The sequence below is a fragment of the Nuphar pumila genome, chromosome 15, assembly GCF_984573655.1.
Source record: "Nuphar pumila chromosome 15, dmNupPumi1.hap1.1, whole genome shotgun sequence".
Lineage (NCBI taxonomy): Eukaryota > Viridiplantae > Streptophyta > Magnoliopsida > Nymphaeales > Nymphaeaceae > Nuphar > Nuphar pumila.
In genome coordinates this window covers 25176752-25248840 of record NC_143263.1, presented here as the reverse complement: position 1 = coordinate 25248840, position 72089 = coordinate 25176752, and the positions used below count along the sequence as shown (strand labels likewise).

Below are 72089 nucleotides of genomic sequence, written 5' to 3'. Positions count from 1 at the left end.
CCTTACGATTCAGCATGTATCTTATAATACAGCCTAATGTTCCCCTTTTCCAATCCAAGAATTGTATCATACTGTACGTACATGCAATACTATGATTTATCATATTGCATCGTTCGAAACAATTTGACTTTTACAACATTAAGAGGGATAGCTTCTTCAAATAAAGAAATACCACGACTGGATTTTCATGAAGACGGTTTACAGAGGAACAAGAATTAGCAAAAAGTCTGAAATGACTTCAACAGAAAATCGTGGAATTTCAGTTAAAAGAAAAGAAAATACTGCAAAATGTACAGGTAGATATTCACGTTTTGATGTTGTACAGGGAATTTCTTCAAAGATATAAGAGTTGATTACTTCCTCCTTACCCCCACATTATTCTTGATTCTTACTTACAAATTGGTAAGACCCATAGATGCAGGTTCTTGTTTCCATCACATAGACATAGAAGTAGGCCTAGCCGGAAGTTGAAAGTTGAAACAACTTCAGAATATCAAAGTAACCACTAAGATTAAAGCTTCCAATTTCGAACCTAAACCATACTTTCACCAACTTCAAACAATTTTCCTAAATTTATTGACTTTGCATGTTTTCAAGTACAAGTTGATTTTGCAATAATGTACCAAACAGCCATTTAAAAAGTTTTCATTTAAGAAACTTCTCTATCATCAGTTTGTGCATTTACTCACTGATTATAAGAGGTGATCAGAACAACGTAGCTTTTGGTAGTACATCGATGTAACCATTCAAGAAATGCTAGAACCGAACAAAAGGCTTTTGCAACAAGACGTCTCACGGAAAGTAGTACTCTCGTGGTGCAAAAGACAATTACAATAAAAAGAGGAAAATTGTCTTTAAATGTCTACTGGCAAGTCTGAAGAGAAAAAGAGATGAACCAGGCAACTATCCTTAATGCAAAGTGTCATTGACAACCACATTTACACGTATCTCCAACACTTTCAAGAACTTGGGGGAGATATCTGAAGGTATACCATCTGGGTATATCCATTGAACACAGAAGTCTCTAGTCTGGATAAACCAAGTCTCTGAAACAAGCCAAACCTGCCATCTTCTATAATAGGATCGACTGCACGTGCAGGATCATATCTGGTCTGATGCGTAAGCGACGGCCCTGCCACAGGTGGAAGCTCCCAATAGACATCAAGAACAGACTCCACAAATCTGCTATTCTCAAAATGTTCAGTATCAGATATTGCCTTGTTGCTGTGATTGAAATTGTCCCGCATCTCACCTCTAACACCCCACCATTTTTCTCCTGGACCACATAGTTCATCAATATCCACAGCTTTCTCCCAGAATTTTTTCCTTTTTGTTCTTATCCTAGCTTCATCGCTGTCTTTAAAGCAACTATGACCACCACCTGAGATATAAAGGCAAAAAGAATAAGCCAGTGCAAACCAAAACACCAAGTTATCATGAATTCGCTTGTGACCATTGTCACTACTTTATAAATGCAATAAAACCGATAAGCACACAACCATTATCTACATTAGGGATGGCAGTGGACCGGGGCGGGGGCGGGGGACAAGGTCTCCATCCCTGCCCCGTCTCAAAATCCTGCCCATCCCCTCCTCCATCCCCGCACAGGTTTTGATTTTAACCTCCATCCCAGTTTCATGTCCTCCATCCCCAGTCCAAACTGGGCGAGGTGGGGCGAGGCCCCGTTTCCCCTCAGTCCATTGCCATCCCTAAAGAAGGATTGGAGACGGGGCGGGTGGGGATCGGGATGGGGCGGAGGAAGTCCATCTCCGCCTCTATCCCCGCATGGGTTTTGATTTTAACCTCCATCCCCTTTTCATGTCCTCCATCCCGGTCCAAACAGGGTGAGGCGGGGCGGGGCCCTGTTTCCCCCGGTCCACTACCATCCCTAATCTACACAATCAGATCAACTGTTGCAGTATTTGAATAAAGGAAAAAACTATTAAAACCATATGAAATCAAACAAGAGAATGGCAAATGATATTAATTACTAAAGAACTAGAGAATATAAAAATCACAATATCATAATCTCATACAACCAAAAAAAAAACTTGATAGATGATGCACCTCTTATATAAAACTGATCACACATTTGCCTAAAAGAATAATGGTCCCCAGTCCCGGTGTCATAATTATCTTCAAAAACCAAGTGACGGAATCCTGCTTTCAATGCCTCCTTCAGTCTGCAACCCCAAATTAGAAAGGGAAAATGTATGAGTGGACGAGTGACAATCAACTTCTGCCCTAAAAGAAACTAGCAAAACAAATGAATGCAGAAAAGAATATATGGGACAAATTGACCCAAAAAACTGAATCCCAGGATTGCAAACATGAACTCATCGGGAATAAAATAAGCATTAGTAAAAAATAAAAAATCCGAGTTTGGATGCTACCTCTTAAGTTCATTCTGGTGATCATCAAAGAAAACTAGTACCCTTCCAAGATCTGAGATTCCATGCCGCTTCATGACACTGGCCCAATCCATGCTACCAAAATCAATGAAATCCTTTCCAGCGTAATACGTGCAATTCCCATCAACATATGCTAGCCCCTTCTTCAGATACTTCTCAGGGTGGCGAGGCGAAAGAGAGATTATGGGCTTTTCTGGCATGGCTTGCCGGAGAACCCAGGTTGAATGCCCCTTGAATGCACCACTCTCAATCATCAGATCAGGTTTCAGAAAATGTGTAATAAACCAAAGACCAAAACTGTGGTCAAATCCCATGCCAAACATATTGTTTTTTATTGGCCGAGTTTCATAAATTGGAACAAATTCTTCCAACCCTTTGAGCAGATCCTTTTTGGTCCATTCCACAGTACGCCCATGTTTCGTTCTGCCTTTTGACAAGAACAATATTAAAGAAATAGATAAATGTGAAAAGAAAGTTACAGATGAAAAGAACCCAAGAGAGAAACAAAAAAAGAGAACTGCATTTGGATGAAAATCAAATAACATTGTATGGCATGTACATTAGCATAAAACTCTTAAAGAAAGTAATATTAACATTAGCCCTTCCTAAGCTGGAAATTTGGACCATCTCAGGAAAATCATTAGAAACATGTTTAAACTTTGGCATCCATAGAAACATGAGGCCATCATGTTGCACACACAACCAAGGATTTACTATCAGCATGAATCACAGCCACCAAGGTTATGAACAATGTTTTAAAACCTGAGGAGTCAACTTATTGACTCGTTGGACTCGAGGTGGCTCATTCATTTACTGGGTTAACCTAGTGAATGGACTCAGTAACCAACAAAACCAGGCAAGACTCAGCCAAGTCATAGTGTGACTGCCGAATCAAGCCAAGTCAAACCGAGTCAAATTCGGTTTTGCTAGTTTGTTTGCAATTTTGTCTATATGTATGTATGCATGTAGTGGCTCATCCATTTACTCGGTTAACCTAGTGAATGGACTCAGTAACCAACAAAACCAGGCAAGACTCAGCCAAGTCATAGTGTGACTCTACCGAGTCAAATTCGGTTTTGCTAGTTTGTTTGCAATTTTGTCTATGTCTATATGTGTGTGTGTGTGTTAAATTTGATAATTTATTTTACAACTTTTTTTCTTAAATTGTGATGTTCACGTACAAATACGCACACACACAGATATGCTTTGACAATTTATTTTACAAGTGTTTTTCTTAAATTGTGATGTTATTAATCGATATCCTTGATGTGTGAATTTTAATGACTTTTTTTCTTTTGTTTTAATCATTGATCATGGCAGTTAGTCATTATGTATGTCAATCAATGTATCATTACACACTAGCTTCGTTGTTTGATTTCTTATTACTAAATGTGTAAATGTGACTTAGTTGCAGCTTAACAAGATGTTATTTGACTTATTTCTTTATTTTACAAGTAATCATGTCTTTTTTTTGCTACAATATATGATAATTAATGCACTGTTCATATATGAGATTAAATGTTGAAAAACCAGCCAAAGCACTGAGTTGGCCTCCCAAGTCACGAGTCAACCATGGAAGAGATGATTCCCGAGTCACTGGGTTTTCAACACTGGTTATGAATGGTGGGTTAATGATTGCTACGCCCCTTGAGAACCTGATATCCCAGGTGGGATCTTCTGAGCTAAAACACCCACATCAGCAAGGATGTCCTAGTTTGCAGATTGTGAATTAATCAATGCATAATGAATGCAACGATTGAGTCAAAATGTGACAACTTCATGCCATGGAGATTTGTGATTGTAACTACCCTACCAAACTTTGCATTAACCATTGCATTCCTCACAAAAATCTGCAACTTCTGAATGCATTTTTGTCCATGTCATGCCACATAAAATACAACAAATCACGTTACTATCATAATCCCATGCCCACACCATCCCACGAAGACTCATCAATTAAGAGAGAAACAATGAATGAAGATACCAACATTCATTTCCCGCAACTCTATTCTATAGTAATGATGATTACAAAACCAGCGCAATCATACAATTATTACGGCAAAGATTGCTATTTATCTCTGATTTCTTCCGTAGATTCAGTTTTCCAATTCAACAAGGCAAGTGAGCAAACAAATAAACAAGACAATGGATAAAATCAAGCAGTAACAAGATCAGCAAAGTTCGATCCTAGATCAGGAAAGCTATGAACTCTGCATAAACAAGCAATTACGAATGATAATGATGAGGATGAATGTTATTATCTACTGCCGATTCCAAATTACAGTAACACGAAAACATTAAAAATTCTTAACGAGAACTCTAACGTCCGGTTCGTTCCCACAGAATCGCTTTCTCAGGGGAACCTGAGAAAGCGATTCTAAAAGCCTGAAATCTCATGTTCAACCGAACATGAGATTTCAGGCAGCCTGTGCTGATTCGAAATCATGAAATCTCAAGGGTTGCTCTGGGATTTGGAATCAGAATGATTTGAAATCGTTCTGATTCCAAATCCCGTCGAGTTGAGGCATCCGAACGTACCTGTCCAGAAGAAAAAGAAAATACAAAACCCTAACCAACATTCAAGAAGTCGGAAAGGCCAAACCCTAGACGGAAGAAATCAAGGCCGGAGACCGGAAAACTCACACCAGGGGACGCCAAGGGAGCCGAAGTCTGAATCGAGGCCTTCAATGGAGACGAGATGCTTCCGGGAGAAAGGATCTGGGAAGCTTGTGCAAATGTAGCGAGGGGAGTGGATGAGGAGGAAGCCGAAGAAGAGGACGAGCGAGAGGATGAGGCATTGCCCCAGGAAGCCTATCTTGCCCATCTGTTTCGTCGCTCTCGCCGCGGCCGAGATTCGGTCTTTCGTCGGAGACTCCGGAGTTGTTTCCTGCGGTGCCACCGGAGAACGGCGAGAAGAGATCCCTGTTTCCTGCATCTCGTGAGCCTTCTGGTTCGTTCGGATTGTCTCCAGCAGTGTGAGGGGCCAGAGTTTATACAGGAGAAGGTTTTCCGGGTCTGCAGATGGATTTACTTGACCCGAACCGAGCATGGATGGGTCGGATCCTAGTTGAACCGAGTCCTAATCTTCAACGAGAAATCCAAATTTTGGTTCGAATCCAGAATTTGTCCCATAAGGTAGAGTTTGAATATGGATTTGAATTATATGGCAATACTGGGTTCCTTAAAATTAAGTCACAAACATATCTTTTACATGCAAGATTGGATGTGACTCGGATCCTGAGTGCAGATCCATGGAAATTACCTATTTGAATCCGATTTAGAATCTCAAAAAAGTGTAATTAAGTGAATCCCAATTAGGTCCAAGTATACATTCAGTTTGTTCCGTGGCAAACGGATGTGAACATTAACCAAATCCGACATAATTGGACGTGGCTGATTTGGATTTGGATTTGGATATGGATAGAGAAATCCTTTACATGTGAACAATTCACATGTTACTTGTATCTGGATGCCAACATAAATTTTAAAACTGAACCTAACCCATTTAACTGACAGGACTTGGACACTTTTCCACGAAACCTCATTGAACAGATTCGGTTGGTTGAAGATCCAATTCAATCAAATACTGTAGGTAACCCACAAGAGTTAGGATTTGGGTCCAGGCTTCACCAGAGGTGGGCTAAACAAAAGCCAGGGATATAAATGGTTTGGATAAGGGTCAGATGTAGCCAATACCAGATCTGACTAATCGGATGTTGGTTAAATGAATTCAGATTCAGATGGTTGAAATCCAACTTTTTGCATGCAATGGGATCCAGGTATCATTGGATTCATTAGTAAAAAAACAGAACCATATCTGCATTTGATTGTGATTGCATATAGTTTTGGCTTAACAAATCCAGTTAAACAAAATCGGATTTCGAATATAGGATGAAATCCGATGTATTGGCATTCAGAATATTAATCTATAACAACTTTACAAAAAATCAGACTATATAGAAGGTTTGCAAAGGAGGGATTCAAAAGGATTAATTAGTCTAGCCAATAGGTGTTTTGTACAATTTATCTGTCTATGCACAAATATTAGGATAGAGATTCAGTTTCCACACACACACCTTGAAGTTTCTATTATTATCTTTTGTTCCACTTGCACAAGCTCTGTCACCAGCACTCCATTCACGCTCTTGGATGTAGCCTTAAAGTGAAAACCACGTTGATCTTAGGTGCCAGTCATCATGATTAACATTGTTGTTCCAAAGTCCCGTATGGATGGAGTCACTAATGGCACGTTTGAAAGTGAGAAAAAATCTTATAAGAAAAAAAAATTGATATGAGAAGTTTTCCAAAAGAAATTTTTTCGCTTGTTTGTGTAACATGAGAAAAACAAAGTGGGAAAATCTTGAAAAAATGAGAGAGGAGGAGGGTGGTGGTGGAGTTTCTCGGCGGCGATCCCTTCCCGGCATGGGCGAGGGACGAGGCCAAGTGCGAGGCACACTACAAGGTGAGCGCCGAGCAGTGGCTGCCCTGGGAAGAAGCGGACTGCCGCAGAGCGATCTACGGCCCCCAACGAGCTCAAGTGGCACGACGGGTCCTCAGTGTGGCGTCTGATCCTGGATTAGTTCGAGGACATGCTGGTCGGTGCTGTCATCTTGTTCGTGCTAGCATGGTATGACGACGAGGGGGGGAGATGGGTGTCATGGCCTTAGTGGAGCCGCTGGTCATCTTCCTCATCCTCACCGGCGAGAGCGTCATCGTGAACAAGATGCACCACCAGTGGGTTGTCACTGGCTTCCCATGACCGACCGGTGGTGGTGGTGGATTGAGATGGGTGGTGGTGGTGGTGAGATGGATGGATGGTGGTCAGATGGGTGGCGGAGAGTGTAAAAATAACTTTTCTCTTGATAGAAAACATTCCTCCACCTCCACCCCCATGGAAGAATGTTTCTTATCAAAAAGTGTACTTTTTTAGAAAAACTCTCCCAAAGAGAAAGTTTCTTTCGTTTGGAAGGGTTAGAAAATCCGTATGGATTTTAAAATTTTGCATCACTTTTCCTACATCTTTCTTGCTTCCAATTGTGTCCTAAATCAAAAGGGTCATGTGTTATAAGAAAGATTCAAACCTTCATCTTTGTAAAAACACATGCTCTCTCAATTGAGTTATTTTAGCTCATCATCTCTAATTGTGGGGTTCTCCACAATCCTCTAATTAAGCAAACTACTTAGCGAGAATATCCTTATGTGCATACTTGAGAGATTTATGCGTAGGTTTACATTTCCACACGTGAAACATTGGAATATCATCATGAGTGAATGTGTAGTGAGCTAATCTACTACAAGCTCATGCACGTGAATGTTCAAAAAGGATAATTTGAATGTCTTATGACGATTACTATGTTTTTACATATGTTTATGATCAATGCAAAATGATATTTACATAGAATTAACTTGTTTATACATATGTTTATGATAAATGCAATATGACATTGCATATGGAATAATGATCCGTGTCTATGTTCATTTTTATTGCAATATGACATTGCTCATGAAAAAATCATGTTTACCTATGCTTATGCTTGTGATAAATGCAATTTGACATCGTACATTGAATAATTATTCTTAACTTATGCTTATGCTTAACACAAATGCAATATGTTGTAAATACATAGAAAATGTTTATGTCAGTGTCGAGTGCCTTATGACAACAATTGATCATGTTTATGTGAAATGCAAATTGCCTATGAAATTCTAAGGCTATGCAAAAAATACAAAAAAATGCATATGACATGAAGGTTATACTTGATTCAAAGAATTTGCATGAACTCACATAAGTAGCATATGATGCATAGAAACATATGATAATGATGTTCTCATTTCTGACATAAATTGTTGTCTCACGAATTGTCTATGAAGCCTACACATAAATTATATGCATAGCATGTTGTAGAGATACATTTATTTGCATTTGAATGTTATGTTTTATTATGCTATGACATGACACATTGAGGGATGAATGAACATCATTAGACTAGTGTGTGGATATTATTTGAAAAATAAACTAACTATTGAAATGCATTGGTGGATAATGCTCTTGTGAGCTTGAGTGGGTTGTGACCCCACATTGTGAGAGGAAGTCTCACTTTGCATGCAAACATCCACACATTAAAGATCCTTGTGGTCACCTTCATCAATGAGGTGCTCGTATGGGCTAAAGGCGCCAGAGCACATGAATTGGGTTGGGCAAAACCATGTCATGACATGTATACTTCTCTGAGGAAAGTATGAAAGCTATTGAGCCTAATTGCCTCATGAAGTGAGGGCATGGGATACTAAATACCCTAATAAAGATGAAACCTTTCATGTAACCCATTCACACTATGGTCCACCTTAGAGAGGGTGAAACGGTACAACCCTGAGTGATGATATTGCATGTAGGTTTGAGCTACATATCATACCAACTTGAATTAAGGGGCAAAGGCATCCTTGGACCTCCAGTCACTCAGAGTTAGGGAGGTCAAGGTTGCCCAAAAGTGATATACTTTAGTTGTTACAGTAGTAGGGGATTGCAATCTGGTTTGCCCTTATGACGAAAATCGCTCAGTTATGAACCACAGGCTTGGGTTTATTTATTCGGTCAGTAGGTACTACGACAAATATACAATTTGCATAATAAATACCATAATATACTCTAGCTGACACAATGACAATTACCTCTACGTACCCAGAGGTGTGTAAGCCTATCAAAACTAAAGTTACTAACACTGCTAACTGATTATCAAAGCTATTACTTTTCTATGATTATCCATGATGTTTATTTATTTAAGATTCCATGTTATGATAATATGATGATATGATGTTATGATGAATTATCTGCAATTATGTGACTGTCAGGAAGCATACTATGATATTCATGATATATGTTTGATTAATTATCATGATGTGTATTATGTGGATTTGCTTACCGGCTCGCAAGAGTTTTGACCTTGTTTCATGGAGCGTAGATGATGAACGATGATATGGTGCGAAATCATGGTATGCGGCGAAGCCATGAACCATCATTTCCTAACAGTCTTGACAATCTCTTGATGAACTTTTGGGTGCCTCATTTTAAATGAGATGTTTTGATGTTATTTGGAAACTTATAAATTTAATATTTCAAACTATGTGAGAAAGATGGAATGAAAATCATTTTCTTTCAATTTTTGAGTTAAGGATGGATCTATTCATAAAAGGAATCAGGTCTAGCCTCAAGCAGTTATTTGATTTCTGTAACCCGCCAGGATTGTCAGACTTTTTAAAAACCAATTACATATGTTGTGCTATTTAAAAAAAAATGGTTAAAGTTTTATATTTTTAAAGTTGAAATTTTTGGGGCATTACAGCATTGGTATCAGAGCAAGATTAGAAAAAAATGGTTTTAGGCTCGTCAAACAATGGCAATCGCACTGTATCACTAGTTTTAAGTTTATTACTTTGTTCTATGTTAAAAAGTTGTGATTTACTCATGATAAACTCAGTAGTTTAACTTGTGTTTAGATGACTTGGGAAGAGCGATGTCACATTATGATAGGCGCACTGCAAGACTTAGCTCAAGGAGTTAAGCACTTAAACTAGGCCATTCAAACGGTCTCATACAGCATTCAAATGCTCCTACAGGAAGCACAATCCTATAGAAGGTGCAATATGGACCACGCAGGACAAATCGATCTGCGTCAGTTAAGTGATTGTATCTACTGTGGTATGAGGGGACATATAATAGATGAGTGTCAACTGAAGATGAAGCATGAAAAATGTAGAAATGTAGATGGATGTACTCTCACAAGCTAGCCTAGTACCAATACCTCTAGTAGTAGAGGATCTAAATCCCACGGTTTGGGAATCAGGACCGGATTCACCCATTTACACTCTGGCATCCCCCGAGTACTCCCCCGCAACATTCATCACTCTCCCTGGATCTCAACAATTCACACTAGCATCACCACCACATGCTCTTGTGTATAAGCGAAGACACACCATGAACAGGCTAGAATATCGTAGGCACTACACCAGCCGTCCATAGGATATAGAGACATCCAACTTTCTTTTTGTAGGAGTTAGAAACTTCTAAATTTTGTGATGAGATAGGTTCCAAGTTTTTGCCAGCATTGCTGGATACTTTTCGGTTTTTCTTGTTTGTTGTTGTGAACCTATCAAAGGCATAGTAATACATATACTATTTTGCTTCTTACTGAGGTGAGTAATTGTCTGTTATGAGAGCAACTTTATCGAATACACGATACTAAAATAAAATTGACCTTACTTCTAAAAGCACTTTCTTGCATGATCCCTAGATGGTGTGACAAGAAAGATGCAACACCATCATGGACACCCTGAACAATCTGGCAGGGGTTGTAGGGCAGCAAGTTAAAGCCATGCGCATGATGGGGGACAACCTCCAACAAGTTATGCATGATCGCATGACACATGTGCCATTAGCGATGGGCGGAGCTTCATACAAGAGGCTCATGGATATGAATCAGCCTTCATTCACTAGAAAATTCGAACCTAAAGCAGCAAAAAACTGGATTCGAGAGATCAAAAGGATCTTTAAAGTTCTATGAGTCCCTAAGGATAGCAAAATAGACTTCAAAACCTACCGACTCAAAGAAAATGTGGATCATATCATATTCGCCTAATGAGACATTGGGCTGAATCAGCCAACACCTTATGTTAAAGAATCAATCATATTATATCATAATTAATGTATCATGTATAGCAAATAACATTTCATGTCAAAAACATGTAACAAATAAACTTGCAAAGTTTCAAGGGTAATATCAATATTTAAGTAAGATATTTTTCTCACATGTTATATGTGCACTTAACTTCATTTTCAAGCATAGGTTTTTCACACATACTATGGGTTATTTCTCACATAGTCATGTCTACTTTTCATCATCATATGAACCCTGATTCTTCACACATATAGTATGGATTTAGTCATGATATCATGAGATTTTTCATACACTAGATATAACCCTATCGTGAGGCTATATACAAACTAGGTTGATCTTACCATCATGATCTTTTCATGCACTCAATCCATATGGGTTTCTCATCATATAAAAAATGAATCATATCTTTAGGGTATGTTTAATGGCTTTTGCAAGGTTGAACAAAATGAACAAAAAAGATGGAACAGAACATTGGTTTTGTTCATTCTGTAATAATTGTTCCAAGTCCAACGTTTGTTTGGATCGTAATCAGATGCTATGTTCCAAATATCTATTGTTTGATGATGATGTGTGGACAACTTGGACAGTCATAGATAATGGGTCAAATTACTTCATTTTGGATCGTATGACCCAATTTGTCCACCATTTTACATGTTTTAACAAGTTTATTATGGTTTTATGCCCGAATATGGATCCAATTATGAAATTATGTCTAAAATCATGAATTTTTGCCTTGAATATGGATTTTGAATTGGATTTTTGCCCCGAATATGGATCTTGAATTGGATTTTTGCCCGAATATGAATTTTTGCCGTGAATATAGATCTCAAATTGGATTTTTGCCACGAATATGGATTTTTGCCCCGAATATGGATCTCAAATTGGATATTTACTCTGAATATGGATTTTTGCCTAAAATATAAATCTCAAATTATTTTTTTGCCCTGAATATAAATCTTGAATTGAATTTTTGCCCCAAATATTGATCTCTAATTGGATTTTGCCCTGAATATGGATTCTGCTGCAACTCCAAGCTTTTCCCAAGGAGAAAACCATTCGCTAAGAGCCTTTTTTGTCCTTGGCACTAACAAGAAACCATTCTCTTTTTTTTTATCTTGCATCAATAAGCCACACATTGTGGTGATCTTTGTAAATTCATATTCGCCATCCTCTTATGTTATTGTTTTAATTCATCTATTACAATTTGTTTATCATTCTGATTTTTCTTATCTTTTATTTAAATTCATCTATTGCAATTTGTTTCACTTCTAGCATGCATGTTAGGATTTGAGGAACAGAATAACCATCAAGTGAAGTTACATTTCTTATATTTTAGAAAGCAAAGGTTTATTTTACTTGCACATGTGATTCTTAAATTACAAGACTGAAATGTGAGTTTAAATTTTGCAAATGAAATAATATGCATGAAGATATCACTAAAAGTTTAATTTTTACTGAGATTTCATTTATATGCTAATTTGGTGGAAATTCAAACTTTATATAGTTTTTATCAGATATTTTATGGGGTGGCTTTATAAACTGTGAAGGTTTTCAAGGTGGCTTTCCTTATGAAGATTTTCTATGTAATTTGATTTTTATCAAAATTTGATGGTTATGATTATGTTTAATACAGTTATCTCGCATATAATTAAGAAAATGAATTACATACAAATAACCATCTTTTGCAGACAAATAATCAATTCACAAGTGTCACACATAAAAGATAGCCTGCTGCCTTCTAAACGAAGCACAAACTTCTTGTATCTCTTAATTCAATGTCTTTGGGTACATGGTGAAGGGTTTTGGTAGTAGGATTCTCATTGGTAGTAGCATCCTCAGCAGGTGCAATGGAAACTTGCTCAATAGCACCTTGTGACATTGTAGTGAAATGATTTTATGGATTAAACCACAAAGACATCTCAATAAGCCTTTGTCTTCAAATTGCAGCAACAATATCAGGATCTACACCTGGAATCTCTTGTACATGTGTTGGTGTTAGTTCTCCTATAGCAGTTATTTTTCTTAAAGTTTCACAATCCTCAACACTGTCATGAGCATTCCTCAAGGCATCCTTGTCACCCAACATATTCTCCTTACTACTTTGTGAATCAATATCTATTGGGGGAATGATGTCAAGGAAAACCAATGCAGCATCCCCCCTTCTATTAGGCTCAACACATTGAAAAACATGACAAATTTTTGACGGTCCTTCCTTGTCAGAACCATCATAAGATGTGGAGGTGGTCTGATCCTTTTCAACTTTAGAAGTTGAAGGTGTTTTAGCATCCTGAGCTCCATCGCACTGCACATGGACATCTTGCACTACCATTATGATGTGATTAACTTCACCTCTAAATTTGTGTTATTTCAGCTATGAATTTTCCACCATAAACTGCTACATATTTTTCTAATTCTTTAATATATTAGAGTTTCTATAGCATTCTACCAAGATGGGACAATGGATTCACAAAGAAGGAACAAACTTTTTGACCTAAAATACTAAGAGTAGGTATCTCCAACAGAGAGACCTGATATACAAGACATCCATTATAGCAAAAAAGCGGACTGCCTATCACTCAAAATTAGTCTAATGCAAGAGAGAAACCACTGCTACATGCAACCAGTATCTGCACTAGAATGAAGAGACACAGTAAGGATATCTAGTAAAATGGACGGGGTTAAAATTTCGATTTTGGGTAATCACAAACATACATTCTTAACCTGGTATATCAGAATTTACTTTCATTGTTCATCCTTAGAAATTCACCATATCTTAAAAAAAAGTTACACTCGGGATCACCTGGTCTTGCGAATGTATAGCCTCATAGGTAGTTTTCGCCATAGTCGGATTACTTGGTCTTAGACAATGCACTTCCTCACAGGAATTTACCATCTTTGTTGATTACCAGATCTTGAACAATGCACCTCCTCATAGTGATTTACCTCCTTAGTTGGATCACCTGATCTTGGTCATGCATACCCTCACAAATATTTTCTTTGAAACAGTTTCTCAATGAATCTATTGTCATATATGCATAAACATAGTTAACCACTCACAGGGTCAATAGCCACCAATTCGAACACAATCAGGTATTTATTCAACATGCATCACATCAATGGTTACAATCATATAGAAATTCAACAGGTAGCCATATGTTGGCATATCAACAAGGTTTTATGACCCAATAGCTTCATCATTGAGCTTAAACTTTTATTGCCTACATTCATAACCTCAGCTCATGTAGTATTTCAACATCACATAGAATTACATCATCACATGCATTGATATCACAACATAGCCACATGTAACATCACATTTTATATTATTTAAAATCAATACTTTCATAAATTGAACATTGAAGTATGCGTATTCGATTAATTGAATCAATTATATCTCATAATTCAAAATATATGTATTTCATAATATGAAATATCTAAACCTCAAGGATATGTATTGTCTATGCACGTCATTCAAGTCATACATACATAATTTATACATGTATGCCAATGCACACTACCTGGCCCAATCATCATACTTAAATCACATGTTTTAACATGCAGTCTCATATGTCACCATGCACAAATAATCAACATGCTTGCATACAACATATTTATGAATCAATTCATATCAGAATATACATAATTTATATCTCATATCATATGCTCACATGCATATATAAAGGTTGCATACACATGCAATCATGATCATGCTTAAACAAGCAACAACATGTGTAACAATCCACTTTACACTGATCATACCTTATGATATTCAATGTTTATTAACATATATGTCATATGAATGGTCATAAATCCAAAATAACATGGAATGCATTCCGTTTGCATGCATATCAACTCGAATTTCAAGATAAACATCATTAACCATGCTGCATAATGTAAAATATAATTAAGCATCTATACATGGCATAATGTGTAAATTTGGATCCATGTTAAACTGTTTTTGGAAAACCCACTAAAAATCATAGTTATTGAATTGCACCTTGCCAATTTTATTAGGACCGCCCCTATATCGCAAGAATACAGTCTAAAAAACCTAACTGAAAAATTCATTGTAATTAAATCATGAAAATTCCTAGACTAAACCTTGTTCAGGAAAAATATAAGTCAGAAGCATAAATTTATCCCGGTTTGAATTTTTTCTCTAGGCCTAAAGAAAAGTATTTTGCCAAAACCCTTTGTACAGGATCTTTTTATATATATTACCTTTTACTCAGGTATTTTCCAATTTATTTTGATCAATCTTGGTTGGGTCTTTAGAACCAACAAAAATGTGGGTCGAAACAGTCTTACAAACAGGGCAGAAAACCAGTGCTCTATTGCAATGGATGTTTCGGCCTCAATACTGCTTCAAACGAAGCGACTCAAGATTCTAAATTCAAGCCCTAGACATATAGAACACTTTATTATTTTTATTTTTATTTATTGACTTCATTTTTATTTAAATATTAATTATTTTCTAAAATAGGTTGGGATAAAAAAATGAGGACAAAAAAGCCAAGATTCAAACTTATACAAGATCCATCAAGCATGAACAAGATTCAATCTAGAAATCCATCCAATCACGATTTTTTTTGCTCTATACATATTTATATCATCATACAATAAATATTTTCTCAGATTCATGCTAATCTTGCTAAAACAAATAATGTACATCATCTAAGAATCATAAAATCAGTAAGAAATACCTCTAATAAGATTACATCTATGCAAGAATCATAAGAAACCCTAAACAATCATGCAAACATGGATTCTTTATACATTAACATGTTTAATCATGCTAAACATGAAATAATCCATCATACATATGCAGATCAACTTTCTTTATCAAAAACATCAAAATCCTAAAAATATTTTTTCCAAAACCTTCTTTAAAATGATCTTTTGCATACAAGAACAAGGATTCAAGCATATAACAAATTTTCAGAACTTATAAAACCTATATTTCATCAATAAAACCTAATATTAACATATTAAACATGTTGAAATAAATAAGATCTAGCAAAGAACAAGAAAGAAACCTTTCTCAAGTCGTTTTTCATAAAAGAAACCCAAAAATTGTTCTATTTCAAAAATCATTTTTGTATTCCATGGTAACAAAGATACATCAAAACGTGTTCTCTAGATTGAAAATCAATTTTAGAGAGGTATTTCAAGGTCTGATCCATCATTGGCTTAGATCTGAAAATCGTCCCATGCATATTTCATGCGTTCGGAAAAATCTATGCCTACGCGATTGATATACATACCTTAATTGAGTTCTCAAATGTAAATCGACCTTCATCTCCTATCTTAGAACCTTAGAGGAGCTTCAATGGCTGCTAAAAAACTCCAAAAATGAAGAAAGGAAGAAGAAGAAAGAATAGAAAAGAAGAAAAGAATAAGAAAGAGACTTACCTCTTTTTTTTCTTTTTATATTAGAAAACCCACCAAGGAGGGGCAGTGTCCCCTCCTTAGAGTTCAACCCTAACATGATTCTAGCTAAGTTGATCCCAAAGAGTCCAATTCCAAAAATATACTAACTAATCTCTTAATTAATTATGTAATTAATTTAATTAGCTACTATTTTAATCTTAATTAATTGCTAATTAATCTAATTAATTATGGATCCACTAGGGAGGGGTGTCCCACCCTCTCTAGAGCCTTCTAGGGTTTAAAGACCCTCCTAATGAGGTCTCTAGAACCTGGAGTGGATCCCAACTTGGGTTCAAATCCGAAAATGATTCAGATTCAAAAACCTGATCTAGATCCAAAATCCAATTATGATCCAATCTCCAGTTGTGTTGGATCTAGAAACCAAACAAAAAGATCCAAAAACTAAAACCAAGTTAAACATTCATATCCGAACATAAAATCTAAATCAATACTAGATCCAAACTCAGGTTTGGATCTAAAACTAACTCACTCAAGATCCAAATAACCCTGAGTTACCTATGAACCCCTCTTAGCAATCCTAACTGCAACTACCACCCCACTGGGCTGGGTGTGACCCTTCTGAGCCTTTTACGAACCCTAGGTTGAGTCCAAAGAATTGTTGACTTAACGTAGACTCTTGAATATCACCTAAATTAAAATTGATTCTAACAAGAAATTAAAAGTTAAATTAAAGCAAATTCACAGATGTTACATTTAGATCCTAGCATGTTTAATTTTTTCTGAATTTTTTTATATACATTAAATGAATCCTAGCATGTATCATATGCTTAGGAAATTTTGGAGTTGATTTCATCTTATCATGAATTCTATGATTAATATGAGAAGATCGATTTTGATATTTTTGTATATGTATTGGATTATAGCATGTATTAATGTCCTAGGTCAATTTTGAGCTTGATTTCATATTAACTTGATTCAATACTTAAATAAAGTTTGGTGTGAATTTTTGTATTAGCATGCTTTAATATTTGACTCTAGTATAAGATGTATATGTGCATGCTATATTAAATGATGAACCATGCTCAAAGGTTGTGGAATGTGATGCATGCTCAATTATAAGTGGAGGATGACTGCATGCACGTTAAAAGTGCCCTAGTAGTTTCAATAATGTGTTGATGCTTTCTTCTGGCTAACCCATTTGGTTGTGGGGTGTAGGGTCAAGATCTTTGATGAATAATCTCTTATTTATCAAGGTAATTTTTAAAATCATTTGATAAAAATTCTCCTCTAGAATCGGATCTAAATATTTTAATGAAGGCTTTAAATTAATTTTTTATATAACTATGAAAAATTTAAAAATAATCAAATACTTTGAATTTGAGTCTAAGAAAATAAATCTGTGTGCCCACTATAATCATCCATAAATATTATATTATAAGAAACTTAATTAAACATAACCGGTGTCGATCCCCATATATCTGAATGTATTAACTCAAATGGTTCTTTAGATACAAATTGGCTAGTTCAAAAAAGTAGAGATTTTATTTTTTCAAGAATACAATCTTCGTAAATCAAATCCTTTTCATTATAACTTTCAAGAAAAGGGAATAAATACATTTATGAAATATGTTGATGTCCTAATTTTCTATGTCAATTTTCAATATTTTTCTTTTCAACAAAATTAAAAAAAACTTGATTGGATAGTTCTAAAATTTTCATGCAGTAGAGGTCCTCTCTTCTATGGTGTCGCCTAATCTGCTTCTCGAATTGGAGATCATGTACCAAACAATCATTAGATGAAAAGTGACCTTACATACATAGTCAATAATTTGAAAATTGGATAAGAGATTTAAATTAAGCTTAGGTATTACTCTAATTTTATAAAAGTTTTTCAAAGTACCAAAACTTATAATTTTTAAAGATGTTTCATCGGCGATTGAACTTAAAATATAAGAATCATTAGTGTTAATGAGACATTTGGATAGTATGGACTCATTAGGAGTCAGCTAAAAAGAGGCAACAAAATCAAGAATCTAAGAGTTCTTATTGGGGTCAACATATGTTGAGACGGACATAACAGAGAGAGAGGAAGATTGACCTTTGAATAATTCTTGAAGAATTTTTATGAGTTGAGCAAATGAGACATTTTTTGAACCTTCATCTGCACCACCCTTCTTGCTTGATGACCCCATAGAGGCCACTTTTTGTCATCACTTCAATCTTCTCTTCTCCTCTTTGGACCAAATGGCTTGATGTGACTTGACTCATTGCAAAAGTGGCATATTATCTTTACCACTTTTTTTGTATTCATAGGTGGCCCTGATGTTTTGGCTTTTTGTGTTGTTTTGGCTTGATATGTGGTCTTAAATGACCAATGGAGGATGATTGCATGTTATTATTTTGGTGGCCCTGAGGTTTTGGCTTTGGTCCAAAGGACTCGTTTATGCAAGGATGCACATGTGATTGATGTATAATTTTATGTTTTATTGCACAATATATGTGCATGTTATCCTGCTTTTCTAAGCATGAATATGCCTATGTGATGTGATGAGTTATGTGTAACGAATTAATTGAATAGCATGGATGAGAAGGTTGTGGACTCCATATGTGATCTCAATTGTCAAGTGTGACCCTGAAGGTACCTGAGAGGTACAATGAGATGCATGTGAAAAATGAACTAATAATAACTATATGATCCCACTAAATTTTTTGCCATGCTTTGAAATATGTGGTGACTGCACCAACCTCGAGGGAGTCATTTTTAGATGGTTGACTAGCAGATGGTGTGTCCTGTCACTTGGGTCAGATGTGAACTCAGTCCTTTACCCCGGAAGCTTAGGGGGGCATTCTGTGGATCTATGCTCTTTTAAGGGTCAGATGTGAAACCTGTCCCTAACCACAAGCATTAGGGGAAACTCTGTAGGATTTGAGGGTGGTTGACTTGCTAGTGGAAGTCTGTCAGTTTGGTTCAGATATTGAACTCGTCCCCTACAATGGGAGAGGGGACCATCTTGTGGATCTGTTGTATGCTTTTGGATCAAAGACCTCATCCCTAACCATGGGCATTAGGATACCACCCTTTGGATCTATGTTGCTTCTTGGGTTTAAGACTTGTTACCTGACAACAATGGCTTTGGAGACAATAGTTGTGGTCATTAACTTTGGTAGTAAAGTACAATCTTCTAGGGAAAGGGATGCCTTGACAAAGGGTCTCAGACTCTAGTATCGGCTCTTAGTGTTCACCCTGGGTAAAAATGAACAAATTAGTGAGTGAATGAACCCCCCTTGAGTGGCCTGAGGTGCTTGTAGTTAGCCATAAGGTTGGTGCTTCTTATGGTAAGTAATTGCAAGAGGAACTAAAGATTTGTGGTTGCATTTCATTTAAAACAATATAATTTTGTTACGTCTCGCTCTCTATAGACACCTCATTTTGGATCGAGATATTTTTCATGCCAAAATCCTTATTTTTTTCATTAAAACTAACTTTAATATAGTTTTTTACCTTCAAAATCACTTATTTAAGATTTTTTACCAAAAAAAAAGTTAAAAAGGCTATTCTCAGCTTTCCAACAAGCCAAAAATTAGGTCAAACCAATTTCAGAATCAAAAGTTATGGCCAAAATGAGTTTTCAGGTATTAATGATCATTTTTTCCTCAAGAATTGTCGTTACCACACTTTGAATTATCGTTAATCCCTTTAAATTTTCATCAGCATCAGCCATTTTCTAGGTTGTAACATCAACATCCCTTAATGACACATTCATTTGTCATCAAGATTTGTCGCTTTCCATGATTTGTCGTCAACACTTGTTCGTCCTTAGGATTTGTCGTCACTAAATAGATAACGACACATTTATTTGTTATTAACAAAAAATGTGTTGCCAACATATTTGTCATCAGCGTACCACCACCCATTTTGAAAGGTGCACCCTTGGGATCAACTCACCTTAACTCAGCCAACTCACTTGCCAAAACTAAAGACTGAGCCATTAAGCTTCTCTTAAAGTCATGTAATTCTATCCTAGGCAACCTACCTAAGATCTATTAATCCTGGCCCTACATTTCAAACACATTTAATTTCAATCGTCGATCTTTATAGGGATCCTAAATAAGTAGAGGATGTATCTAGATCTGCTAAAAATTTATAAATAAGGAGGCATTCTCCCTATTTCATAGATCTAGAGTCAATTAGCATTAACGTCCTCACTCTACATAAATCCCTACTCGGTCTAGCCTAGCCTAACGGCCTAGTCAGCTTAGCTGACTTGGCCTAGCCTATCACACCTTGCCTAGGGTTCAGATCCCCCAATCTCACACCCATTTAGAGCTTGAATCTAGCCGAAGTGTCGTTTATGTTCCCGCTCTGGTCAACCATAGAAAGAGTTACTTAAGCTTGAGGTGAGTTTGGATTGTACTTTATTCGTTATTTTATTTATCTCCTGCATTTTATTAAGTTTAGATTCTTCTAACGATGGCATATTTTGTGTTTCATGTTTTCGTGAGCTTTGGTGGTTTTTACTACCAAATTCATTTTTTCTAAGATTTCGTCTATGAGGTACGCCCCTTGTTCGCAATGCAAGCTCCAGCAACATCGATATGCAATTCCTGATCTAGTTGATCACTGCTTATTGGAGGAGGAAAGATGCGAGACCTTAAAGAACGGTTCTGATAATTTTTTAAAATTCAGATTCGGATCCCAAATCTATTTTAAAACAAAAAATTTGTCACTGAAAAAGCTTGTTTTTGTCCTATAAAAAATAGAGTCGGAGAGAGAGAGAGAGAAGCATGTAATAGCAGATGCACAAAGTGTCCATTGTTATCGGACTCATCTTTGCCAGTGATTTTTTTTTTTGCATTACAAGTGCAACAGCTGCTAATTCCCTTTTTTCTGCCCTTGGTCATTAGCGGTGGTCATGATTGCTGCTATTGACCTTGTATCTTAGCAATTGAATGTTCGATGCCAGTTCGATGAGATGACCGCCCAGTGTTACAGCCATCTATATATATATATATATATATATATATATATATATATATATATATATATATATATAAAAGTAAGGGTTTTACTTTTATCTACTTTTTTTTATGTTTGTCACTCTTATTGTTTCTTTTTTCTTTGCACTTACGCTTCCTATGCTTTAAATGCATTAACACATTTCTTAAGCATTCATTTCTGTTTTCATGGTTCACATATTGCTTCTCAAACCCATTTCTTACTTCGTGACTATAGGATGGAAATTTGGGATGGCAGTGGACAGGGGTGGGTGCAGGGGACAAGGTCTCTACCCCCACCTTGCCTCAAAAATTTTCCCTCTATTTTTGGCCTATCCCCGTCTCAAAATAGTTGTCCCCATCACCATCACCATCTCAAAATAGCTGTCCCCATCCTCATCACTATCCTCGTCCCCATCTCAAAATAACTTTATTTCTATTTTAAAAAGAAAATAGAAATGAAAAAGAGTTTAGGGTTAGGATATATATATATATATAGGGAGAGAGAGAGAGAGATTTTATAATATAAGAGTATAGTAATAATTTCATTAACGGAGATTGGACGTGGCGGGGTGGGGGCAAGAGTAAGTTCATCCCCGCCGTCATCTCCCTACAAGTTTTGATTTTCACTTTTATCCCTGGTCCATTCCCCGTTTTACGTCCTCCATCCTCGCTCCAAGCGGAGCGGGTTTAGACGGATCCTCGTTTTTCTTCCATCTATCTACTGCCATCCCTAATGAAAATCTATTATAGGTGTGTTTGAACTTTGAATCCTCGGATCTGAGGGAGATCCGAGGATTTGAAAACCAACGGTTTATATGAGAGAGACTGAGATCCCACGTTTGAGAGGCCTCAGATTTTTGCTTGGTGTCTATAACACATCAGACCATAAACTCAGAGACAGTTCCATTTAGAAATTGTTTCTGACCCAAACCCAAAGTGAACAACGGCTTACTAATCACTGTCCTTACCATACCGTTCCAACTTTTTGGCCGTGGCAAAGCGAATCGTCAGGCAGTCAAATTTGGTCCCCCAAGTCCAACACTCACTTTACGATGGGACCTGTCTCCGGACCCGAATCACTCGGACCAAAATTGACTCCCTTGTTACTTCAACAGTCACACCAAAGGATGCAACCCTGAATTCACAGGATAACGAGTTCAAACCTCACGTTTCATTTCTTACCATCTCCCTCTCTTTCCCTCCCTGATAAAAGCAGAGAAGGAAGAGACTCACGAACGGATAACAGAAAAAACTACAAACCCGTTTCTCCGGGTTCCGGAGATTTCTCCTCACAGACATTCCAATCCATTCTCCTCCTCTCCTTCATGGAGAATCAGTAGGTACGGTTCTCGTTTCTTGGCAAAGTTGTAATTTTTTCTTCCTCTCTGTTTCGTCTTAGACTTTGTTGGCTGCCATTCTTTCATTCCTTTTCTTCTCTTCTTTTTTTTTCTGGGTTTTTTTGCTTAACTCTGCGGTTATTTTCTTCTCTTCCTTTTTTCTGGGTTTTTTTGCTTAACTCTGCGGTTATTACCTTCAAATTTGAGAACAAATAGTTAAAAGTTGAACCGGGTGAACTTTGTTCTCTCTCTCTCTCTCTCTCTCTCTCTCTCTCTCTCTCTCTCTCTCTCTCTCTCTCTCTCTATATATATATATATATATATATATATATATATATATATATATATATATATATAAAATCTCATAATTTAGTTCATCTTTGGTACATGTTTCAGTTTGCATGAGCATACTTTTTGGGAACGTCTTATCTGAATTCGATGATTTATTGAGTAATTCTTCCCAGCATTTCTATCGATGCTTGGTTATTGGGTTGTTTCCACCATCTGTTCCATTCCTATTGTAGTTTTTTGGTTCCGAGTTTGTTAGAAGAGGAGATTACGGGCAAGCCGAAATTTGTGCCTCACAGTCTTTCCAAAAAAAAAAATTGTTCTTCACAGAGTAAACAACTAAACACTCGCCAACAGCCAGCCATCTCTTCTAATGAGTACATTATTCGTTCATATTTACTGCTGTTTTCTGATAAACAGCCTGGTCTTTTTGTTGCCAACAGTCAAACGTGCTTGTTTGTGTAGGTATTGTCCTGTGAATTTCGTCCACGTTCTGTCCCCTTGTTCTGATGCCATGTTTTAGAATTCAGTTTGTTGGGAATGTCTCTACAGGCATCCTGCTAGATTTGATCAAGCAATGTGTTTACATAATCTTAGTTAGAGTGCGACAGAGACAAACTTCTATCTGAGTTGCCTGTTTTGGAGCATGGTTCGTACAAGTTTATGTGAATGTGCATTTCCATGTGCGAATGCGCTCATGATACTCATGCATTTAACCTTAACCAATATGATTCAGTGGTTCAAATGGGATAGTTGGACTTGGACCAGTAGGCTAACAATGCCTTTAACCAAGCAGTTCTGGGTTTGAAATCGTCATGCGCTTTCCCCCAGCTTGGTTATCAACAGAATATAAATAAAAGAAAATTTTAAGAAAAACCATAAAAGACTAGCTAATGCAACTATGCGTGAAAATAAAGGGTTAATACCTAGAAATTAAATTGTACATAAATCTGAAGTCGCAAGGATTTGGATATGTAAGCATGACTTGAATATGTTGGCAATAACTGGCTAACCGCAGCTTGTTGGTGATTTGCATTCTAGTTTTTTTATTTTATAATATATTATCTTCTCAATAGGACTTTTTAGTTGCAAAGAGCTTTTCAGTGTTTGTGGTTGAGCTTAATTGAAGTTTCAGCATACAATCCTAACAATATGTTTTTAGTGCTTTAAATTCAATGTAATGGACATTCTCTTTCATTTCTGTGTCATACACCTATGTGTTTCTGACTCATGGTTTCCCGTTTGTCTGCTTGACAGGCAAAGGGAAGAAAGTGAATTTTTTTCTAGAACAGTCTATACTTCCTCAATTTTGACATCTGAGGTTAGCATGGCACCTGTAATCCCTTGTTCTGCTGGAAATGTCTACCCCGTTCCTCCAATTTCTTTTGCTTCAAGGAAAGTCCCTCTTACAACACAGTATATTTCTCTCGGATCATGCACTCGACCAACATTGTTTTCACAAAGGTTCCTATTCTCACGATCATTCTGTGTAAGATTAGTTGAAAAATATGGAAGGGCTGCTACTTTAAAGCATCAATCGGGGATCCCAACTTCGGTATCTGTAGGAACTGATGTAGTTGTAGAAGATAAAAAATCTGCTGTTATAGGTGATGGTGCAGCTGATAAAGGTGCTTCTTCAGATGAGTCACCTGTTTCAGAAGCAAGTGGAGTTTCCGTTTCCGAGGAAGTTAGTGTAACTTCTGCTGCCCCATCTAAACTCTCCAGAGTAATCAGAAAGAGTGATATACCACCTGTAAAGAATGAGGAACTGGTACCTGGTGCTACTTTTACTGGAAAAGTTAGATCAATTCAGCCATTTGGTGCATTTGTTGATTTTGGTGCTTTCACAGATGGCCTGGTCCATGTTTCCAGATTGAGTGATAGCTTTGTCAAAAATGTCAGCACTGTTGTTTCGATTGGGCAGGAGGTCAAAGTGAGGATCATTGAAGCAAATGTTGAAACTGGCAGGATTTCATTAACAATGCGGGAAAGGGATGATACTAGGAAGCTACAACAACAGAAAGATTTTAATGTTGGTAGTACCATTGATGCCAAAAGGAGTGATGATAAGCCAAGATCAACCAAGAAGAATACTGCAAAACCCAGTCAGAAAAAGGATGAGAAACAGAAGCCTTCCAAGTTCTACAAAGGACAGATTTTAGATGGCACTGTGAAGAACCTAACCAGATCAGGATCTTTCATATCTCTTCCTGATGGGGAGGAAGGATTTCTCCCAACATCTGAGGAATCTGATGGATATGCCAGCCTTTTGGGAGACTCACAGCTGCAGATAGGCCAAGAAGTTAATGTTCGAGTTTTACGTTTTAACAGAGGAAAGGTAACTTTGACAATGAAAAAGGAAGAGAATATTGAAGATATCAACATTCAACTCAACCAAGGGGTTGTCCATGTGGCTACCAATCCTTTTGAGCTGGCATTCCGCAAAAACAAGATTATTGCAGCATTTTTAGACGAGAGAGAGACAATTCAAAAACTGGCAGAAACTAGCACTGTTTCAGAAGTCTCGGAAGAACTTTCTGTTAATGATGGCCAGACAACAAAAGAGTACGAGGATGTGGAATCATCTGCTGATGGCAATGGAGTCCAAGAATTGCTTCAAAGTGAAGCAGGGGATGTTGGTGCTGCTACTTCTAGTGGCTCGTCAGAAGGCAGAACTTCAGACCATGTTGATGTTTCCTCTGCATTACATACTTTAGCTGTAAATGATAGAACTGCTTCAGCAGAGGTAGCTATAGTCATGGATTCTGCTTTAACTTCAACAGATCTCTCTGAGGCAGACAATGAAAAGGCAGAATCTGCAGTGGCAGAAGCACTAGTAAAAGAAGTGACTGATACTGATTCAAGCAATTCACAATCTCCAGAAAGTGAAGCTACTTCCAAGCCATCCCCAACTGATGAAAAACTAGAAAATGCCACTTCTGATTTGGTTGATAGTGTCATCAGCTCAATTGAAACGTTTCCCACTACCGAAGAGATCAGTGAAACTGTGCAAAATGCTTTAGTTGATTCTGGATCTGCTATTGTGGAGAATTCTGAGAAGGTTTCTGACGAAGCTATGGCAGAAGTTAAATCAAATGATGATGCAGAACACAGTCTAGTAGGTAATGAAGCAGAAACAGAAACACTTCTCATTCCAGAAGATAATTTGCCTTCCCCTGTTCCATCAGAAGAAATAGAGGCTTCCTCTGATGTTGCATCAGTTTCTCGATCCATCTCAAGCAAAAAAACTGGTGTCCCCCCTTCCCAAGAAACCACAGTTAGAGGTTCTTGATTTTACACTTCCCTTTCTGCTTTAATATGTTTCTGTCACTCTTTTACTTCCTGCTGTGCTCATTCACTATTGATGGATCTTGCGGGTGCATGTCATCATTGTTGAGCTTAATTCTTCTCATGATTATCATCAAACTTAGTCCTCCTTGATGACAACTTCTATGTTTATTCTCCTAAACAGCATCGAGCTTAGTTCTTCCTTGATGGCAACTCTTACTCTGCCGGATTTCCTGATTGAAAGCATATTTTTGGTTAGGAAAACCTGGATATGAGTTACCAATATTTGTTAAAACCTTAGCATGTTGACTATGTAATCACTTTCCAAAATTGTGCTATCCTTGAGTTCTATATTATGGTACTCCAGCTGATTCTGTGCTTTCATTGATTTAAGTACTGATTATAAATAACTTGTTCAAGGTTTTTAGGCCGTTCTTTTGGCAGCTATCAGCCAGAAAATGAGGTACAAGTAGATCTTATATTCTTGCTTATTGCAAGTGTCAGGTCCTTGTATGCAGGAATTTAAGGGAAATTGTGAGTTATTTTATGTTTAGCCGACTAGCTCGCAAAAGACGTGCCCATTTCCATTTCCTTATTTTCTTTTTTGTCCTTGTCCATGTTAGGGAAAAAATTATTACACTCTTATTATCATTTGCTATGGCTGATAAATTTATTCTTTTGCTCAAATTATTTCGGGAAAAACTAGAACCAAGAAGGTAAAATTTGACTTATACCTAACATTCACATATAAGAATGTCTACCAAAATCAAATAGAAAAGCTTCCTGTATTGTTTTTTGTAAAGAAATTCAAAGAACATTAGCAATTAGAGATGTAGACCTCACACAGACAATTTTATTTACATGTGCATGCACGCCCATGTATATAGTAATTGCTTTGTTCTCCTTAATTTGAGTATGGACCACCTCTAAAATGTGAAGAGTCTAACATGCAATCAAGTTTCCAACTAACTAGATACTTCAAACATTAAGGGAGTAAAAACCCTTTTCATAAGATACATTTTACAATGGGCTGAAAGCCCTTATTTATAGAGATAAGCTAAAGATCCAAAGAGAGATAGTCGTTGGGTTGTACCTAACGGCTTTAATTAGAGCCGTTGGGTACAGTCCCAACGTCTCTAATTTAAATAGCAAACTGTGTAGCTGCATAGTCTGATGCATAGTCTGAAATAGCAGACTGTGCAGCTGCACAGTCTGTCGTTACCTGACAAAAAACATAAAGTAAAAAAACAAAAAATAAAGTAAAAAAAATAAAAATAAAATAAAAAGATTACAAATATATACGTATGTACTATTTTCTAACACTCTCAAACTTATGGTGAAATCACCGAAAGTTTGTCAAGTAAAAAGCTAAATCTTAGTGAGCACAATGCCTTGGTAAAGAAAACCGTAAGTTGATATTTTGATGTTACATAAGGAAGATCAATAGTCTTCTTTAAATATTCTTCACAAACAAAATGGCAATCCATCTCTATGTGCCTAGTTCTTTCATAGAATGTATGATTTCGAGCAATGTATATGGCGCTCTTGTTATCACAGCATAATCTTGTAGGATTCCGAAGGTAAATTCCCATATCTGAAATTAGTTGTTTGAGCGACACGATTTCTATGATAGTAGTTGTCATTGCTCTATATTCCTCTTCTGTAGATGATAGTGACATCTTTTGTTGTTTCTTGCATCTCTATGAAATCAGTGACTCACCTAGAAACACATAAAAACCGGTTATTGAGCGCCTATTATTTGGATCTCCTCCCCAATCAGCATCAGAATATGCAATAAGATCTAAGGAGGAGGAAGAAGATAGAAAAACTCCCTTATTTATTGTACTTTTGACATATTTAATGATTCTCATGACTGCACTCATATGAGCTGATGTTAGAACATATTGAAATTGGCTGGCTATATGTACAACATGAGCTATGTCAGGTCTTGTAATACTTAGATACATAAGGGATCCCATGAGTTGTTTGAAGGGAGTTGGGTTGTCCAAGGGAACTTCATCATCAGCTAGTATCTTCATTCCAACAGTCTCTGGGGTGTCAACAACTTTATCATCTGATAGTCCTGACCTGTGTATCCTATGTTAGAGTAGGATACTTCTATACCAAGAAAGTATGTTAGAAACCCAAGATCTGTCATTTCAAAGGAATTTTTCAAAAACTGTTTTACTTTCTTGATCATTTCAAAGGAATCTTTCAAAGGATAAACTCAAGCCCAAATCTAATTATAATATTCAAAATATATTTATTAAATCTAAATTCAAATCTAAATCCGATCCAAATTCAATTTCTCAAATAAAAATTTTAAATATGATAAAACTCAAGAAACTAAAAGCAAAATCCAATGAGACTCCAAATTCAAATTCACACTCAATTCGAATCCGAACTAATATTGAAATTCAAATTAAATTTCAATTAAGTTTAACTTAAATCCAAATTAAATCTAATAAAAAATCAAAAACCCGATTCAGAATAAATTCTTAACCTGAAATTTATTCTGAATCTTAATTAATGCTCGAATTATAATTTAATTCACATCTTAATTTTAAATATTATTTTAGCCTTAAATTCATCATTATTTCTCATAAAAATATCAAAAATTTACGGGTTTTACATCCTTTCCTCCATAAAAAAAATTCATCCTCAAAATTTAACTAGGGATATTTATCGACAAGATTCTTGATGTTTTATTTTTAACATTTATTTGTTTAATGAGTATTATAGAAAATACTCGTTGTCGATGATTTTTTGCCGATGAAGTATTGTCTATCTTCTCATCGTTGATGTTTGGTAGTAAAAAAATAGTCATAATTTCTCACTAGCTGGAGACCACAAAAAACCTAATTTATGTGAAACCCTAGCTTTGCTTTTATACTATTTATAGGGAATTTCACAACAAAAAGGGATTTCACAATACCAGTGTGATAATTGTTCTGAATTTTGCAAGATACGAACTTCTGCAACACTAGAAAGGATTTTTGCAGCATGCATTGCGAAATTCATCACTAGTTTCACAAATTGTTTGGAATTTTGCAATCTTTTTTAGAATTTTTCAACCTCAGATGAGATTTCATTGATGAGTTATGTGGGTGTATCAGTTTAGCATCATGACGTGCAAAAATCAAAAGTTGTACATGCGAGAGGTAAAAGCAATAAGAAAAAATTGAGAACATGCGATATTGTCCATTCGACAAATTTGGTAAATTATGGAGCATTTTCAAAAATGCATTGTTTTTGTCGTACAGTACGTTATATATTTATAAAAAAAACTTAAGCATAAAAGAAAGTATGAAACTTGCCTTTCAACCTAAGTTAGTAGAGTTGACTGCAAGACAAAAAAGTTGACCAAAAGGATGCCACAACCTCGTCGGAATGTTGCACGATAAATTTGATAGGAATCACCACAAAGGAGAGAGGGAAAAGGGTTAGTGTAAAACCTGTAAATTTTAGATAGTATTAATAAATAAATAAATCATCTTTATCTTCGAGTTAGAAATGTGTTTCTATTATTTAAATCTCATTTATTGGTGTTTAAATGCTTAATTATTTATTTCTGACTAACAAGGGTAAAATTAGTATTTTTAAAACTATTTCAGATATTTAACAATCAATTATATTGCTTCTGATCAAAAATATGTTTTTAAGAGTTTTATAAAATATTTGTGTGATATCATTGAATTTTAGAATTTACTAGATGAATTCATCAAGTTAAAAATCTTAATTTTTAATCAAGGAGCATTTTGGTCATTTTAATCAAAAATACTATTTAAAATATTTAATCTATGTTTTACAATAACCAAATTTGGTGGGATGGAGATGTTGGTGTATGCAGTGTTTTCTGCTCACCAGTTAATATTTATTGGTAGTTCACCCTATCTTTCTGAATTTTTGGGGATTTCATATTTTTAGCGCTTATGGCATTTTTGGTTATGCACCTAGTATTCGGTACATCATTGCTTGAGCGGTCTTTGCGGATTTTGAAACCCCTCGATCTTTTGGGTTTCAATTTGTTGTTCTTCACATTATTAAGGTAAGTTTCCTTAACTGAACTTATAAAGAGCATGTTTAAGCACTAATTGCATAAGCGTGATGTTGTTATACTAAATAACGTCACTAAATTATAAATACAAGTTATGCACACACAGCGCACATAGTTGTGGATATCTAGAGGTGCTATGGTTGCCTATATGTTTAACTTATTTGAGTGCATGATATATTAAAAATATGATACTTTTGCTAAGAATCAAAAAAGTTATAAGCCAATGTGCATTGAATGCAATACAATACGAAATGCAAATCGGGTAAATGCTCGTAGTAAGTACATGATGCAAAGGCATCATCCAATAAATTTATTTTTATTGTATGCAATATTTTTATGCTCGCACACACCACTTAGTTGTGGATATCTAGGACTGTTGTGTTTGTAGTTTGGAGATCATGTTGAGCATGATTTGAATATATGAGAATAAAAGTGATTTTCTTGTTGTAGTTCGGAGATCATACTCGTCATGATTTTATATAGCAAAATATGGAGTGTGTTTGTTGCAGGTACATGTTTAAGCATGTATGTGTGTGAATAAATGTTGCATAAATTGATGTGTTTGATATGACTATATTGAATGCCAATGTGAAATAATAAGTGTATAATCATACACAAAAGCATGACGATAGAATCATGTTCATGATATGATTATGCAAATATCGTTATGCATGGATTGATATGTCACATGCTCTCATAAACGAACCATGATTTGTGTGAATGCTATTAATATATGTATATATATGTGAGACACATTATACATGAAATGCTTGCTTTGGATATTGATTCATATGGTGAAACAATGCATATATGACTCAAATCATGTGTGTATAACTCGAACTACGTTGGAGTTACATATGTTGAGGTTTAGTTGCTTTGTATTATAAAATGTGCATGTTCATGTATGCATGCAAGAACTCATGTTTTGTTTACGCATGCTTCAAGGTTCAATTTATGAAATGCAATGTTCTTTATGGCGATGATATGATACGTAGGATAATATGCTTCTGTATGATATGATTTAAATGCCACGTGATATAAAATTATGAATGCATGTGATAAATGTTCAAGTTCAATAGTGAACTATAGTTTATAGAACCTTATTGGTTAAATGTGTGATTTTATGATTTAAGTGCTATATAAAGTAATGTATGATGTGATGCATATTGATTGTATACATGCTTGTGCCCGTATTGGTGGCTATCGACCCTGAGAGTGGTCAATTATATTGATGCATGTATCACAATAGTTTTCACTCAATATGATACTCGTTGAGAAATTGTTCTCAAATGATTTTCTATGAGGGTGTGCATGATCAGATCAGGTAATCTGACTAGAGCAGTAAGTCTCTGTGAGGAAGTGCATTGCCCAAGAGCGGGTAGCCTGCGAAGACGGTATATTTCTGTGAAGAAATGCATTATTCAAAATCAGGCAGACCATCCGTCTAGGGCGGTAACTCCTTATGAAGTTGTACATTTTTCAAACCAGGTGATCTGACGTAGATCTTGTGAATATTTATAGGATTAAATGAAATATTATGTTAAATTATGATGATCTTCTGAGTTGATTGAGATAGCCAGTTATAAATCTATAGAAGTGGTTTTTTTGTTGTAGTATGATTATATATTGAACTCAAATGTAAGAATCAGATCCTTATTTATTTTAGATCTTGATATGAAGTTATGATTGTGACACTTATGTTAGCGTATAGGTGAATGACACGTCATGCCTACAAATGACTAGTTTTAACTTATTAGGTTAATGATATATCACGCCTACATAGTTTTATTGCAAATGATTGCATTATGATTGTCTGAGTGAATATATCACATATATGTATCATGATTGATGTGTATCATGATTATCTAACGAAATTACTTAGAATGTATATACGTGTGTTTCACATTGGAATGGTCAAATATGATTTGACTTATTGTTTATAAGAATTATGAATGCATATGAAAATGATGCAATGATATATATATATATATATATATATGTGTGTGTGTGTGTGTGTGTGATGACTTGTATGACTTGAATGCATGTAGATTATGCTTTATTATGTGAGTTAAGGTTGAATAGAATATTAAGTGATGAAATGTTTTTAAATATTTTATGTTCGAATGCTTGAAATGAATGACTCATAGGACCTTTTCTTGTCTATCACTTGACGATTGATGAATAATATATCATGTCTTTACCTTTAAATGCTTGATATATTTTCTTTAAGTTTGAGTTTTGGTTGTTTTACCGGACTTTAGTGAGTCTGGCCCCGTTTTATGGGGTATAGGTAATGCAGGTAAAGTATGATTAGTAGTTGGAGCGAAGGACTGGTCGAGCTACATCCTTGAGGGTTCACTCTTACCTTGTAATCTTGGTAGACAAGATATTTTTATTTCAAGTACGTGATCATGTAGAGACTGAACTATTATTTTTATACTTTGATTTGAAATGAAATTAAAACTCTTCATATTTTGGTCTTATATTGTATATGGTTTGAAATGTGTATATCCCGTATATTTTGATTTGATTGTTATCTTTAGTGTAACCCCGCCCAAAGTCTTAACCATTTTTTAAAATCTTTTCTGCATTATAAGATCTGATTTACTTATACTTATCAAAAAACATTTGTCTCAAAATTTTAATATTTGAACAATAATTAAGGTTAAAATTTTGGAGGCATTATAGTTAGGGTTCTAAAAAAAAGATTTAGGGTTATAATGAGAAACAACGAGAAAAAAAACCACAATGACTTTATATATGAATCAAAAAGCATGCAAAGGTAAGAACATTCGCAAAATGACACTAGGAATGATTTGTGGTCTTAGTATTTTTTTTGGATGTAAGTTGGGAGTATTTAGTTAAAAGATGTTGGTACATTTTAGAGACATTTACAAACATTATTTGTGAAGGTCATACTATATTTGCGGACATACGTTGTGAAATATACTTTAAGGAGTTTAGCATATTTTGGGTGACATTCGCAAAAATGATTTGTGGAGGTCGTACTATATTTGCAGGCATACATTATGAAATATAGTTAAAGGAGGTTTGCATATTGCCGATGACATTCGCAAAAATGATTTGCGAAAGTCATACCTATAATGCCTCAAAATTTCCAACTTAAAAATGTAGAATTATAACCACATTTTTTTTTTAAATATCACAACGGAAATAATTTGGGTTTTAAAAGTCAGACAATCTCGGCGGGTTACAACAATAAGTTACGTATTTGAAATAGAGATTCATCTCACAAACCAAAGGAAATAATTTACATTTCATAAGTCTCATATTGTTTGAAATATTACACATCCCCAAATGTTTAATAAAATATCTCATTAAAAATTAGACCCAAAGTTTCTTCCAAAATTGGCAACTTAGTTAAGGAATGATGGATTATGGTTTCACTGCACACCACGCTCTCGCACCGCATCATCATTCATCACCTACGCCCCATAAAACGGGGTCAAAACTCTTGCGAGCTGGTAAGAGAATTTACGCAACCTGCATCATGATAAGTAATCAAACATCTATTATAACATGCTTCAGGGCAATCAAATGCTTGCAGGTAAATCATCATGTAACTTTAATATCATAACACGGAATCTCAAGTAAACACTATGAATAACGTGATCATAATTTGGAATATGCAATAACATGATCAGAACTTGAAATCTCAAATATGCAATGACATGATCATAACTTGGAATCTCAAAAATGTAATAAATCATCTCTAACTATGTTAGTCAGTTAGCAGTGTTTGTATTTTTTATTTCGATAGGCTTACCTCTTCTGGGTACGCAGAGGCAATTATCATCGTGCCAACTAGAGTATACTACGGTGTTCATTATGCAAATTATATATTTATCGTAGCAAATTAGTGACCAAATAAACCAACCCAAGCCCGCAGTCCATAACCGAGAGATTTTTGGCACAAGGGCAAAATGGATTGCAATCCTTTACTATTGCAGCAGCTAAGGTATACTACTTTTGGGCAACTTCGACCTTCCTAACTCCGAGTGACCGGAGGTCCAAGGACGCCTTTGTTCCTTAATTCAAGTTGGTATGACATATAGATCAAACCTAAATATGACATCGTCACTTGGGGTTGTGTCATTACACCCTCTCTAAAGTGGACCATGGTATGAATGGGTTACATGGGTGGTTTCATCTTTATTAAGGGTTAGTATTTTATGCCCTCGCTTCACGAGGCAATTTAGGCTCAATAGCCTTCATACTTCCCTCAGGGTAGTATATATGTCATGACATGATTTTGTCCAACCCAATTCACATGCTCTGGCGCCTTTAGCCCAAGTGAGCACCTCGTCGGTGAAGGCGATAACAAGGATTTTAAGTGTGTAGATGTTTGCATAATAAGTGAGACTTTCTCTCACGATGTGGGGTCACAACCCACCCAGGCTCTCATTAGAGCACTAATGCATTTCACAGTTAGTTCATAACTACACATAAGTCCAATAATGTTCATACATGCCTTAGTTCATCATGTCATAGCATAATAAAACATAATAATCAAATATAATTAGATGTATTTTTACAACATGCTATGTATATCATTTTGTGAATGCATCATAGACAATTTGAGAGGCAATAATCTATATGAAAAAATGAACATCATGATCGCATGCTTTTATGCATTATATGCTACTTATGCAAGTTCAAGTATATCCTCATGTCATATGCATCTTTTATTTTTTGCATAGCCTTAATGTTTCATAAGCAAATTTGCATTTAGCATAATACAAGCAAGAGTTATCATAAGGCACTTGGCCCATGCATAGACATTATGACACAATGTTTTTATGTCAAGCTTAAGCATAACATGAGTATTGTCATATGGTAAATTCTTTGAACATAGGCAAGTGCAATGTCACCTTGCAATTACCATAAGCATATGTAAAAATACATGCAATGCATCTATCATACGTATAGAACCATACGTTCCTTTCGTATTGCATTTTTCTCAAGTATAAGTATAGACGAAAGTAAGCCTTTCATGTGAAAAATCATCGCGCACTCATTGGAATCATATACATACATGTATTGATTCTTGTATAATGTAACATCGCTTCGGTCATACTCATTCATGTAGGCAAGAACGAATTCATTCTTGCATTGCATTGATCTTAAGGCAATTAAACCCTAAATTTCAAAAGTGTATGCACATCTAACTCGATATGATGTTTTTACGTATGGAAAAGCTTAGGCATACACAAGGATTTTCTTCCAAGTATGCGTAGGAGAGTATTGCTTGCATTGGACTTTGCACAATCTATACAAGTTATAAACTCTATTTCATCTGTTCCAAAAACTGATTCTTGTAAATACCTTACTTTCCATTTCTTTCTCCTTTCCTTTTTTTTGGCTTTTCTCCCTTCTTCTTCTTCTTCTTTTCTTTTCTTTTTGATTTCAATGTTGATGGAACCACCAGTTGTTGGTCTGTCCAACTAGCTTGGGACTGGTCTGGACCAGACAGCACGGTTTGGTTCAGACTTGGCTGGATCGGACCATTCAGTCTAGCCGGTTTGAACCGACTCAGCACAGACTGCCCGAACCGATCTGCCCAGTTTCGGGTAGGTCTGTGCCGACCCAAAAGGACCCAGGTCTAGACTGATTGTTGGTTCATACTTGTACGGTCTAGGCATGGTTCAGACCTAGCCTAGACCACAATTGTGGTCCGGACTGGGTATGTTCGACCAGCCCTTGTTTCATCATAGTTTAAGTAATCCGAATATATGTATGGCAAAATATTTTTGAAATATATTTGTTGTTTAATTTCAAGAGTGAAACCTCAAGAAATAAGAGAATTGTCAAAAAAAATATGCATATTGGTTTCTTCACCTTTTGACATAATTCATTACCTATTAAGACAATTTTCTTTTATCAATGAGTTTAAAGAATTTGAGTATCACAATGATTATCTAACATTCTTTTTCTTCATGAGTTATTTTAGCTTTTTTAAGAAATTGTTTTCAATTTGTGAATTCTATCACATTCACACGGATTTTCAAGAAATCATTTTCAATTTGTGAACTCTATCACATTCACAAGGATTTTCAAGAAATCATTTTCAATTTATGAATTCTATCACATTCACACGGATATTCAAGGCATTATTATTATTAAAAAACATTATGCAGTAAAAATGATAATCTCTTAAGTATGCTTTGCTTAGAGAGAAATAGAATTTGTGAGATGCTTTAAAATTTTCAAGAGTGATAACTTCATTAAAACACAAATACTTTTTATGATTGATCATGGTTTTTGAAACGATGAAACACCATTAGAGTTGGTGCACCTCCATTTCAATCATGTACCTTGCCAAAATCGTGTGTGGTTCAAGAAATGTATACATAAAAAGAGATAATCATCATGGTTCATATCATGCAAATTCATTTACCATACCCACATGTATTATGAAACACATGTTTATATAGTTTGAGGAGAGAAGAGTTTGAATAAATATCAAAATGTATAAAACATAAATCCATTTACCTTATCTTGTTATTGCAAGTAACTTGAACTACTTCACCCTTAGATCTTACTCACAAATGGTATAGGTTAGAGTTCCTCAATAGGTACCCTACACTATGCTAAAGTGGAGAAGATAAGTGAAATATCAAAATCGTGGGAGAGGAAGAGAAAAAGAAAGAGAGAAGAGAGGGAGAGTTCTTGGATGCCTCTCTTTCTCATTTTGGAGTGGTATTTATAGGCAAGAGATAATGATTACAAGTAGATGTATGGTTTAGATCATTTGGAGGGAATGGAAGGTTGAGATTTGTCCAACCCAATTCTCAAAAAAAATCTTTCATGCATAACCTTTGACTTACATAGCACATGAAGACTTTTCCTAATATGAAAACCTACACCAATGCTAACAATTTTAGCTTTTTTTTCTTTTGATTTACCTAGGATTTGTAGATATTCTACTTGGGATTTAGTAGATTTCACTTAGATTGCAAATCCCAAAGTCATGATTAGCAAAAATTGCCCCCCTCCTTAGTTTTAATTCAACTATCTTTAACTACATAGTTACCTTTTTATCATATTTTATTATTTATTATTTGTATCTTTAACTACATAGTTACCTTTTTACCATATTTTATTATTTATTATTTGTTGATATTACTTTTAGGAACCTTAATTTATGAAAATTCCATATTAGTTCTTATTTTTCTTAAAATTCTATTTAGTTCTTAGTTTTCTTGAAATTCCATATTAATCTCTCTTTTTGAAATTCCCATATTAGTCCTTATTTTCTTGAAATTCCATTTCACTGCTTTTTTTTTCTACTTTGGATCTTCTATTTGGATATGATTCAATTAGGTACAAACTCTACATTAATACTTTAATATATTTTTTCTTAATTAAAAATCATAGCTTAAAGAATAATTCAAAAATAATTAGTTACTCTAAGGTTAATTAGACACTATTTCTAATCAATTAAAATCATTTAACAAATAATCACTAGTTTAATCTTTTTTTAATTAATATGAAAATTCTACATTCTAAAAATATAAACAACATTAATTAGCTAAGTTAAACATTAAATCAATATTTTCATGACATAATTTTTTACATTAAAAATCCTCTTTATTGGATTAAAATTTCAAAAAAATTGTGGGTCTTACAATACCATTTATGCATAAAGGCAAAAATATCCTAAAAAAGTTGAGAATTAGATATTTTAGATATGAAGATTTTAGTAAATTGTGAGGCATTTTGGAGAACACACTATTTTACAAGGTCAATACTATCATTTTTCATAAAAAGTATTTAAGATTTTGTTGTAACCCTTGCATAGTTTGTATCATCTACACTAGAAGGATGAAATTCCCTAGTCCCATAATGCATAGCACGGATTTTGGGTATGTTGTCCTAAAGAGTACTTTTGATCATTTGGATTGGTCAAAGCAGAGAATGGGTTTTGGATCCTGTATCTAGAAGAGTTCTTTTGATTATTTGGATTTGCCAAATTCCCAGGATTCTTTCCAAGAGGCTATGTCAGGGAGAGAGATAGAGAGTACACAAGTGCACGCACATAGCTTGCATAAGAGAGAGAGTGCACTAGGGATGACAATGTACTTGGGAAACGGGGGCCCACCCTGCCTCACCCAATTTGGACCGGGGATGGAAGACATGAAAAGGTAATGGAGGCGAGGATGAAGCTTAAAATCAAAACTTGTGCAGGGATGGACTTATGCTTTCCCCTGCCCCACATCACCCCACCCTGTCCCCGATCCCTGTTAGTAAAATAACTAAAATACCTTTAGGGATGGCAGTGGACCAGAGCAGAGCCCCGCCCCGTCTCACCTTGTTTGGATCGGGGATGAAAGACATAAAGTGAAGATGGAGGCAGAGATGGAGGTTTAAATCAAAACCCGTGCGGGGATGAAGGTGAGAATGGAGGGCAAAATTTTGAGACGGGGCAAGGGTGGAGACATTGTCCCACACCTCCACCTCAGTCCACTGCCATCTCTATGCACAAGAGCACGCACATACATACCAAGTTTACATACAAGTCACTTCATCTGATCAGGCGACAGCTGTGCAAGCCTATACACTTTTACATGGCTTTCACCAGCGTTGCTTTACAAAGTGGAAGCCCGAGAAAGTAAGCATAGCTCTTAAATTTCTTCAGTACTTTGATCAGTAGCCAGACTCTGCTGGCGAAAACAAGATTATTTTAGATTCTTAGAAAAAAAATGTTTTTTTATGGGCAATTTAGGCCGACCCCTGGTCCCCTACCGGTGTATTCCAAAAATAAAGCAAAGTTCACAAATATACAGTTACAGTGTATGTCGGAGACGATGCCAGTCCGGTGGCTTGTCCTTCCATCTTGTCTTGAGTCCTGGCCAGCTATATGAGCTAGCTTGCAGGCCATTTCCTTGTTATCATTAAAACCAATAAATGTTGGCAATAAGAGTTTTTACTATAGCATCAGCCAACTCTCAAGTAGATCACAGTTATGCCAGTAACTAAAGCTTATGATACAACTCATTCTAGATCAATTATCCTCCAAACATAAACAAAAGATTCTTTGTTTATCCCCATCAATAAAAAAGAACGATAATTTCACAAACTAAGAGCAGTACTGAGGGACGAGAGAGGTCTTTTTCCTCGACTCAGTGCACATAAACGATCATATTACATAAACCAAGTGTTAAATTGTTTGGTACCACCCTCATAACAGGTCATCAAAAGTCCATCCTCAAATATCTTTACAAGGACCTAAGGGGTAAAGCGCCAGAGGTCGACTGCAATATCAACTTCTTTCTTTTTATGGAATTTGTACATTTGAGGCACATCGAACCGAAGCTGCAAAATGTGAGCAGATTGAAACGAACCAAGATAGAAATACAAGGACAAAGAAGGATAAACAAAAATAAAGACAAGGCATGATTGCTTCAAAGAGAGGTGTACAACACTGTTTATTTTTTTAATGGCTTTAGCACGAATCAGAAAACCAATTTTACAGCTCTATATGCAAGCTTAAATTTTAAATTTAAAACAAACCAAGATTACCAAACAGCACATTCTCTCTCAGCTCTGACTATGGATCTCATCATTCATCATTGTTTTAATCAGAAGGAAAGGGAATCGCAAAGAACAGCATGGATGCAAACAATAGATACTGCATATGTGAAAGTTTTCTGAAGTAACATGCCGAGAATGAAAACTAAGCCTCATATCCAGTACAAGGATAATTTTTTTCCATCCATTGTCGCCAAGCTTGAAGAGATAAGCATTAAGCTAAAGTTAAATCCAGAATGCCATACCTCCATATTATAATACACAAACCTTTTACTTACCTCACATAACACCTCAGCATTTGTAGCATTAAAATCCCTCAAGGCTGCCCTTTTGATATGCTGCAGTCAAGGAAAAGAGATGCATACAAAATTATAAAGGATGGAAAGACAATTACTGCACAAGATATAGACAAATGCACAAAGTCAACAAGTAAAATGCATCAAAAATTTGTGAAAATCTTGGAAGTCAGCCCTAACCTTGGGAGTCATGCCCTACAAGAGGAGAGAACACAAGAAAGGAGAGTCAGTGATGAAGGGACGTCCAGCTAGTCTCTTAAGGATGGAGTCGAATATAATTATTAGTGATAAAAACTGATTTATAAGTATGCCCTTGATATTACAAATAGAACCCCACATAACCCATTATAACTCAATGGATTAAAATATCTCCGAGTCATCATGTACAAACAGTATAAAAATTACATAGCTACATAGTCTATTCTTCCCATTCAAACCGTACAGGGGTAAGAACCATGGACAGTTCTCTTCAAGAGCCATTGCCTTACAATTGAAACAGTTTGGTAAACAAATCTGCAATTTGGTCCTCCCTCTTGAACTGGATTGATTAAGATGACTATCACACTCCAATTATTGCAATAGATAAGAGATATCCCAAATGTCTGATGTAGTGATGTCAAAAAAACAGCGAACTCATAGTACTTTTGAGTCATTGCAGCCGTTTGAATGGTATTCAACCTCGATATTTCATCTTGTAACTGTTGCTTTTTACTGAACCAAAAAACTGTGTGATCCCAGATAAACACCACATCCAATAACAGACCTATCAGCTAGATTTTCTGCCCAATCAGCATTAGAACAAGCTCAACAGTTAATGTCACGTTCAAAGGCCCAATTACAGAACTCACAGTACTTTTGAGTCATTGCAGCCATTCAAATGGTATTCAACCTCGATATTTCATCTTGCAACTGTTTGTTGCTTTTTACTGAACCAAAAAACTGTGTGATCCCAGATAAACACCACATCCAATAACAGACCTATCAGCTAGACTTTCTCCCCAATCAGCATTAGAATAAGCTCAACAGTTAATGCCACGTTCAAAGGCCCAATTACAGGCTTCTTATAAACTTACCCAACTGTAATAGTGCCATCAACATAACATGATATCCTTTTGACAGAACCTATGACTGACCTTGGTGAGTGCATGAAATTGAGAGATCTGAAGAGGTAAGTCATTCTCTTTGTCATGCATGAGATGAGTACTAAATGCAATGGGTGTCTTTGCTGGCTTACAATTAACCACCACTACAATTTAGTAAATCCAAGGCAAACTTTTGTTGAGTCAAAATGAAGTCACTTCTGTACGTATCCACCTGCAGATCAAGAAAGCATTTGAGTGGAATCAAATCCTTCACATGAGATCTCTTATTAAGAATCCCTTTCAGCTGCTCAATTCTGCAAACAACATATCCTGTATGACTATATCATTCACATACACTAGTACAATATTTATGACACATCCATCATGGTGAATGAACAAAGATTGCATTGACTTCTCATAAAACTAAGACACTTGATTATGTTGTTGAAAGTCTCAACCAAGTCCTAGAAGCTTGGTTTAGGTCATCTAAAGCCTTTCTTAATTGCAGAACAGTAGCCTCAGCATTCCCTTCTGAATACCCTAGAGGATGGTCCATGCACACTTTTTCATGCAAACCACCATAAAGAAATTCATTCTTGACACATAACTAAACTAATTCCTATCAGAAAGTAGCAGCCAAAAGCATCACACAATAGTGATCATGTGAACCACAGTTAAAAGTCTAGCAAAAAGGTAGTGCATTAAGTTTTGTATATCACTCCACACTTCCATTAGCCTTGTATTTTACTCCATATACTTAACTCGACACCCAAAAGCATTCTTATACATAGGTCCTTCAACAACCTCTCATGTCTCACTCTCATGTAAAGCACTAATTTCTTCATTAATTGCCTCTATCCATTTAAGGTTCATATATGCTTCACAACGATTCTTAAGTTCATGCATTGGATCTAAAGCTACAGAAAAACCAGATAGTCAAGAGAAAATGCTGGATAAATATTGTACTTTTCAGGTGGACGTTGAATTCTATTTGATCTATGAAACACCTCTTGGCTCTTGCTGCGCAACACATGATGCACATTGATCATGTTGGGCTGCACTTCCTTCTTGATACATCGATCCATCATTAGACTCCAGTATTGCTATGGTGGATGTCATACCTGGCCTCATATTAGATGTGGAAGTGGTTGTATATTTGTTCATTTCTTTTGTGATAAACATGCTAGAAAAAATTAGATGGCACATATTGGACCTGCAGCTGCATTGGAATTTGTGTCTGGGACTGCGACTGCAACAGAACAAGTCTGAGGTTGTTCCAATTGCTGAATATAATTGTGTTGAGGAACATCTTGAGTGTTTTCATGTTCAGTGGCCTATAATTTTGTAGGTTATGGCCAGAAAGATTTTTTTTGTGGTTTTAGTGAAGCCATTGTCATCACTAGTCTCATGTCTACACACATCTTCAAAGAAAACTACATGCTTGATATGAAACACATCTTGCATTCAAACCATAACAGAGATATTCTTTATATTCATCATCATAACACTCCTTTATCTTAGGTGCAAACTTGTTTTTTTACAAGAATCTACATGAAGCAGATACTTGCAGCCAAAACCACATTAATGATGATATTCTGAATTTTTACCATAAAGTAAAAGATGAGGAGAGTCTCCCTGCAATCTAGACAAGGGCATGTGATTAATAAGATGTACAGTAGGTTGAAAGGCCTCAATCTAAAGATTTAGCCCCATAGTTGCACCATCAAAGTGAGGGTCATCTCTGTGATGTGTCTCTACTTTCACTCTACAACACCATTTTGCTTAGATGTCATAGGACAAGGCTTCTCATAAAATGCCATAATCATGTAAGAATTTAGTAAAAGCACCAGTGACATTATCTCCCACCATCACTATGTAGAATAAAGATATTACACGAAAATTGCATTTTGACAGAGAATTTGAGCCTCTAAAATGTAGGCAAGACTTGATCCTTGGATTTTAAGAAATAAATCCAAGTGAAATGAGTATGATAACCAATAAAAGTGACATAAAACCTTGATTAAACACAAACATAACTGGCGCAAGACTCCACACATCAAAATGGAAAATTTTGAATGGAAACGAAGTTGTTTTATTAGAATGCTTAAAAGACAATTCATGACTTTTGCAAAGTCTAGAACTTGAGCAAAGGAAAGAAAATAATTGGTCGTCTTTTAATTGAACAAGACTTTAATTACATAAAGACTCCAAAAATTAGAATTGCAATGACTTAAACATCAATGTCACGGTCTAGCTTCTTTATTGGATTTCTCAACATTTGACATGAGCAATAACTTCGAAGAAGACAAGGTAGAGCTTCACTCATGAGATAAAGACCCTGTACCTTTTTCTTTAGCAAACTTCTGATCTGTATAAAAGTCCTTTACAAAAATAAAAAGAAAAAAATGACAAAAATTCATTTGCTGGGTAAGTTTGGGCACAGAAATCAAGTTCTTTTGAATATCGGAAACCAAGAGTATTGGACAATTTGAGCTGACTAGACATTGTTGGAATAAGAGCAGTTCCTACATGTGTGATTGCGTGCCTTTCCATTCCTAGTGACGATTTTACTTAAACCATAATATGACAATGCATGAGAGATCATACTTGCACTGCCAGTAACCTGGTATGCAGCCCCTAAGTCATGTACCATAGTCATGGTGGATGAAGAGTAATATTGCAATGCAGCCCATCAAATTCTGATTGGATTATGGCCAACATTGAGTTGATTATCATATGCACAGCACTATGACAGCATAAATGAATGTTTGTAATACAATATGGAACAGATACACTTAAAGCATGTGCATGACCAGATAACCAACAAACTAACCACGATGAGTTTCATTAAGGATGTTGTATCTAACAGAACACACTTATATTACTATGAATGCCTTCAATCATATAAAATTGGCAATGATGTCACATAAATTTGTTATTTGTAATCATGGATATGATAAAAGCTTTATCTACAATTGCTGCTAACCAGAAAGAATCTCAACGTAAAATAGCATTCTTGAGAGGGGCATTCTCATAAATTTATTTTCATAATTGTTTGGTTGAAAAAAAATAACTCATTGCTTACATCTCTTGTAGAAGTCTTATGTAGTGAATAGACTGCACGAGCAGCAATCTGCAAAGATAAGTTGAGAGGAAAGCATAAGGTTTACTAAGAGGAGAAGAACAAAGCAAAAAGAGTTGGTTCTCACCTTCAAAGCCTTCAATAGAAAATCCATGTCAGACCCCTTTTTCCGGGTCCCAAATGGTGGATTCATAACAACGGTATCAACTACTGGACCTGAAAGAGAAATTACAAAAACTAGTAGAACACAAGCAAAAGAGGCAACCAATCTAGCAAGCTAATGCATCTAAGTTGCTCTCAACAAGGATCAAATCAAACTTTGCATCGCAGTATTAAAATTACTAGAAAACTATAGGCCCTACCATGAAAATATTCCCCAAAAGATGAGCCAAGAAGTGCCAGCCTTATAGCACCAATAAGGCTTATCTACATGGATAACACATCCAATCATGCACACATGAAAAGAAACTGTAGAAAGAGAAACAAAAATAGGAATTCAAGAAAGACATTACATGAAGAGGTGAATGTTGATGCACTAAAATCTGCACATGCACGTGTGAGCACAAGTTTGTATGTCCATATGAGAACCATCCATGTCCACATTCTTTCACATATACTAATAAGATCACCAAATCTTTTTGCCAATAACAATTTTCAAACTATTTTCTTAAGGTATTACTCTAATAATCACTAACGGATATTTTGGTAACTCTGCAGTAAGTAGTCAAGCACTAATCATGCTTTGAAGGAAATTTTTCATATTTTAAAGCATAACCTCTAAATATGCCTGCAATTTTCAGAAAAGCTAAAAACCTTAGTGGTGATTGGTGATTATGTAAAACAGCATTGAGCTAGGATAAGTAAACCTAAATCAGCAAAGTTTTAACAGTACAAAGAAACTATATCATAGGCTTTAAAACAGTCAATGATATAGGCCATATATGAATCAATTTCATATAAGCATGATCCTGTTATCAGAAATCAAAACCATAATAAGTAACAGAAATAGAACAGTACCTCTCCATTCTAGATGATGGATGTCGCATTGAACAAGATCCATGTCCAACTGTCCTTATGATCATTCAAAAAATGTGTCATATGTGCACAAAGAATTTTTTTGAAGTAAATAAACATCAAAATACAAATTAAAAAGTTCAAATTATAGAAGAAATTGATGTTTTTATGAACCGTGTCCTGCACACATTAACAAAGAAATAATAGTCCATTGGTAGCACTAATTGAAAAGTACTGGAATAAACTTTCCATATCAGAGAGTGCATTGGAAGCCCTAGCATGTTAACTTCTCCTTTTTTCCCTTTCTTTGTCGAGTGGTTGGGTGGAAGGATGTCGTGGCTCTTACATGATAGTTCTTATTTATCTTAGTTTTGCATTTAGAAAATGCATACAAGATTTATTATTTCTTTTCTTAATCATATACACAAGAATGAGATGATTAATCAATAAAGAGAAAACAATGTAAGGGTTATGAAACAGTTTGTGGTCCACCACATATTGGAAACCATTGGGAACAAGATCAATGTCCAACTGTCCTTATGATCATTCAAAAAATGTGTCATATGTGCACAAAGAATTTTTTTGAAGTAAATAAACATCAAAATACAAATTAAAAAGTTCAAATTATAGAAGAAATTGATGTTTTTATGAACTGTGTCATGCACACATTAACAAAGAAATAATAGTCCATTGGTAGCACTAGGTTAGCCACTTGGAACATAGGGTCTTTAACTGGTAAGTTGATAGAGTTAGTAGATGTTATGTGTAGGAGAAAGATTGATATTTTATGTCTACAAGAGACCAAATGGGTAGGTGAGAAGGCAAAAGTGATAGAACCTCAGGGATATAAGATTTGGTATACAGGAATAAATAGAAATAGGAATGGAGTAGGGATTGTTATGAGTCGTGAGTTTATAGATAAGGTAGTTGAGATTCGTAGGAAGGGTGATAGGATTTTACTTATTAAATTAGTATTAGGTACGGATATTATTAATATTATTAGTGTTTATGCACCCCAAGTAGGTTTAGATGATTCCATTAAGCATCAATTTTGGGAAGATTTAGATGGAGTAGTACAAGGGATATCTTATGGTGAAAAGCTTTTCATCGGCGGTGACCTTAATGGACATGTAGGCATTAGTAAGGATGAATTTGAGAGTATCCATGGAGGCTATGGTATAGGAGAAAGAAACGAAAGTGGAGAAAGGATTTTAGATTTTGGTTTGTCCTATGATATGATCTCAGCAAACACTTGGTTTAGGAAGAGGGAGTCTCACCTAGTAACATTTAAAAGTGGGGTTAATACGAGTCAGATAGATTTTTTCCTACTTAGAAAGAGAGATAGGGGTTGTTGCATCGATTGTAAGGTTATACCGGGAGAAAGTGTAGCTACACAACATAGAGTCTTAATTTTAGACCTTAGAATTAGACAATGCCGCAAAAGGGATAGACATAGGATAGATCCTAGAATTAAGTGGTGGGCACTGAAAGGAGCTAAACAAAGAATGTTTATAGAGCAGGTAGTTAAGGAAGTTGATTGGTGTCTCGAGGAGGATTCAGACTCAATGTAGAATAAGATAGCGGGTGGCATGAGAAAGGTGGCTAAGGAAGTATTGGTGAGTCTAAAGGCAGTGCACCGCTAGGTAAGGATACATCATGGTGGAACGAGGATGTCAAATTAGCTATTAAGGTTAAAAGAGAGTGTTATAGAAATCTAAGTAAGAGTCGTGATAATGAGAATTTGGAGAAGTATATGATAGCAAAGAAGGAAGCTAAAAAAGTACTTCGAAACGTGAGAGATAAGGTATATAAGGAGGTTTATGACAAGTTGGATACCAAAGAGGCTTGCAAAGATGAGAGATAGGAAATCGAGGGATCTGGGTATGATTAGATGTATCAAAGATGAAACACAAAGGGTTTTAGTCAAAGATGAGGAGATTAAGGAGAGATGGAAAGATTATTTTGATAAGCTATTTAATGAAAGTCATGCTCAAGATCTTGGAGACTTGTCCATTCCTTTTCATGAAATGAATCGTGACTTCATGCGCAAGATTCAAAAGAAAGAAATTGCAGAGGCTTTGAAGAAAATAAAATCAAGACGGGCAGTTGGCCCAGATGGTATACCTATCGAGGCTTGGAAATGCTTGGGAGAGAAAGGTTTAGAATGGTTGACAAATATTTTTAACAAGATTTGGCGGACAAATAAGATGCCTAATGAGTGGAGGAAGAGTACTTTGGTGCCTCTATATAAGAATAAGGGTGATATACAAGATTGCACAAACTATCGTGGTATAAAACTCATGAGTCATACTATGAAACTTTGGGAGAGGGTGATTGAGTCTAGGTTGTCATGATATCGGAGAATCAATTTGGTTTTATGCCTGGAAGATCAACTATGGAAGCTATACATCTTCTTAGACAACTTATTGAGAGAAATAGAGAGAGGAACAAAGATTTGCATATGGTTTTTATTGATTTGGAGAAGGCATACGATAGAGTCCCTAGGGACGTTCACTGGTGGACAATGATGAAGAAAGGTGTTTCTCTCAAGTACATTAGTATAATTAAGGATATGTATGAAGGAGTAGTAACCAATGTCCGCACTTGTGGAGGGGTGACAACCAATTTTCCTATAACGGTTGGGTTACATCAAGGATCTGCTTTAAGCCCTTTCCTATTTGCTATAGTGATGGATGAGCTTACGAGATCAATTCAAAAAAATGTGTCGTGGTGTATGTTGTTTGCTGATGATATTGTTTTGATTGATGAGTCTAGAGTTGGGGTTAATGCTAAGTTAGAATTATGGAGACAGACTTTGGAAGCAAGAGGTTTTAAGTTGAGTAAGAGTAAGACAGAATATATGGAATGTCGGTTTAGTAAGCAACGAAGTAGTGATGGGAGTGTAGTGAAGCTTGGTGAGCAAGAAATACTGGTGGATGACTATTTCAAATATTTGGGATCTATCATTCAGAAGGATGGAGAAATTGATGGAGATGTAAATCATAGGATAAAGGTTGGGTGGATAAAATGGAAAAGTGCAACTGGAGTGTTGTGCGATCGTAAAATGCCATTGCGGTTGAAGGGAAAGTTTTATAGGACGACTATTAGGCCCGCTTTACTATATGGTACGGAATGTTGGGCTGTCAAGAGACATCATATTCAAAAAATGAGTGTAGCTGAGATGAGTATGCTTAGATGAATGTGTGGAAATACAATAAAAGATAAGATTCGGAACGAGGAGATACGTAAGAAGGTAGGCGTTGCACCCATTGAAAATAAGATGAGAGAGAATCATTTACGGTGGTTTGGACATATTCGGCGAAGGCCTAATGATGCTCCAGTTAGAAGGATGGAGAAATGGGAAAATATATTAGTTAAAAGAGGTCGGGGTAGGCCTAGGAAGACTTGGATGGAGATGATAGGAAAGGATATGAATGCTTTGAACCTCACCGAGGACATGGCATTGGATAGAAATGATTGGAGGAGAAGGATTCATGTGGAAGACCCAGAATGATTTTCTTTGTTGGTTCATATCGCCGACCCCAATTGTTTTGGGATGAAGGCATAGTAGTTGTTGTTTGTTGTTGTTGTTGTTGTTGGTAGCACTAATTGAAAAGTACTGGAATAGACTCTCCATATCACAGAGTGCATTGGAAGCCCTAGCATGTTAACTTCTTTTTTCCCTTTCTTTGTCGAGTGGTTAGGTGGAAGGATGTCAGTGGCTCTTACATGATAGTTCTTATTTATCTTAGTTTTGCATTTAGAAAATGCATACAAGATTTATTGTTTCTTTTCTTAATCATAGACACAAGAATGAGATGATTAATCAATAAAGAGAAAACAATGTAAGGGTCATGAAATAGTTTGTGGTCCACCACTGGGGACCAAGCAAGGGTCACACCAATCTGCTTCAAATACTTCCATTACCATGGACAAATGCAAAATAATGAATTAATTTCAAATAAAAAAACTCATGCATTGAAAATAAGCAAATTTAAGAGTAATAATGAAAATCTAGAAGAAAAATGGCCACAATAAATATTGAATTTCATATTTTGGGATGAAATAGGTAAAAGTACAGGAAAACAACGCAAGCACCACAAATTTGCTGAAAATACAAGTGATTAAGATGATTGCAAGAGAGGCCACAAGATTAAGAAGAGTCAGCAGACACAAATTAACGAAGACGCGAAATATTAAGAAATACACTGGAAATACATGACATCTCAAGATGGTGCTCTAAGATCATGCAACAAAATAAAATAATTACCCTCATCAAGCAGCTAAATAGAGAAAGAAAAAAGCATCTTATCTTTATTAATCCATATATTACAACAACCAGATCACTTTTGCAAAAAATAACATATTACAAAAAAATGTTTTGAAATAACTTTTATAGAATAAAGCGTGTGATAGAAAAAATCTAAACTGCATAAGAAAATTGAAAATATTAAGATAATAAGTCAAAGTATAGAAGCGCTTCAGTACCATTATAAGCAGCAGTTTTCATTGTTAAAATAAATTAATAATAGCTTTCAAGAAGAAGAGAAAAAAAAAACACAATTCAAAACTACCATCGTTTTGTTAATGACTTTGTTCCTTCTGTATATCCCAAAAAACTTGCTCGGCATATGTAAGTGGGACAATGTTTAGAATTCTCCAGCCACTGCTTGGCCACAATCTACTATTTCAAATCAGATATCAAGAAATCCAAGTTCCAGCTGGCAATGTATGCGTTCTAAATTAATAACCTAATATCATTTTGGACAGAACCATGGAAAGCACTTAGAAAGCACTTAAAACTTTTGACAATTTGGTGTAAACATGTCAAAAACTTCAAGACAAACCTAATATCAAGGACCATAAAGTTAGTATACCTCAAGATCCTCAGCATTCGACAAAGCAGTTTCAAGCGACAAAGAATCAACATCAATACCAATGACATATCTGTTTCAACAAAATGGAAATGGTCATACATGACTGAAGAAAATTCAGATGGAGAAGCCAGCATTAAGTTGTGACAGTGGCCAAAATTCTGTCCACATTAAAACTACATAACTGAAGTTTCAAATTACCAAAACCAGTGTAGCAATCAATTGCAGTGGAAAATAAACAATCATAATAAAGAAAATTTCTTTGCAGTTAGCAGCTTTGAAGACCAAGAAAGTAAGACAAGGCCAGACAGCACTCACTCTGCATCCAATAAAGCGCTTCCTATGCCTAATGTACCACAACCACAGCCAAAATCTGCTACCACCTTGCCAGTAATATCTCCAAAAGTATTTTCAGCCTGGAAAGATTCCACAAACAACTAGGTAAGTATACTGAGTATTCATTGCCTAACCATGATCCAAACAACTTTAACTCTTTAACAGTTTTAAGTATAGATGATCCATCCCCATTTAAAAATATAGCGAGCTCTTTTCACCAATGTTGTAATTAGTGTATCAGAACTCGTATCGTATGAGCCTGAGATATAGGAGTATCGTATGGTATTGTAAGATATGGGGGGAAAAAGCAAGAAAAAGGGCTAAATTATGCCATTTTTTAAATCACAAAAACTCAGGAAAAAATCTAAAAATTTAAAAATGAAAAAGCAAAATGTAGAACATGAGAAAAAATAAATAACAAAAATGAGTACAATAATTAAAAACCAGTAATTATATAAAAATAAGCATAGTAGACTATTGACATGTCATTCACATGAAATAAAGTTCAGTAATTCATTAGATAAAGTCAGCAACATTGATGACAGTGATACTTGATACTTGATAGAACATGAAAACATAATTTGCTATATGACTATAAAAGTCAAAATGCTCAAAAGCTCACTACATAAAAACTTATCAAGTCAAAAACATAGATGTTCACTACAACTACATAGTTGACTAGATGACTAAAAAAGTGAAGACTCAAAAGTTTTACTACAATGCATAATTCACTACAATAAGACTCATCAATCATCTTCATTATCAAACATTCTCTTTTTATAACCATAAATGATATCTTGTTGTGAGGCAGCTGGCGCTTGTGGGACTTGTGCTTCCTGTTGCTCTTCATTTGAATCAGATTTTGCATTGTATTGTGCCAGTGCAAGAAGTCCCTAAGCTTGTGCCAATACTTGTAATCTTGCTTCTTGCCTTCTATATATCTCATAAAGATTGGCACATATTATAGCATGTGCATCATCTGGAGCACCAGGTTCTCGAAAAATGTGTTGTTTCATGTGATGTGCACCTCTATTAATCAATGCACGACAAAATATGTATCTCAATACATTACTCTGTGCAAAATCTTTGGCAATCTCACAAAACCATCACATTGAGTCATCATGTCTAGCCATTGCTAAATTTAATTATCAATTTATTACAAATGCAAATAATTAAAACTTAAAATAAAATATCATTACATACCAAAGTCAAAAGGTTTACAACTTTACATAACAGATAAGACAAAGAAAGGTATACAAGGTTACAAACTAAAGATCCAATGAAATATATATATATATATATATATATATATCAGCATAATGATTTTCTTCGTTTGTTGCAGCATAAGGGTTCTCTAGCTTGAGATGTCGATGGTTCATCTTCATCTTCTGAATCAAGAACAACTTTTAGTATTTTGCTTCAATGAATGTTGCATATACTTCTGTCTTTTGTTTATCATCTTCTATGAGACTCGTAAGAAGATCGACACAAATATCAAAAGAAATACGATGAATACATAACCGTACAATGGAGTGGCGATGCCCTACAATGTGGCATTTAAGTCTATACAATCCACCATGCATTATAAAACCACAAAAGTTACACTTTACTATCCCTTTTAAAAACATTCACCAGTTTACAATATTTTCATATTGGATCATTTCAGACACAACCTCCACCGTCCATCGACCTTTAGGGCACGAATTTGATATTTAAGAATACAAAAATAGGTGGTTTAAGATGAAAAGAAAAACTAATATCAACAACAGATTTAGGACTAAAAAAGGTCTAAATGCAAAAAAAAATAATAATAAATTAAAATATCAAAATAAATGAGCTTACCCTTGGTTTGATGCTTGAAACCCTCTTCTAACTTCAATGTCACACAAATCAAATACCTAGGGCTTGATTTTGAGGGTTGAAAGTTAAAAAAATGTGTGTAGGATATAAATGGGTGGATTTAGTGTAAATCACACCACTATGACTCAATTTTTAGGGTTAGAAGCCAAAATATGAGTGTTTAGGATGGAAATGAGGAGTTTTAGGGTAAAAGAAGGGTCTTAGGGTTCAGTTTTGAGGGTTAGAAGCAAAAAAAAGGTTGAATAGGATGAAAATGGGTGAGATTTGAGGCAAACCACACTTTTAGAGTATGAATCTAGCAAAAGCCCCAATTTTTAGGGTGGATTTGATCTCAAAATAGGGTGGGTAGGCTTAGAAAAGAGGTTAGGAGAGGAAGAACATGAAAAACAGGGTCAAAATAATAATGAAGCAAAAGAAATACGAGAGAATGCCACTAAGGGCTACAAGAGGGCACAAATACAAAGAGGCCACTTATGGAGCAAATACAATCTCACAAAAGAGATACACAATAACAACTCATAAGAGAGAAAAACATAAACAATATACAACAACAACAACAACTACGCCTTCATCCCAAAACAATTGGGGTCAGCGATATGAACCAAAAAAAGAAATTCATTTTGGGTCTTCCACATGAATCCTTTTCCTCCAATCATTTCTATCAAATGCCATGTCCTCGGTGAGGTTCAAAGCATTCATATCCTTTCCTATCATCTCCATCCAAGTCTTCCTAGGCCTAGCCCGACCTCTTTTAACTAATATATTTTCCCATTTCTCCAACCTTCTAACTGGAGCATCATTAGGCCTTCGCCGAATATGTCCAAACCACCGTAAACGATTCTCTCGCATCTTATTTTCAATGGGTGCAACACCTACCTTCTTACGTATCTCCTCGTTCCGAATCTTATCTTTTATTGTATTTCCACACATCCATCTAAGCATCCGCATCTCAGCTACACTCATTTTTTGAATATGATGTCTCTTGGCAGCCCAACATTCCGTACCATATAGTAAAGCGGGTCTAATAGTCGTCCTATAAAACTTTCCCTTCAACCGCAATGGCATTCTACGATCGTACAGCACTCCAGTTGCACTTTTCCATTTCATCCACCCAACCTTTATCCTATGATTTACATCTCCATCAATTTCTCCATACTTTTGAATGATGGATCCCAAATATTTGAAATAATCATTCACCGGTATTTCTTGCTCACAAAGCTTCACTACACTCCCATCACTACTTCGTTGCTTACTAAACCGACATTCCATATATTCAGTCTTACTCTTACTCAACTTAAAACCTCTAGCTTCCAATGTCTGTCTCCATAATTCTAACTTAGCATTAACCCCAGCTCTAGACTCATCAATCAAAACAATATCATCAGCAAACAACATTCACCAAGGTACATTTTCTTGAATTGATCTCGTAAGCTCATCCATCACTATCGCAAATAGGAAAGGGCTTAAAGCAGATCCTTGATGTAACCCAACCGTTATCGAAAAATTGGTTGTCACTCCTCCACAAGTGCGGACATTGGTTACTACTCCTTCATACATATCTTTAATTATACTAATGTACTTGAGAGAAACACCTTTCTTCATCATTGTCCACCAGAGAACGTCCCTAGGTACTCTATCGTATGCCTTCTCTAAATCAATAAAAACCATATGCAAATCTTTGTTCCTCTCTCTATATCTTTCAATAAGTTGTCTAAGAAGATGTATAGCTTCCATAGTTGATCTTCCAGGCATAAAACCAAATTGATTCTCCGATATCATGACAACCTTCCTCAACCTAGACTCAATCACCCTCTCCCAAAGTTTCATAGTATGACTCATGAGTTTTATACCACGATAGTTTGTGCAATCTTGTATATCACCCTTATTCTTATATAAAGGCACCAAAGTACTCTTCCTCCACTCATTAGGCATCTTATTTGTTCGCCAAATCAAGTTAAAAAGATTTGTCAACCATTCTAAACCTTTCTCTCCCAAGCATTTTCAAGCCTCGATAGGTATACCATCTGGGCAAACTGTCCTTCTTGATTTCATTTTCTTCAAAGCCTCTGCAATTTCTTTCTTTTGAATCTTGCGCATGAAGTCACAATTTATCTCATGAAAAGGAATGGAGAAGTCTCCAAGATCTTGAGCATGACTATCATTAAATAGCTTATCAAAATAATCTTTCCATCTCTCCTTAATCTCCTCATCTTAGACTAAAACCCTTTGCGTTTCATCTTTGATACATCTAACCATACCCGAATCCTTCGATTTCCTATCTCTCATCTTTGCAAGCCTATAAATATCCTTCTCGCCTTCTTTGGTATCCAACTTGTCATAAACCTCCTTATATACCTTAGCCCTCGCGTTTCGAACAACTTTATTAGCTTCCTTCTTTGCTAACATATACTTCTCCAAATTCTCATTATCACGACTCTTACTTAGATTTCTATAACACTCTCTTTTAACCTTAATAGCTAATTTGACATCCTCGTTCCACCATGATGTATCCTTACCTAGTGGTGCACCGCCTTTAGACTCACCCAATACCTCCTTAGCCACTTTTCTCATGCCACCCGCTATCTTATTCCACATTGAGTCTGAATCCTCCTTGAGACACCAATCAGCTTCCTTAACTACCTGCTCTACAAACATTCCTTGTTTAGCTCCTTTCAGTGCCCACCACTTAATTCTAGGATCTATCCTATGTCTATCCCTTTTGCGGCATTGCCTAATTCTAAGATCTAAAATTAAAACTCTATGTTGTGTAGCTACACTTTCTCCCGGTATAACCTTACAATCGATGCAACAACCCCTATCTCTCTTTCTAAGTAGGAAAAAATCTATCTGACTCATATTAACCCCACTTTTAAATGTTACTAGGTGAGACTCCCTCTTCCTAAACCAAGTGTTTGCTAAGATCATATCATAGGACAAACAAAAATCTAAAATCCTTTCTCCACTTTCATTTCTTTCTCCTATACCATAGCCTCCATGGATACTCTCAAATCCATCCCTACTAATGCCTACATGTCCATTAAGGTCACCGCCGATGAAAAGCTTTTCTCCATAAGATATCCTTTGTACTACTCCATCTAAATCTTCCCAAAATTGATGCTTAATGGAATCATCTAAACCTACTTGAGGTGCATAAACACTAATAATATTAATAATATCCGTACCTAATACTAATTTAATAAGTAAAATTCTATCACCCTTTTTACGGACCTCAACTACATTATCTATAAACTGACGACTCATAACAATCCCTACTTCATTCCTATTCCTATCTATTCCTGTATACCAAATCTTATATCCCCAAGGTTCTATCACTTTTGCTTTCTCACCTACCCATTTGGTCTCTTGAAGACATAAAATATCAATCTTTCTCCTACACATAACATCTACTAACTCTACCAACTTACCAGTTAAAAACCCTATGTTCCAAGTGGCTAACCTAATTTTATGGTCTTGGACTAACTTCTTTACCCCCACCCGTCCAACCAAGTGAGGGAACCCTTGCCTATTTGACACCACACCCGGGCGCCGGTGTGACGCGTCGCTTCTGGGCGATGACCTAGCAACCCTTGCCCATTTATCACTGCCTCCGGGCCTAGAGAGTACAGCGCGTCGCTCAGTAGGGAACGCCCCAACGAAATTCTCATATTGGTTCATTTTCATAGGGTATGACAAAGTTTTTATGTTGGCTGTCACAGGCCTACCTAAACTCTCCTCCTTTATCCGGGCTTGGGACCGGCAGTGTAAAACATAAACAATATAGCTTTGTATTAATCACAAATATGCTTAGAGAAGCATATATTACAGTGGGGAAGAAGCCCCTTAAATAGACAAATGGGAGACGAAAAAGTCGTTGGACTAGCCCCAACGGCTAGAAATATAGCCGTTGGGACAGCCCAACGACTAGTTGGGTTGTCCCAAATAGCTTTAAACAATAAAAATTATAAAAAGTAAAAAGGAATATTCCAATACAGCCTCTACTAGGCCGGCCCTATTAATAGTGTGAAATGATTGAAATACCCTTGATGGGTATTTCAGTTTGCATACAGAAAATATATAAAAAACATGTATATTATATTATATTATATTATATTATATTATTATATATTTATAATATATGTTAACACTCCCCCTTAAACTTACAGTGTAAACACCGAAAGTCTGTCAAGGAGAAAATAAAATCTAAGTGAAGGAAGTGCCTTGGTGAAGAAATCAACTAGTTGATACTCGGAGGTGACGTAGGGCAAAGTGAGTCGTCTTTAAAAATTCTTCATGTATATAGTGGCAATCCATTTTGATATGTTTAGTATTTTCATGAAATGTATAGTTGTCGGATATGTATATGGCACTCTTATTGTCACAGCATAATCTAGAAGGTAGACATAAATGCACCCCATATCCTCAAGCAATCTTCATAGCCAAACAATCGCGATATTGTAATAGTCATCGCACAATACTCAACTTCAGTAGATGATAATGATACTTTCAGTTGCTTCTTGCACTTCCAAGACACCAGAGAATCACTAAAAAGACACAAATACCTGTAGTTGAGCGTCTATCATTTGGGTCACCTCTCCAATATGAATCAGAATAAGCAATTAACTCAAGAGAGGAAGATGAAGACAACAAAAGACCCCTATAAATAGAATTATATAAATATTTAACTATCTGCATCACAATACTTATGTGAACTATGGTGGGAGAGTGTTGAAACTGACTTGCAGTATGAATTGCATGCACAATATCGGGTTGGGTAATAGTTAAGTCAAGGCGCCAATCATTTGGCGATACGGAGTTGGATCTTCCATAGGTGACCCAGATGTCTTCATTTTAGCATTGATAACGTTTAGAGTATCCACCCTTTTCTCATAGGTAATCCCAAACATGTCAATAACATCATTAGCAAACTTGGTTTGAGTAAGTACCCTCGAGAAAAATAAGCAACCTCAATTCCTAAGAAAAATCTAAAAAATCCAAGATCAATCATTTCAAAGTATTTTTTTAGAATAACTTTAATATGATTAGCTCCCTGTTTATCTTCACTTGTGATGATCATATCATCAACATAAAGGAGGTTAATTATCTCTGCATCAACATAGCAATATAGTATAGCAAAATTTAAATCCAAGAGTAAGTATAACATAGTTAAATCTATCATATCAGGCTTTAGGTGCATCTTTCAAACCATATAAGGTTTTTCTTAAATGAAGTACCTTTCTGAGAGGAATCTCATATTTAGGAGGTGAATCCATATAAACTTCTTTTAAATCTCTATTCAAAAAAAAACATTTTTAACATCCATTTGGTAAATAGCCCAACACTTGAAAGCAGCTATAATTATAAGAGTCCTAAGAGAAGTCATCCTAGCTACAGGTACAAAAGGTTTCATCATAGTCTATAACATATTCTTGATCATAACTTTTTGCAAATAATCTATCCTTATGTCTTTCTAAAGTCTTATTACTCTTAGTTTTAATTTTATAAACCCACCTGCAACCTATAGTTTTATTTTCTTTAGGAAAATTGGTTATTTCCCAAGTTTTGAATTTTTCAAGTGCTCCTAATTCGTCATCCATGGCTCCTATCCATTCTGGGTAATTTTTAACTTGGTTATAGGTTTCTAGTTCAAAATAAAACATCAGGCTCTATAATGAAGACCAGTGTTGTTAAAAACGCGCCTCAAGGCGCAAAAAGCGCATCTCGCCTCAAGGTGAGGGCCTTTGTGCCTTGAGGCGCAGTTAAAAAGCGTAAACCCATGTAGGCGTACGCCTCTTGCGCCTTGAGGCGTACGCCTCTTGCGCCTTGAGGCGTACGCCTTGAGGCGAGGCGAGCCTCAGCGTGAGGCGCACACGCCTTATTTTGTTGGTCAAATGAGGGTCAAATCCCTCATTTGACCAACAATAACATCTCACCCCGACCCTGATAAGGGTCGGGAGCCCTAATTTCCCTAATCTCCTCTCTCGCAGCCCCTCTCTCTCTCTCTCGTCTCTCGCAGCCCCTCTCTCTCTCTCTCTCTCGTCTCTCACAGCCCCTCTCTCTCTCTCTCGTCTCTCACAGCCCCTCTCTCTCTCGTCTCTTGCAGTCCCCCTCTCTCGTCTCTCACACTCTCTCGCTTCCCCGCCTCCTCCTTCTCGGCGGAAGTAGCTGCGACGCCGACAACCCTTGCCAGACACCAGGTAACCCCAACCCCCTTCATTCATCCTTGGATGTTACTACAACCTTTCTTTTGGATAGTGTTGATCAACAGCATAGACAAAAAAAGAACAAGCTTAAATGTTTAAAAGTTGGAAATGTAGTGTGAATGATTACTGATGCAAAAACACTGATTTGGTCCTCTTGATGCTTGCAACTATGTATGGACCAAGCGATTCATGTGCATGGATAGACAGTGAGTATTTGAGCCAGCTGAGCAGATGGTTTTTCAACCCAAAAATTGTTATGTCCAATTGCCATTCATGTGTAGAATTTTCGGTTGGCTTACTGAGATATTTCAGTGATTTAACTGCCAAGCCAAATTCCAGATATTGAGGTTTTGCAACGAGCAGTATCACGGTGCTGTAGGCCATTAAACATAAAAAGAAACTATTGAGTTACTCTTTAAGAAAGTGCACTGCAGCCATACATGCGTCCGAAAAAGATTGTTTCCAACCTCTTTCAATTGTGCCTAACCTTTTTTATGAAATGGAGGTTTTGGAGTTTGATTCAGGTGGAAGTGAATCCATGATCAATCTGGACCATGTTTTCGTATAAAAAAATAAAAACAAAAATAAAAAAAGATGCTTGATAACAACATAATCAAGGTCATGGTCCAGTTTCTTCAACCATACAGATAAATAAGTTTGTTTTTGGCAATATAGTGGATCTAGTAAGAACCCTTATAATAGGCATACTTCTGATTTGATGTTTGCTTAAATATTGCTAGAATGCAAGTCCAGTGTTAATTACAAACTCTATACTTCTGATTTTATTTAGTGTTGGTTGTTGCTTCATCAATAAAGCATTTCTTATTTATTTATAATTTTAAATCATTTTTATAGTTTTTTTAAGTTTTAAATTTTTTTTTTGAGGCTTACGCTTTGCGCCTCGAGGCTTACGCTTTGTGCCTCGAGGCTTACGCCTCACCTCAAATTTTGGTGGAGCGCCTCGCTACGCCTCAACGCTTTTCACAACACTGGTGAAGACAAAAGGATTCATATGAAACAAATCTATCAGGGGGTCTAAAGACCCTATCAGATCTTCTAATTTCACCTACATGTTGTCTTTATAAGTTGGAGTAGTTTTCTAATGCACTAGGTTGTCTATCATTTCCTCGTCTACTATATTGAATTAATAATATAAGTTCAATTTGATCAAAATTTTCACCATCCTAGATATTGGATTGAAGTTCTTTGTTATTATCATTATCAATCAAACAATCATTATTGTACTACTTAGGCAATAACAAAAGCAAGAAAGAGTGAAAAAAATCTTTTCTATGAAATAACATTTCTAGAAACATAGAGTTTGTCCTTTTTAAAATCATAACACTTAAAACCCTTTTGGTTCTCTCCATGCCTAAAAAATACAAAAGGTAAGGCTTTTGAAGAAAGCAGTGTTGTGAAAGGCATTGAGGCGTAGCGAGGCGCTCCACCAAAAACCGAGGCGAGGCGTAAAGCGTAAGCCTCAAAAAAAAATTTGAAAACTTAAAAAAATATCTAAAAATACAAATAAATAAAGAAATGCTTTATTAATTAAATAACAATCAATAAGAAATAGAAAATCTCAAATAAGTACTAAAAAATATATGATTAACATATAAAAGTAACTAAAAACTGATTACATAACTCGAAAATATATGAGATTAACCAAAAAAAGTTAAAATATACTAATAAACTGATTACATAACTGAAATAACTGGAAAATATATAAGATTAACCTACAAAAGTTAAAATATATGAGATTATTCTAAAAAATATGAGATTAACATATAAAAGTAACTAAAAAAATGATTACATAACTAGAAAATATATGAGATTAACCAACAAAAGATAAAATATACTAAGAAACCGATTACATAACTGAAACAACTGGAAAATATATGAGATTAACCAACAAAAGTTAAAATATATGAGATTATTCTAAAAAATATGAGATTAACATATAAAAGTAACTAAAAACTGATTACATAACTGGAAAATATATGAGATTAACCAAAAAAAGTTAAAATATACGAAGAAACTGATTACATAATTGAAATAACTGGAAAATATATGAGATTAACCTACAAAAGTTAAAATATATGAGATTATTCTAAAAAATATGAGATTAACATATAAAAGTAACTAAAAACTGATTACATAACTGGAAAATATATGAGATTAACCAACAAAACTTAAAATATACTAAGAAACTGATTACATAACTGAAATAACTGGAAAATATATGAGATTAACCTACAAAAGTTAAAATATATGAGATTATTCTAAAAAATATGAGATTAACATATAAAAGTAACTACAAAACTGATTATATAACTGGAAAATATATGAGATTAACCAACAAAAGTTAAAATATATTAAGAAACTAATTACATAACTGAAAAATATATGAGATTAACCAACAAAAGAAAAAATATACTAAGAAACTGATTACATAACTGAAATACTGGAAAATATATGAGATTAACCTACAAAACTCTTAATGATTATGTCTCATAAGTCCTGTTGTAAAAAAAAAAACTTGTTTTTTGCACCTTGAGGCATAGAGGGCCGCGCCTTTTGCCCCTCAAGGCGCGTTTTTGATAACACTGGAAGAAAGTTTGCCATTTTTTGTTAATAAGAACAAAACATTTGCATCCAAATATCACATATAGAGAGGAACAAAATATCCTTAGTCTAGAATAGATAGGAGAGATTTTAAAAAGGTTTTCATATGGAGAAATTTTTTGGATGTTTGGTGGAAGGAAGTCTACTAATAAGATATACGGCAGTTAATGAAGCTTTGGCCCAAAAAAAATTTTGAACATGTTTTGAAATTTTAAAAGGGTTTTAGTAGTTTCAAGTTTCAACTATGCGCCTATGTTTCCTTCGACCAAACCATTTTGTTGGAATGTATAAGAACAAGATCTTTGATGTAAATCTCATTTGATTCAAGATATTTTTTAAATCATTTGACAAAAATTATCTCCCTGAATCGGAGCGGAAGATCAAAATATCAGTTTTAAATTGATTTTTGACAAGGTTATCAATTTTTTTATATTTCAAAAATTTTATATTTATGCCTAAGAAAATAAATTAGTGAATCTAAGAGTAATCATCAACAAATATCACATAGTAAGTATAACCAGCTTTTGAAGAAATAGGAACAGGACCCCATACCATAGTGACAAATATCGCGAGATTTATGAAAATCTCATGATAATATCGCGAGAAATTGCTTGAAAGTTTAAAACGGCAATTTCTCGCAAGAATTTCAAAATATTGCGTGATTTATGAAAAAATATAAATATCACAATTTAAACATGATATTTATGTTTTAAAGGGCTATTCATCGCCAAAAAATTATGTATTTTTATTTTTAAATAAATTTTATTAATATTTTCTTATAAAAAATAAATTTTATATTTTTTTATTTATTTTTTTATTGCCGAGATTTTTTCGAAAAAAAATGTGAGATTTATGAATTTTTTTCAATTTCTCGCGAGTTTTTTGAAAAATGAGAAATTGCCGATAAAAACGTTTGTCACTATGCCCCATACATTCGAGTGCACTAATTCAAAAAGTTTTGATGAGAAAAAAGTCTTATTGGGAAAAGGAAGCACTTTCATTTTACCAAGAATACAATAAGTAAAATGAAATTTTTCATTACAAAGTTTTTTCAAATATGGTAAATAAGACAATTTGGATATACTAGGATGACCTAATCTTTGATGCCACAAAAAAATGTTCATATTTTGAACATTGTAACAAAATGTATTTTTTTAGAAGGACAAGTCGATCCACATAGTAGAGATATCCTTCGCTATGGTCTTCCTCAATCCGCTTCTCTAACTGAAGATCCTTCACCCAACATTGGTTTGATGAGAAGGATGCAATGAGATACAAAGAACACACAAATGCCTTTTTATGGGCAAGTACAACACACAAATGGAGAACATTATGGGTCAAGATACAATCACACACAATGTCACCTATGGGCAAGAGAGAAAACATAAAAGATTTATAGGATTTATTAGGAGAGAGCTTGAGAACAAACATACAAATGAGAGCGGATTCATCCAAGGCCATTGGGAGCACTTCCCCCAACAGCTCTATTTCAAGGGCATTATAACGTCTATAATGCCCTTGATAAAAAATAAAAAATAAAAAAGCCTAACGTGCCCTTAATGAGCACACCTAATTACATACAATGAAAAGACTAAAATACCCTTAATGGGTATTACTTATTACATCAATATATATACACATATATTAGTATGTATATATGCACATACACAAAACTATAAGTATATATATAGAAACACACACACACACACATATAAATATACTTTAACACTCCCCCTCAAACTTACGGTGTAATCACCGAAAGTTTGTCAAGCAAAAAATGAAACCAGGGAGAAGGAAGAGCTTTCGTAAAGAAGTTGGTCAACTAAAATTCTGATGCTACATATGACAAGACAATGGTCTTCTTCAGGTACTCTTCACGAACATAGTGGCAATCCAACTCAATATGTTTGGTATGCTCATGAAACGTGTGATTGCCAACTATGTAGACAGCGCTTTTATTATCAGAGCATAACCTTGAAGGTGATTGCATATGCACCCCAATGTCTTCCAATAATCTTCTCAACCACACAATTTCAAATGTTGTGGTGATCATGGCCCAATACTCAGCTTCGGTTGATGATAATGACATCTTTTGTTGTTTCTTGCATTTCTAGGACACCAATAAGTCACCTACAAAGACATAGAAACTTGTAGTTGAGCATATATCATTAGGATCTCCTCCCCAATCAAAGTTAGTATAAGTAATTAATTCAAGTGAAGAGAAAGAGGACAAAACAATCCCTTTAGAAACAAAATTTTTTAAATATCTAATGATACGCATAACGGTGCTCATGTGTAGGGGAATGTTGGACTAGCTGTATGGGCTGCATGTGAGATATCAAATCTGGTAATGGTCAAGTATGTGAGGGCCCCAATCATTTTATGGTAAGGAGTAGGATCAACCAGAGGTGGGACATCATCTATCTTCATTTTTGCATTTATCACTTCAGGAGTGTCTACCATTTTCTCATTTGTAATTTCAGACTTGTCTATGATGTCAGAAGCAAACTTAAATTGAGTTAGAACATAGCCACGAGCAAAATATGCAACCGCAATTCCTAAAAAGTATCTAAAAAAGCCTAAATTAGTCATTTTAAAGCTTTGTTTTAAAATAGTCTTAATAAAACTGACTCCATGTTTATCTCCTTCAGTGATGATCATGTCATCAACGTATAGAAGAAGAAGAAGAATAACTACATCAAATCTCTTAATAAACATAGCAGTGTCAGAATAACAGAAAGTAAAACCTAGTTTAACCATAACAGAACTAAAATGATCATACTAAGCTTTAGGCGCCTGTTTCAAACCATAAAAAGCTTTCCTTAAGTGAAGCACCTTTCCAACATGAAAAAAATTGCTAAAATTATAAATAAATAAAAATATGCTTCTTCTTCTTCTTCATATTTTTCTTCTTATTATTATTATTATTATCATTATTTATTATTATTATTATATGATTATTATTACTATCATGCCTTAGGCTGGCACCTTGAGAGACGCTTTTAACAATGTTGCTCCTTACATAATCATTGAAATTTCTTCCATTCTCATTATTTCTTCCAAAGTGAGAGAGCTTATAGGCCCTTGTGTGATTTTCGGGCCTTGATATAGCAAGCATAGATTCTTCCTCTTTCGAAGATGATGGTTTTTTCAACCTATTTTCCTCCATAATTAATTCTTCAAGTGTTTCATCTATGGTTGGTACACCTCTATGAAGAAGGGTCGATTTGGTCATTCAAATTTGGGTCTAAGCCTATTAACAAATTAGTAGAAATGCTTCGTTCTAATTTGCTTTCTACGGAGTTCTACATCTTAAGAGCAATGTCACTTTGGCTCTAGAAGAACCAATTCATCCCAAAGAAGAGAGAGGGCATTGTAATATTCCCTAATGCTCATTTTTTCTTGGGCCATAGTACTCACCTTATTTTTGCATATTGCATATGAGTTATATTCTTGAGACTATACATATCTTTAAGATACTTTCATGCATCACTAGCAAAATCAATTTTTGCTAAGCTAGAGCATTTTTTGATATCAACACTATTGATGAGCCATCTAATTATCTTGGAATGACCCATCCTCTATTCTTTCCATTGTTTCTCGTATTCGATGACGACCTTAGACATCTCTTCTCTTTGAAGAGACACTTCCTTACCATTTTCCATCTTGGTAAGTATAAGTTTAGGCTCTCTTTCGGTGGCATAAACCCTTTTGTCATATTTTATGTTTTACTATAGATACCCATATCTAGTATCATTGAGTCTCACGGGAATGAAGACAACCACTTCTCCTTCATCCTCCATTTTTACAATAATGAGAGAGAAAGAAGGAGATAGAGAGAAGAAAAGAGAAGAGAAGGTAGTAAGAATTTTGTTGAAGAGAACCTTGATGATATGCTTCCCAATGCAACGATCCCATGAACTGAAGCTCCACCAATCTCACAATCCTCCTCTTGGCCTTTCCGAATGAATCACAACCCAAGAGCACCAAGGCTCTGATACCATGTAATGAAATAAGAACAAAAGCAAATGAAAGCCTCTTATGGGCTTATAAGAACACAACCAACCCACAAAAAACCACTTATCGATCAATGCACATCACCCATACAAGGGCCAAGAGAGTAAAAAAATAAATAAATGCTTTTTAATTACAAAATGCTTGAGAAAGCATAGAGAGATACAAGGGAAGAGCCTCTATTTATAACAAGGGGAGAAGGGGGTTGGGTTGGCTCTCAAGGGTCACATTTGTAACCGTTGGAAGCAGCTCCAACAACTAGTTAGAGTTGTCCCTATCATGTACAACCAAAAAATATAAACGGATAACAACAAAAGATAAAAAGACACAGTAAGCCCCTAATGGCTAACCACTATTATAAAGTAAAATAACCAAAATACCCCTTATGGGTATTTCGGTTTACATACATATATTAGATACACAATCTTAATATATATATATGTGTGTGTGTGTGTGTGTAGTGGGGGTGTTTGTTTTATTTAAAAATGTTTCAAAGGGGATGTTTGTGTTTTTTCTTTTTTATAAGGGATAAAATGATTTTTTTTTTAAAACAGGGGGGGTGATTAAAATTTTGTTTTTTATTTTTAAGGGAAGGGGGTACTTCCCGTTCTCATTCCCATCACCTCACACACTATCTCTCTCTTGATCTCTCGATCTCAATGTGAGGAAGAAGAACGACAAGGAGGAGGAGCCGCTACTGCTCCCTCTCTCATTCGATCTCTTCCCATCGCCCTCTCTCTCTCTCTTGATGTGAAGAAGAAGAACGAGAAGGAGGATGAGTCATTGTTGCTCTCTCTCTCTATCGATGCGATGAAGAAGAATGAGAAGGAGAAAGAGGACCCTGTACCCACTGCCTCTCTCTTTGTTGATTGGATGAAGAAGACAGAATAGCAAAGGAATAAAGAGGGTAGAAGGTATGGTTCTCTCTCTCTCTCTCTCTCTCTCTCTCTCTCTCTCTCTCTCTCTCTCTCTCTCTCTCTCTCTCTCTCTCTCTCTTCCTTTTTCCTCTTCTTCTTCTTCCTCTTTCTCCTCTGCTCTTTCTTCTTCTTCTGAGGGGTACGATAAAAAGGAAAAGGGAGGGGGTTTTGTCCCACCGCCTCTCTTTCTGTTGATTGGATGAATAAGGTGGAGGAGCTGAGGAAGAAGAAGAAAGGTAGAAGGTATGGTCTCTCTCTCTCTTCCTTCTTCTTTTCCTCTTTCACCTCCGCTCTTTCTTCTTTTGAGGGTTTTGCGAAACAACCAAAAAAAAGGGAGAGAATTTTTGGGTTTGGGGTTGGATCCAGGTTGGACCCGACCCGATCCAGGCCAGCACATACTCGTGCCACACCCGGTACCCATCTTTGTCTCACCCACGGGTATGTGGGCCATTTAGCCATGTCTATGTGACATAGCTTGGTAGTAAAGCTAGAGAAGATGTACATAAGAAACTAGAACTTTGGAGGAAATACTTTAGAGAAAAATTAGTAAAATAAAAAGAGAACACATAGAGTGCATGTTTAATGAAAAGGCTGTTTATGAAGCCGTTATAGACTTATAGTTAAGTTAGAAGATGCAGCAACATAGTAATACAAAAAAAATCAATAGTCAAACTCTACTATACAATAAGTTAGTGAGTTTAAGGAAAATATCAATAATAGGATTTGCATCAATTAGACAGACCAGAAAAGAACTATCTGATCGTGAGTGCTTTTACGATTAAGAAAAAAAAAGCACTCTTGCAAGGAAGAATAACACTAGCACTTTTATAGGGTAGTACCAAGTACTGGGCAACTGAAAATGATAGAACATGGAGTGCATATTTTGAATATAAGCATGTTAAGGTGGACATATGATGTAACAAAGAAATATAGGAATAACAGATAAATATGTATTATAAGGCATTTAGGAGTATTGTCAATAAAAAAATAAACAGTGATATCTGAGGTGTTTTGGATATATTGCATTAAAACTTATTACAGTACCAGTGAGAAAGATTAACCAGATGCAAATAGAAGGAACTAAAAAAAAAAGAGAAACGAACAAAGAGTTGGAGGGAGGCTGTGAGGTAGGATATTGAAACTAAGTGTAAATGAGGTTGCAATTCCAAATAGGAAAGAAGGAAAAAAATAGGACTCACAAAGCCAATCCCATGTAGTTGGGACGAACCTTGAAGATGACAATGATGAACAAGTTTAACTGTATTATCACTAATGAATTATTATTTTGCCATGATTCATTCTATCCAACTCACTAGCATCGACCAAACATGTGATCTAACACCTAAACAATGTCCCAATGTCATTACAGAGTTTGATGACAGTCCAAAATGGCCAGGACTTCAATCATGTATCACTCCCATCAGGTTAACAACATCATCCTCTTGAAACAATAAATCTTGGGGGCGTTGACATATACGCACTTACCAAAAAATAGGATAAGTTGGAAAAGTACATCAGGAACCAAAATTTAATAACCCAACTTATCCTATCTTTTAGGGTAAATGAGTGCATCCCAACACCACCTTAAATGTGTGTTTCTGTGTGCATGCTGCATGTGTGTGTGACACCATTATCTACCATATTTTCTGTAGCTCACAACATTTTCCTCCTCCCCACTTCCCTTGCTTATACCAAAACAACTGATATCTTTGCATCTTATTAGCTAATTGTGCTGTCCTCCAAATCGTAACACAAAACCACATATCCAATACCAAAACCAAAATGAACAACGTAGAACAAGTAAAAAACTGAGTCCATGTTTTGATAGTTTAATCAACTGCTATTACCGTGTATATCAACCGTGATGCGATATGAGGCCGAGTTGGATACTGCTCAAGATCAATCTGCAACAATATGTCAAATCAGTGTGAATTATAGAATTTTTTAACATAACCACATTTTCTTGAGTGCTTAATGCACAGAGAGAGAGAGAGAGAGTACCTTCGGATCGGTGAACTGTTGAAGATCACCAAGAAGGCCTTCCAATTGTTTCAACTTCATCTTTTTGCAGTATTCCGTGCCACGCACAGAGAGAGAGAGAGGGGAGTGCAGGTGGTCTTATGCTGCTGAGAATAAACAGTTTAGGAACGAAGGGTAGACTGAGCCACCGCAGGACTGCTCCTCACCAAGATGTGGGTGTAAAGATGGTTAGGAACCTTATTCTAAACTTGGTGCCTGTTCAAAGCCCTCAAGGTTTACCAACCCAGGCTTGGGGCTTAATTCATTCTAAAATGGCGAATTTATAGGCTTAAGCATAGTTGATGAAGCTGGTCAGGCTTAAAATCTCCCACTCTCCCCGGTCACCCAACAGCCTCTAGTCCAGAATCTAGATTTGAAATCTAAGACAATCAAACGCATACAAGTTATAAAAGTCATGATAAATCACAATATGTTACAACCATATAAAATATTTAAAAATCTCACGGTCTTAACAAGATTTCATGGCTAATAAATTGCTTGTGTTAATATCACAATCTCTTAAAAATTTAGGCCGCATTTGTGACTATGGTTTTCCATAGAAGAAAGGAGTTGTTTAGGGCCCTGTTTGGATGACAAGTTGAGAAAACTTGGTTTTGTGTAAACCTGGTTTTTCTAAAGGCCCCAAAAAGGTTGTTCTATTGTTTGGTTGATAATTGTTAATTTGTAGCCATAGTCACCTATATAGTTCACGGTAATTTCTCAGTGAGGGTTTTTTTGAAGATATTTTCAATCTCGAGAAAAACTCGGAAGCTTTAAAAACTGAAAATATAAATAATAATAAAGAGAGAGAAATAATGGGTTTTCTATTATTTTTCTTGCAAAAAAATATAAAGAAACAGGTTTTAAAAGTTTTTAAAAGTCAAAAGAAACCAAAAAATAGAAACACTGAACTTAAGATATATAAAAATAAGATTTTTTTAAATATCGCAAAAATATCATGATAGTATCGTGATATTATCGAGATATTTTGGTGATATTATCGGCCTATCTAATAATGCTGATAATATCATGATATTTTCAAAATATCGGCGATATCAGTGACACTGCTTTTAACTAACCTAGTTATCTGAAAATTGCTATTTGGATGACAATAAACCTCGTCTTGTAAGTTTTTTCACTAGAATAACTTATAACAACTAATTTTAATTAAAACTTAATGTTTTTATAAATAAAAAATGGTCCTTTACAAAAGAAAACTGAAGTTCATCATGTCATTCACATAAGTAATTAGCTTTTTTTCCTAAATCATCATTGAAAGCATAGTTTATGACCAGTTCAATGTCCAACACCATCATAATATCTAAAGTACATAAAGATATTGATAAAGAGCAAGACACCAAGCCAAGTAAGACAAATTACTACACTTAGTATTTATCCAACCCATGTAAATGGTGTTTTTAAAGTAACTAAGTTTATTCTACTCGGCTGGCATCCTATAATGTTAACATAATCTTCACCTTGCACTACCTATAAAACATGCTTGGATAACAGAAACTATAATAATAATAGTTTATGAAGCAAAAGTTTCAGCTAAGCTATCGCAACCATGAAGAGGTATGCAAATTCAAAAACAAATTGTTGTCAATTAGGGATAAAAGAAAACAAGATCAAGATCATGCTAAGGTATTGGCATTAAGCAACACATCAAGTCCGCCAATGTCAAAAAATCATCAATAGTTTCAGATGAAAATTACATAATTTTCTCAAATTTAATGGAGGACAACCCTTGCATCCATGTTTCATAATTTTGAATCATGAAAACACTCAACATAATTGTTGGTTAACCCAGAGCAACAAAGTTATATTTTTTACAATTATTAGAAAAAACACGCTATTAAAATGAATTAAAAAGACGAAGGAAAGCAACTGAGGAAATGAATTTGAAAGAAGGAAAAACTTGAAAAGCCCAAGTTATTAACATTTAACAATTGACAAAATAAGAAGATAAAGCATAACTTTCTACGAAGTGAGAATGAACGGAATCAGGAAATCTCGTTAGAGATAGCCAACTTATTAACGGTTCAAGTAAAGGAAAATTTAAACACAAACTCCACAAACGGAGAGATTTAGACAAGATAATGCAACTAACACGAACCCCAAACAGCATAAGTTATGCAAGGCCCATACCCAAAATACAGAACCTAGATTCCTTGCAATCCCAACACCTCAAGCAAAAAGCTAAATTCAAAGCAATCGCTAGGCCTCAAACTTAAAAGCCAAAAAAAAACTTGAAGTATTGGATCTCCTACATCCCAAACAAAAGGCTACAAGACTGCAAGTCTGCAACCTCTCTCTCTCTCTCTCTCTCTCTCTCTCTCTCTCTCTCTCTCTCTCTCTCTCTCTCTCTCAAAAGAACACTAAAAGCTCAGCACACCTCAAGGAACCACTATAAAGTACATCATCCATCCCATCTCACACGCCAAACACTATTCATGAGCCTCAGAACCACGATACCCCCTATTACACCTCAAAAACACAACACTGTACCTGAGCCAGTGGTGGTCGGTCGCTATTGGAGGAGCGGGCGACGATGCCAGAGGAGAGGTAGGACATGCAGCGAGAGAAGGGCGGACGAGGGAGAAAGAAGGAGGTCGCGCGGAAGCGCCACGGAGGGCTAACTTGGGTTTTCGAAACTGAGCTGACTTGAAAACCAAGTTGCGACAAAACCCGATTTTGGGCGTCATCCAGACTGGGCACAATGCAAATCCTTATTTCAACCAAAAGCCTGGTTTTTTACCTGATTCTCATGTTCATGCCCCTATTCTACCGAAAACAAGTTTTTGACCAGATTCGTATATGTCCCTACCATAGTTACTCGATTCTCTTTAATAGAGAGCCCGCTTCCTCATCGTTCACAATCCATTTCATTTCGCTTTCTTAGAGTTTTCCTCTCACCTCTTGCTTTTCACTCACTTTTCTCTTCTTATATTTTTTAAATTCCAGTTATAACAAACGGTTTAATCATTTTTAGTATTATCATGAGTTTTTTTAAAGATCATGCGATAAAAAGTAACTATATAGCAAAATTCTTAAAAAGCTTCAATAACAAAGTCATTGTTGTATCAACGAGTCATAATATTAATCCTTGTTGTGAAATGTTTTCAGTAGCATTTGTTGTTATTGATAAGAAGTTGAAGGATTCATGGGCGTGGTTTTTAAAGTATTTAAAAGAAAAACTCATACGCTTTAATAAATATAATAAAGAAATACAACTTAGAGTTATCTTATATAGGCACGAAGGTTTAAAGTATGATGTCTCTCACGCATGGCATGTATGTCGTGTTGGATATTGCATGAAGTATTTGACAATAAACTTTTTTAAGAAATTCGGTTCACCATTTAGTGCACTTTGGTGGAATGCAGCTCAAGCAACCATAAGACGACATTGTAATTATTTTTTTTCAAAAAAATTGAGAGCAAGATTGTAATACTTGTGATTTTTATGAGTATTCTCGTAAATAATAAATGGATAATGACAATAAAAGGTATAAAATAAATAGAACAGACTTTAGAAAAAAAATTAAAACGATTAAATGTACTGCCAACCCTAGTGAAAATTGCTCTCAAAAATTAATTTTAGAAAAAATGGTATTTCTAAGAAGAAAATTTAGATAATTATAATAAATTAGCATTTGACAAAAATTTAATGTGAACCTGAAATAATTTGGATTACATGTAGAATCATTTAATTTAAAATTTAAATGTAGTTTTGAAATTTTGGAAATCCAAAATATCAAATAAAGTAAATTAATAAAATA

At 35.4% G+C, this 72089-nt stretch overlaps 3 protein-coding genes across 3 annotated transcripts; 1 reads left to right on the top strand and 2 right to left on the bottom strand.

Moving 5' to 3' along the window:
- Positions 1 to 622: 622 nt before the first annotated feature.
- Positions 623 to 5373, bottom strand: LOC149814863 (DNA-directed RNA polymerase subunit beta). Its single transcript, XM_089988804.1, has 4 exons — positions 5055 to 5373; positions 2394 to 2838; positions 2068 to 2183; positions 623 to 1381 (listed from the first exon to the last, which is right to left on the bottom strand). Exons 1-4 carry the CDS (start codon positions 5344 to 5346, stop codon positions 960 to 962), a joined length of 1275 nt encoding a protein of 424 aa, XP_089844930.1. The 5' UTR covers positions 5347 to 5373; the 3' UTR covers positions 623 to 959.
- A 17304-nt stretch (positions 5374 to 22677) lies between these two features.
- LOC149814862 (polyprotein of EF-Ts, chloroplastic-like) lies at positions 22678 to 26741 on the top strand. The gene is made up of 2 exons (XM_089989440.1): positions 22678 to 22812; positions 24355 to 26741. The coding sequence occupies exon 2, from the start codon at positions 24425 to 24427 to the stop codon at positions 26387 to 26389; it is 1965 nt and encodes a 654-aa protein (XP_089845566.1). The 5' UTR covers positions 22678 to 22812; positions 24355 to 24424; the 3' UTR covers positions 26390 to 26741.
- A 12774-nt stretch (positions 26742 to 39515) lies between these two features.
- On the bottom strand, positions 39516 to 70897 carry LOC149814861 (S-adenosyl-L-methionine-dependent methyltransferases superfamily protein). Its single transcript, XM_089989808.1, has 10 exons — positions 70819 to 70897; positions 68293 to 68690; positions 68139 to 68195; positions 50661 to 50758; positions 50346 to 50415; positions 45472 to 45520; positions 44582 to 44670; positions 44458 to 44505; positions 40273 to 40332; positions 39516 to 39778 (listed from the first exon to the last, which is right to left on the bottom strand). The coding sequence occupies exons 2-10, from the start codon at positions 68350 to 68352 to the stop codon at positions 39692 to 39694; spliced, it is 618 nt and encodes a 205-aa protein (XP_089845934.1). The 5' UTR covers positions 68353 to 68690; positions 70819 to 70897; the 3' UTR covers positions 39516 to 39691.
- Positions 70898 to 72089: the final 1192 nt, after the last annotated feature.

Excerpts from the sequence above, each read along its gene's own strand:
- LOC149814863 (XM_089988804.1), bottom strand. The coding sequence starts at position 5,346 with ATGCAGGAAACAGGGATCTCTTCTCGCCGTTCTCCGGTGGCACCGCAG. Across the intron at positions 2,839-5,054 it reads CTCCCTTGGCGTCCCCTGGT|GCAGAACGAAACATGGGCGT; the intron begins GTGAGTTTTCCG and ends TCTTGTCAAAAG. Across the intron at positions 2,184-2,393 it reads CACCAGAATGAACTTAAGAG|ACTGAAGGAGGCATTGAAAG; the intron begins GTAGCATCCAAA and ends TTGGGGTTGCAG.
- LOC149814861 (XM_089989808.1), bottom strand. The coding sequence starts at position 68,352 with ATGAAGTTGAAACAATTGGAAGGCCTTCTTGGTGATCTTCAACAGTTC. Across the intron at positions 45,521-50,345 it reads CGAATGCTGAGGATCTTGAG|TTGGACATGGATCTTGTTCA; the intron begins GTATACTAACTT and ends TCATAAGGACAG. Across the intron at positions 40,333-44,457 it reads ATAAGACTTCTACAAGAGAT|CATATCAAAAGGGCAGCCTT; the intron begins GTAAGCAATGAG and ends CCTTGACTGCAG.
- LOC149814862 (XM_089989440.1), top strand. The coding sequence starts at position 24,425 with ATGGCACCTGTAATCCCTTGTTCTGCTGGAAATGTCTACCCCGTTCCT.